The sequence below is a fragment of the Neltuma alba genome, unplaced genomic scaffold, assembly GCF_004799145.2.
Source record: "Neltuma alba isolate B1F8T4 unplaced genomic scaffold, ASM479914v2 tig00011574_pilon, whole genome shotgun sequence".
In the NCBI taxonomy this organism is placed as follows: Eukaryota; Viridiplantae; Streptophyta; class Magnoliopsida; order Fabales; family Fabaceae; genus Neltuma; species Neltuma alba.
The window spans coordinates 452,751-512,987 of record NW_021636228.1 but is presented as its reverse complement, the minus strand read 5'-3'; the positions used below and the strand labels follow the sequence as shown (position 1 = coordinate 512,987).

Genomic DNA, 60,237 nt, shown 5'->3' with positions numbered 1-60,237 from the left:
AGCAAGAGGAGGAACGTATAATTCTGAGACAAAGGAATAAACCAAATAATAGGAAAGCTAATCAGCTCAAAAAAAAAAAAAAAGGGAAGCTAAAGTAAGGGATATTTGCCCAGGATATGCTAAATATAAGAAGCTATATATAAGTAAGATTGTACATGAGCAGCAATAATAATATTTGAGTTATGGGTTTGACGCAAGGCTAGTCGGTTGCAGATGAATTACAGGGCAACTTCTTCATTGGCAGTTTGCCACTCATATAAAATATAATGTGTTTGTTGGGTGGCTAATCTGCCAAAGAAGATTTGCCCAGTGATTCTCTTGCAGCCATTATATCCCAAAAAAAGATTAAGGTTTCCCTGGCGGTTTTTTAATCTCCTGAAATAGAGACGTTTTAAAATTTTCTCAAGTTGCGAGAGAGAAATAGTTAGAGATCTGTTCCTATCTCTTCCCTTACTATAGGGTTGGGCAGTTTTTGCAGTTTATATTTGTCTATTGCAGCAAAGTCGCTGCAGACACAAACTATTATGTTTTTCCTCATTTCAGTTGATAAGTCCCTTTACATACTTCTACATCTCATGAACCTACGTAATTCTTAGGTAATATTATATTGTAAATCTTGCATGGGTCTGAGAGTTATTTGTCAGTATGTGTTTTAACTCATAATATAATGTATTGGGATCTAAAGCATCTGTAATTTTAATTTCCCCTTCATTTCTTCCTTCATAATTTTAGATTTTTAAAATTGAATTCAAATAAATAATTTATCAATTAAAAATTGGTCTTATTCATGCAATAAGATATGTAAGAAAACTATATTATAAGAAATTGATACATTATATATGAATAGCGCCAAGCATATTTTCATCAATAACTCATAATAGAACTAAACAAGTTGGTTAAAATTAGCTAATATTATGTTTGCACCACAAGTGAATGGTCATGACAAGTAATAAAGTGATGATGTAAAGTATCATTCCTATAAAGATTTGGATTCAAAACCCGATTAAATACTGATTATCACATTTTTGCTTAATTTGAGTAATACAAATATCAAGAGTAAAAGCAAGCTATTTATGAAATTAAATATTAATAAAAAGAAAAAGTGATTCTTCAATTTTAATGATTCAAAAAGACCTAGGATTATTTATCAATTATCCCCCTTATATTTTAAAAGTTCTCAATCAAATCCCCATCATATTTGCTTATTAATTATAAATTATGCTAGCCAAGGATACTAAATTACCAATAAGTGCTCTCTTAAGTCTCCAAATGAATGTTTATCTCAATTAATTCCTTAATCTCTTAGTTAATTAATTAAGCCCCAATTTTAATCACAAACCTTATGTGACTATGTAAGGTTAATGAGTATATATCCATCTCATTAACAAAATCATCTATCCAACTCGCAAATTTTAAGTTCTCATATGATTAAACTCAAGTTCTGCACTCAATCTAGCATTCTCAAGTATCAATCAAGTGAACCCAATAATCTCATTGGTGGCCAATAACAAGAAGTATTAAACATAGAGTAAAATCAACATAATCATATCATTAATCACAAGTATTTAGCCACATATACCCAAAAAATCCATAAAAATACGCACACACACACACACACCAGCATAAAATGGAACAAGAGTAGAGAAAGCAAGATGGAGAGGAAAAACCAAGGAAAAAAGCCCAAATCTCTTCAAATCTCCAACTCCTAGCTCAATCTTCTCCAAAAAGCAAGCCCTAGCATTGCACAATACTCCCAAGAATCACTAGAATTGAAGAATGGCGACCAATGTTGAGTTTGAGGCCTTAAAACCTAAAATTTTTAGGCCGAGTTTGCCTTTGTTTCGGTTGGCTCATAGTCAGGTCAGAGTACAACGCAACTCATTTAGCCTCTAGAAAATTTTGTTCTTCTAGGTCAAATGAGAAATTTTACCTATAGTTTGGCGTCTATTTGTTCTTCTTTGATCACTATTATGTAATTTTTAAGAAACCTTGATCTTTAAATCCTTCCAAAGCACTTCCAAGTAGCTTGAACTTCAATTCTTAGACCAAAATAACCTTGCAAAATTCAAAAACTTTATAAGCTAAAAAATAATAAGGATAGGTGCCAAAATATGAGCAAATACATTTAAGAGTACATAAAACTTAAAGAAAAAGTGCTGAAATGACATGAAATTCTAGAGATTAACATATTCTTAACAAATTAGAGTGCCAATTTAAAAAAGACATTTTGTTATGTTATAAATTCCAATACAATACTACTCATTTTTCTCAATTATATTCTTCTCTCCATCATAATTACTCAACAATATCATAGAAAAAGCGTTATTATTGGAAAATATTAATTACTTTATAGATTCTATAAAATGAAAAGTTAATTACTTAAAATTAGATAATATTCTTAAAATTACCAATTTCATAAACAAATTTAGTTATATGCTTTAAGTTCTACCCGTTCAGAATGCAAAAGGCTAAGGTTGATGTAATGATAATTAGATGAAACATAATAAAAGCGAGGCGACAATTTAAAGAAAAAAAGGAAATGTGGGGCCGAAAATAGGAAAAGGCCGAAGGAAAGGAAATAAAAATACAGTTAATTTCAGTTTACCAAATTAATTGATACTTTGTGTGTAGTGTGTACCTTAACTGACTATAATATCATGTTCCTCATAAGAGATTAAATTCAATCCCTCCATGACACATTGAATGAAAATATGACTCTTAGCTATGGATTCATTCATTAACTAATTACTCCCTTTGATCCATATTAATATAGGAGCTACTTAACTAATTTGAATCTATTAAGGAAGTTAAATAAATTAGTTAACTATGATAAATGTGATATGATCTGATTTCTCCTAAAATACTAATGTGTAAAATTAGATTATATATTAATTTATAAATTAAGTAAATTAGTTTGAGGGATAAATGATAAATATGAGAGATAAATTGGTTTGACGTTTTATATATTTATGATTGAATATAATTCCCCAACTACATTAGGGATTAGAGAGAGCAGTAAATAACTAATTTAATGAGAAAAGTTGAACACTCACAAATTAGTGCATATATCAGAGTGGCTTTCTTTGAAGGAAATTCTAGCTAGCACAGAATCCGAATTCAAGAGCTGCTTCTATTTTCCTCATGCCACTTAAGGGTTCAATATGTGAAATTAAAACAGAACATGCTTCGGTATCTTCTCTTTCTCGAAGCATCATTCATGGCCTATTCTTTCTTTCTTTACCAGTTCACACGTTCTCTTTTCTTCTCTTTGAACAAAGTCAGATTCTTTATACTCTGCTCAATCAAAAAGCCATATATTCCAATATTGCAAAAATCGTCTTCCAAAATTAATTAAAGTTGCTTTCATGTGTTCACTCTTTCAATCAAAAGCCATATACTCTTTCATCTATTCTGTGCTGTTCGATTCGTTCAAACCTCTAACAATGGTTTGTTACTTTTATGCTACAATATTTATAATATTTAATCAAACATTATATGGTCAGTATTCCTGCTCCAGTGCCATAGGAATGATATCCCAAAAGTCCCAAAAGCCATATATATAATTGCCTATTCTTATGTATGTATGATTCAATTATAAGATATCACTTCAAGTTTCTTGTCCAATTTTGGTAAAACAGTGCACCATGATAGGCTAAAAGAAATATAAATGGAACATATGATTAAAAAAATATATTTTAAAAGGGCACTACAAAATCATGCATGCTATCTGTTCAAACCAAGATCTTTGCGAGAGTAAAGGAGGGACAGATGGGACCTTTTCTTCCCAAAAAACAAAGTTCTATGTATTGGACAAATTTTGCATTAATTTTATTTGTTTATATCAAATTTTAATATAAATATAATGCGTGAATAATTAATAGGCTATATCTTCACATTAATTATATGCATAGAGACGATGAATGAATTAGTGCAAATTACAATTTAAAGAGAAGGTAAGATTTGATTTTAGTGTTTTCTTTGTACTAGTATATCAGTTAGCGATGGACAAAAAATTAATTGATTGGAGAGGAAAAATTATGCTTTAATTATATAAAACAAAGATGCTTATCAAAATCAGATAAAACAAAGATAAGATAGTAATTAAATAGTATATGCTTCAATTAATTAACAAGTAAACTAAAATCCTTCGGATATATCCTCAAGTATTGTCCGACAAACACACACACACACACGCCATATATTACCACAAGGTATAGTTCGGGACAAAGGAATAAAACCATATAAAATGCCACAAATAAAAGAAAAGAAAGGGATAGTTCCAAGGCATATACCCCTTATAGGAAGCCATAAATAAGAGTGCCATGAGAAGCAATCTTTGTGGATGGCTTTGGAGTTGCAGATGCATTACTGGGCGAGTTCTTCATTGGCAGGTAACCACTATTATATTATATTCATATCAGATAAGCAATATAATATAATTTAGTGTGTAAACTGCCAAAGAAGATTTGCTCAGTGATTCTCCTGCAACTTTGCTTCACGGACATGGCAATCATCTCTGGTTCTCTATGTATATAGTCATGATCGAGACAACCAGAAGCATTCTCAGTGTTTCAGGGTTGAATCTAGAGAAGAAGATCAATGCAATTCGATTACGTTCATCTCTCTCATCATCTTTGGTTTCCACTTTAAATCACATTTTACTTTCTCTTGTCTACAAATCTCGTTTTTGATGGGAGTGATATTGTGCAATTCATGTAACCAACTCATAAAGGTTTGTGTGATTTATTTCCTTTTTAATTCTTAATTACTACCTCTAATACTTAATATAAGAGTTACTTGACTAACTTAAGTAGTTTAAGAAAGTTTATTAAGTTAGTTATTTATAACAAATATAATTTGAATTCCCCAAATTACTCTTACTAATCATGGACGTATTAGTTGTAACTACTATTTAATAGAATCTTTAATATGCCCAGCTACTACAAAGATTATTTTAGAAAAATAGATAAATATTACAGATAAAGTGAATTAGGATTTTATATCCAGGATTAAATTCAAAGTTAAACTAGCTCTTATATTAAAGATCAGAGGTAGTACATTAATTATTGGATTCTATGAATTGTATATTGAATTGGTACATTTTACACAGAAGCACACTGCTGGTATACGAATAATGTTGAGCAGGCCATGCAAGAAGAGGGTGCATGTTTCTCACTAAATCAAGGAGTGCCTACAATTAGAATTTGAATTTAATGCATCTGACATTATATTTGAATTGTAATGTCAAATTTGGACAAAAGTTTGAGTAATGTGTAAATAATTCTTTATGTCTTTATAGTTTCAACATTCTATTTCTTGAAACTTTTAAGCTTATATAAATAATCCTCTACTATTGCTAACTAGTAGCTAATTCATTCTTTTACTAAATGAGAGCATGATTTTAATGACAACATGTCCTTTATGTTCATCATTAATATAAATAATCATGTACATGTAATTCTTTTAAATCATAGGTCAAGTTACTAAAGTGCAAACAAAATCTCAGTTAATTAATTAACTTTTAGTTAGTGGAAATATCGAACATAACTAATAGCAAAATGTGGTCATATGTATTAATATCAGTTTATTGTCCAATTTCAAAAGCCAAAGAGATTATTTGGTCGTAAAGTTTAAAATACGTTTAATCTCGACTTGAAGTTAAAAGACTCTATGTTCTTTTATATTTTTAGATATTCTATATAAAGCATAATGTGGATAAACTATTTAACTGTACATAATGCTGCTTTTAAAAGTACTCGTCATTCATTAATTCCATTATTCACTGTCAAACTAAGCATCCCTTTGAAAAGGGTTTCTAATACATTTGTGCCTCTAAAGAAGGAATTGTTCCATAGGATATGCCCAACTATAGGGAGCCATAAAAAATGTGGCCAATTAGCCTTTCTTTCTTTGAGTTATTACAAGAAGAGCAAGAATTACTGTTGAAAAATAAATAATTATTGCAATTTCATATATATCTCCTTGTTATTAAGTTTTCTAACTAAAAAACTATCGGTTATCTAACCAAAATGTCGAGGATAAATGTAGCCATCATTCAAAAAGGCATAATGCATGAATTTTGAATAGAGAGGGATATTTTTAGGACGGCTGCTTTACTAATAATGCTCCTTAAATAATTTAGCGACCTTAATTAATTACTTGCATGAATTAATACGAAAATATACATACATATATTACATTATTACTTGTTAAACTGAATTGATACATTATTAATATCTGAAAGGGGGGAAATACATCCACGCTGTATGTCACTTCCAAAATCTGACATATGTCCTAAGTTTTATTTACTTCTGACTAGGTGATCTTGTGCATCATAATAATTAAGCTTAAAAAAATAATAATTATTTAAATTATTTAAAATTTATCTATAATATGTTTGTTATTATAAAATTTTTTTTGAAGTTTTTGCTGAATAATATTTATAACTTTTAAATGAAAATGGATAAAATAAGAAAAGAGAGGGAGGTATATAGTTTTTTAAAACAAAATAGCTAAAGTCAATTGGGTCCGGACACTTTATCAAGAGTTTTTGGCCAGTGGAAACTTTGTGAAAATTAGACGGGGCATATAAAAAAAAATACTGAAATTACACGTAGACATAGTATGTTTTTGGCAACAAGACTTAATATTTGTTGATTAGGAAGATGATCCATACAAAAGTTCATGGTGAATTTCCCTGAGAGTGCATGAGATATTCACATATATATTATGCTTTTATAATAATGTTTTAACTTAATTAAAATAATTTATGTTTTTAAATAATCTAAAATTTAATTTTTCGCTAACAATTAAAAATTATCTATAATTTATATTGCACGTTGTTTAAAAATAAAAAATAATTAAAAAATAACAAATGCTTATGATAATTCAAAAGCTGCTTCGAGTCGCCTCATATAGACAGCTTTTGGGTCTAGTCTTCTATTCAGCAAAATTGAACCCACCAAATCTTTATTCGATCAAATACAGAAAATGCTCCCGGATCTCCTTTCCCAAAGAATAATTCACCATTTATTCAATTTGCTTTCTGTTCCATTTCTCTGCTCATCAAAAGTTTGCTTTCCAACATTATCAGATTCTCCAGATCGATCCATTTTCAACACAACACACAAAATCTATAAACATATATTCGAAGGCATATAGATATATCGTTGTCCCCAACGTAAAAGTTGATTTAATATGTTTGGCCTTACAAAATCATCCAGGGACAGCAACGTACGAATTGATCCGCTGTTAGTGTCTTTTGCAGTGGTGTTGTTTGATTAGTGTCAAGTGGCTTATAACATGACTAGTGGGTGGGGCATACTTCCATGGCATATGCTGTACTGTGAACTACTGCTATTTAGAGTGTACGTAAACCAATAGTGATCCATCGCATGTCAAATCAATCACTAACACATCCAGGGAGTTGGAACGAAGTAATTTGAAAAACATATGAAATGATCAATCCCTTTGTCGGCACAGTAGTGTTGCCAATTTTTTCGTACTCCCATGTAATTTTCCGTTTAAAATATCTTTATCACATTAAGAATCTGATAATCTTAAAGAACCATACAAATTGAGAAGGGCAAAACTAATTTTTAAGATCAAATTGAATTCCCTTCTCATCTTTATTAATGGCTTACCGATGTTGGAAGAAGATGGCTTGGTCTTCTGGTAAAGTACTTCAAGTGGCTTTATTATTCTTGAAGGCAAAAGTAAAACCTTTTCTTGTCCACAGTGCGTATGGTTCATGAGACGAAGGAATAAACCTATATGAAAGACCACAAGACACGATACAAAGAGGGGATTGTTCCAAAGGATATGCCATTCGTAGGAAACCATAAATAACGATGACAGAAGCAACAACCTCTGTGTGTGTCCTCACAGTTGCAGATGAATTACAGGGCAACTTCTCCATTGGCTGATAGCCACTATTTGTGTAGTTACACATATATTTGCTTTTATAGTGAGCTCCCTGCCAAAGGAGATTTGCCCAGCGATTCTCCTGCAATTTCGCTTCGCATTCTTTGAAATTGTTCTTCAACGTATACAATGTTGAAACTTCACCTTGATCAACTAGACTAGTGAATCCGTAAACTAGTCTCTTGACCGATACGGTCAAGGATTTTGCCATTTTGGACCCCTCGATCCTAGGTCGTATTTTATATTTTTTCTCTCCTTCAACATGTACGGTACTGATCAAAAGTTGAACTATCTATTGGTTGATACCATACATACACATACATTCGATACTTCCATTCTTGTTAAGATATTGGTTTATTAGCTAAATGAATTTGCATTTTAGATTACATTATGTTCTTTTCACATTAATTATTAATTATTAATTACTTATTGTTATATTATGTTCTTGTGTATAACCTCTCATGACAGATGTAACTCTATGCAAAGGGTTGCTCATAGCCTGCTGCTATATGTAGAGATGTAAGCGAGATTCAAAATGACACTATCTCCGATCTTATATATAAGATCTGGCTTCTACTGTTATATCATACGTGATTATTTGTCCATATATATGTTGTAGATGATAAATCATCATCAATATCAATGTATCAATCTTTTAATATTTTTGCACCGTTTTATTGGACTTTTATTTTCTTTGATCAATATCAATGAGAAAAAAGACTGTAAAACTAGAGGGTTTAATCTATGAAATCACTATTTATACAATTTCAAAGAAACTTAAAAAAACAAAAAAAACAAAAGATGTGGTCAAACAAGTTTTGCACTGCTGCAAAAAAGGACTTGCCTAACTGTTATTTTGGATATTTTACGTCAGATATACTGTAGGTGTAGAATCAGGGGATGTGAAAAATGGAACTTTCTACGCTGGGTCGTCGAAAATCTTTTCTACATCGGTTTTAGTTAGAAGTCACGTAGAAAGTCAGTATTCTTCTTTTAAAAAAGGAGCTGGGACATTTTTCTGGATATCCCGACGTTTTCATTCAATTAAGTATGTTACATAATTCGTATCAATTTCAAAAATTATAATTCTTACGTGATTTTAATAATATTTACAACATTTCATATAAAATAAGGGTCATAATAAAAAGGAAAAACAATGGACAAACCAACAAATGACTTCATTGCATGGAATATCTATATTTCACCCTCAAAATTTTCCGTATTGTTAGAAAAACCACTGGGGGGGGGGGAGAATAGATAGATAAAGTTGATGTTTCTCCATACTTCCGAAGTGCTCTTTGCATCACTACAAACGCATATAATCGCCAGTTAGTGCTGTTTTCTTTAGGATGTGTTTGGATCAGCAATATAACAAAAGTTACTTTTATTTCATCTGACTTTTTTAAATATAAGTTAGAGTAAACATCAGTTAGTGTAATATGATTTATGTTTGGATTGACATTTACAAAATCAGTTTAACAAGTTGAAACTTGTTCAGATTATTGATAAAAAAAAAAGTAAGTTTAGATGTAAAATAACTAAAAAAACATAGTTTGGATGATTAGTTTTTATTTGGATAATTAAAATAATTAATGTATTATTAAAAAAATTATAAATACTAAAAGCAGATATATAGATATATATAATAAATAAATATAATAATTATTAAAAAAATTATAAATAGTAAAAACAGATATATATATATAATAAATAAGATATAATTATATGAAAATATAAAATTTATAAAATAATATAAAAAACACATTAAGAAAGTTATTTTACCTTTGTACAATGCATGATTACTGCCCACCTTATCCTTGAAGGCCGCAAATGTACTGTGCAACTAAAAGCACCCAAGAATTGCATTGGAGAAAGCTCACTTTTGGGTAAAAGCTCTTTCATCTCGAACATCAATCCAAACAAATGTTTCTCCTCAAACAACCCTGCATTGCACAATTTTCTAAGCGCGTTTTTCACTCCAAACGAAGATCCAAACACGCTCTTAAGCGCAACATGCAATTTTAGATGTAAACATTTCCGCAGTCATGCCAAATTGCAGTGTTAGTTGATCATCAGTTTCTTGCAGACAAACAATAAACAACAATCCTTGGAAGTACACATTAAAGACATATATATTACTGAATTAATTTTCATAAGCCTTACTTGCTAAGCTAGTAGTTCTATCAACCATCCTTAGTTATTGAAATATGCTTGGGCGAAATGGCTCGGTCTCCCCAGTTAAAATGCTTCACATGGCACTATTCTTTAAAAGCAAAAGTGAAACCTTTTGTTATCATTGAAACGTATAGTTCAGGAGACCAAGGAATAAACCCATTTGAAAGGGAAAAAAAGAAGGGATTGTACCACAGCATATGCCATTTTGTATGAAGCCATAAATAAGGATAGTTATTGCAGTTGTGTTGTATGTGCCCTTTGCGTTGCATATGAATCGAAGGGCAACTTCCCTGCCAAAGGAGATTTGCCCAGTGATTTTCCTGCAACTTCACTTCTACTTATGTCTCCAAAATTTGGGCTGTACATGTCTTATTTAGGCGATTCATAAGTAATATGGATAAATTTTAATGGTTCACACCTTAAACACCAACTAAATAACTTCTGTGTTTCCACTCGATCAACTATATGATCACATAATATAATTTGCACTTTAATATTTTAATGATCCACCGTTTATCGCATTGAAAACAATAAAAACAACTAGTATGAGCCCACATAATTTAATTTTTTAGCAGTTTTTCCCTCTGGTGTGAAAAATATTGGTTTTGTTCGGTTAATCGCAGTAGAAGTTTTCTCAGCAGAGTGAATAAAATTGGGGACGCAGAGAACATATTTACAATTCCAAACGTCAAAATTTACAACTACTCAAATATAAAATTCTGCAGCTGGAAGATTCTTATTTTACATTAATATTCTTCCACAGTCCTTATTTATCATTCTCCCATGATTTTACTGAGCCTTCATCATAAAACCGTTGCTCAAGAACACGTGCAGATTATTCTCCACGTGTCAACACACACACACACACACACACACACACAGCCAGTTGCATTGCTTCTCAGGCATTTTTGTTAGATTCTGTCGTTAGTGATCGCTGGATATCTGCTTTAATTTATTTGTTTTTAATGGAAACCATCGCTTTCTTCTAATTCAATGATGTAAATAACGCCATTTTAATTAGGCCTTTTGTTTGAAAGAGTAGTTGAGAATCACTTCAAATAATACCCTCTCTCTATATATAATTAATGGACCAGGACCATCCACTTCAAATAGGTAAAGGTCTACCTTTTTCACGTAATCTTGATTAAGATTGTGAATATATCAGAAATTAGAATTTAAGTAGGGAATAAAATATATGGTGGAAAAGGAGAATCTATACGCGAAGGCTGCGTCAAGTTTTAGCATTTGACAGAATCAACTTTTCTGGAGGCCACTGATAGCAACAAGAGGAACCCTATGCATCAAAGGCGCAGTTGATGAGACTATTTCTGTCTCAGAATTACTAATTTCCTCTGAAAACTATTCGAAATCTATGTTTTCTGATCTTTCAAGTTCGCGTAGGGACGCTTAAGCAGCAGCAGTCTTCTTAGATTTCTGAGTTAAGTAAGTAATTTAAGGTTAAAAATTAAGACAGTATCTTCTGATAAATTGTTGGCGATAAAAATCTTTTGATGGATTATGGTAATCTTGATTCAATTAATCACAAAAGTTTTTTGGTAAAACTTTATCATAAAAATTTTGATTATATCAATACTATCAAAGTACGCCGAAATCATTACTTTTATTTGTTTGTCATTCTAATTTTATAGTCTCATTTATACTTGTTTATAATTTTATTTGCTTTTGCCACAGAAATTTAAAAAAAAAAGAGTAATCCCGAAAGTCACAAATGTTGGGGACAAAAATCTTTGACCATCGATCGTCATCAATAAAAGTAATGCTTAAGGATTATGGATAAAAATTTCAAAACATTTGTAATAGTATATAAATTATTCGTGTCCAATTGAAAAATAATTTTCGATTACCACCAAATGGTTGCTAAGTATGGCTGCAAAATAATATTTTCAACAAATTTTAATCCAAATGCTTAACATTATTTTTTGTAAGAAATAATTTTTAGTTAATGTAAAATGATTTATGTTTATATATAAATCAAATAACAATTTAAGCACACAAGTCAAAAGAGAATGAGTAAAAGATAGAAACTGATTCTCGTATCTTTATTAAGGAAATAATAATGAATACTAAGAATTACTTAAATAATAACAATATAAGATAAACATTGCAGATGATGAAAAATGTCATATTTTTAGTACTTACGTTGGTTCTCACTATAACTCACCTTATCAAATTCATTCACTCTTCTTATATATATAGGTGAAGGAAAAATCAAGATGATGCTGTAAATTTGACCTCTCAAAGATGTATTCAGTAGTCTCGCCAAAAAAAAAAAAAAACGAAGAAAACAATTGGATAGTGGTTGGATTTTTTTTTTCTGGTGAGGTCTAAGTAGTTGGACTTAAATCAAGATTGTTACTCCTTCATCTCCAACATAATTCTCACTGTGAATATTTAGTTTTATTTCAAAACAATTGGCACTTTGGGTTTTTGAAAAAATATTAATTATGTTCTGAAACTTTTAACTTTCAGTTAATCAAAAGTTTTTATTAGTGATGATACGTTTATTTTAAGGATATATTTTGAAAAATACCATAGCAATTTTGTTAAAATTTAGAAGTATTTATTAGCTTTTTTTTATAATATGTATCCATAACTTTAAATTAAAATAACAATTTGTTTTGCAATGGAGGAAGGAAATGTTTTGGGAAAATCCCAAAAAAACCCCTATTGAAGTTTAAAATCTCAAATAAGGAATTACTATAAAAATGTGTTTTCATTTGCTTTTTAAGTGTAATTAATTACTACTAAAATGTAGTAAACAAAACTATTTGGAATTTGGAAATTTAAGAGGTAGTTTTTTTTTGGGGATTTTCCCAAAAGCTGTTTTTACCCTTTATCATCCCATCGGTATTAGTTGTTTAAATGGCACATGTAACTGCCCCCTGACAAACTTCAACTTGTTTGACTCTGTTATCTGTTTTTCCCCCCCTAATAGTTCTGTAAAATCATTTTCACAAGAAGTTTTGGTGCAAGGTTAAACAAATTTGCTCGAACCACTTGTTTTGGATTTTGAGAAAAAGTAAATAGAAAACACGTCCAAAAAACTTGTTCTTTTAATTCTTCAAAACAAAAAGAATGAAATTAAATAAAAGATTGTGAGGCATATTAAATAGAAGAATTGCCCTCTTCCTTCATCTGGTGGCTATGGTGCTTCATTATCTTATGAGCGTGAGTAAATCATCAAAGAGAGAGAGGGCGGGAAAGCCATGAAAAACCAATATCACTTTAGGAACTGGTTTTGTGTCATCTCATTCTTACAAAGTTTAAGGGGATCAGTGATTTGATACTTCTCGATATTATTGATTGAGGAGGAAAACATTGCAAATTATATTAGCGCGTCACAAATTATACGGAGCTATGGTCTCTATTCCATCACAAATTGTTTGACAGCTTTCTCCTTGCCTTTAAACTACATCTTATATTAAGAAGCGGAGGTAGTACTTAACTCAGCTAGCTATGTTGGACTCACAGTGATAAATAGACTCTGTAAAACAAATTTTCTTCATTTCTTTCTCTGCGCTTCCTCAGAAGCTTGTAATTTGATTTATTCATGTTTAAAATTATATGTATATATAGTTTCAGATTCAAAAAATAAGTAAATTTATATTAATTGCTGCTCGATTCTAATCTGAAGAGGCCAAATTGGAAACAGGAGAGAAATCAGATTGCCACATTTCTGTCTCACTTGTGTGATCTGTGTCAAATTGATGTGTCTGACATAGGTGAAATAGGTGGAGCGCAGAGATGCAAAGGAACTAAAAATGGTATCCTATAATAATGTGGGATTAAAGGATCAAGTGCAAGTTAAGAGTCCCTTCCTGCAGTAGAATTACATATGCTGAGAAAGAAAAAAAGGTGTGACTAATTATGACATCAGAATTTTGTAACTGTTAAACTCATACTAGAAAAAGGTAGCTAGGAGATAACTAGACAGAGGACAAAGAAATATATATTCGACCTGGTTAATTCTCTGTTGGTTTCTCCTTCTGCTGATGAAGTTCCTCTCTGATCGACGTGGCAAGTCCTGCTTGTTGCCAGCGTTATTCCTTTGAAACAAATAGCAACTACGTACGTTTCGGCCAAATCCAATCGCACTTTCTGAAACAACAATGATAGTAATAATGATAATGGTAGTGTGAGAGAATGGCAGGGCAATTCTCCTTTGGCAGAAAACAGTTAAATCAGAAAGCTATAACAGCAATAGTTCTGCCAAAGGAGATTTGCACTGTTATTCTTCTCTGCCTTTACTCCGAGTTCTGTGTTTCTTCTCATCATCCTAGGGTTGCGAGTGATGTGTATATATATAAACTGTATTATTCGCATATAGAAATGGATATTCCATAGGCATGTAAGTAAACAGTATATGCTTGGGATCATTCCTTTGGAATTTCTTCGCTTCTCTGCTTTTTTTGCTTTCTTTCTTTCTTTGCCTTCTTCATGGTCCCCTTTACGTTAGTATTTCCATTCAGCTCTCTAAGGACCTCCGAAATTGCGCCTTGCGTTTTTGCAGGCTTTGCTAATAAACGCACAGCCCTTTTACTTGATTTATTTGAGGATGCGTTATTGTGGGTTGGTGCTCCTATTTATCACTTTTGTTAGTTTCAAAATGTAAATGTAATTTTGGGAATTTTTTTTCATAAGAAAATTGTCAGATAACCTACACTAGCCCGTCGCTCTCTTCATCAATTATTTTAATTGTTTGAGATTCTTTCCACATTGATTAAAAATTATTAATTAATGTAAAATATTACTCCATTTGAATACTACATAAGATCAAAGTTAAAATCAATTAACAACTTTAATTCTTTTTCCAAAGGAAACAAGTTACTTTCAAAACTACCATTCTTAAAAAATGGGTAAGTAAGAGTATTTTTGGCAAGCTACTCCCTCTAATTCTATATATAAGCTTCAAATAACTGAATCACGTTTAATGAAGTAGCAGTTAAAATTAGTTAAAAATAATAAATAGGCTAGAAGTATTTTTTCCCCCCCTAAGTTTGCCCTTATTTATTGAGAGAGTAAATGAGAGAGGTAATACATGAAAAAGAAGAAGAAGAAGAAGAAGAGAGTGCATGAGGTGGTATTAATGAGAGGGAGTATTAAATATAGTCAACTAAGGGCAAAATAGGAAAAAAGTAAATAAATGCTCAGATAAACTAAAAAATGAAACTCATATTTTGAACCAGACCTTTCTCCAAAAATGAAGCTTATATATAGGACCAAGGGGAGTACATCATGATTTGAAACGAATCCTACGTTTAGGACGTACTAATTAAAATGTCATATACTGTATTAAAGACGCAAGGGATTACACCACATGAAAAGGAAAATCTCCTCATTTAATGTATAGTAGTAGTTTAGGAAGAGAAGGGTGTATGTTGGCAAAAAAATAGGAAAGAGAATGATGCATATTATATTCGGCAAAGAAAAGAATGGTGTGCATTATAAGCAGTTAAATGCAGGTATAGTTGGCAAAAAAATTGCTCTCTTCATTTCATTATAATTATCCTTTGAGGTTATTGTAGACAAATTAAGAAATGTAACAAATATGCAAAAATATAATATATTTTAAGAAATTAATCTCTCATTTGTTTATTGCTATTTACATTAATATAATATATTTTACCAAATTAAATGTTGGTGTAGATTTTATTTAGAACTGAGAATGGATGGACACGTAAAAATAACCTTGCTAAATTATCCAGTAGTGACTAAAAATATTCAAAACTATTGTTATTTTCTCAGTTAGCTAGAAAGAGATTATTTATTTTCTTAATGATGTTTTACTAAAATGTTCTTAATATAAATACTTTCCTAAATGCACTATTAAAATTCTAAATGATATGTATTAGTGAAGGTTGAGATAGTAAGAAAATTATTAATGATTTTTTTTTAAATTTGGACTTATTTTGAATCGATTCAAATACTACAATAAAATTAAAAGAATATATTGATCTTATTTTGAATCGATTCAAATACTACAATAAAATTAAAAGAATATATTGATTTTATAAACAAAAATATTTTTACTTTCTTGAGTGAATTCATATAAAATTTTAGAGTGTTTTGGGCATTGGATATTCACTATTTTCAAGCTTACCATTTCCTAACTCTTTTCCTACAATTTCTTGAGACCTTTCATAAAAAATAAATAATCATTTTACACGGATTAAGGAATACATTATAAGATCAATAAATATGTTTGAGATTTAGTTATTTTTTCAAATATCCTACTTTTTTTTAGTATTTTATATATACAATTTAAATACGCGTATTTGAACATGTTACCAGCTTACCGCCAAATTTAAGCCTAAGACCTCCTCCAAGCGTAGCGAATAACATTGTCCTTGGAATAACAAGCTGTTGAAATGTCCTTATTGATTATTTAACATGGTAGTTGTGTCCATAATAATGCTAACGTAATGATGGTTAAAGCGTCTTTATTAATCTTCCTCATAGAGATAGGGATTATATTAGCCAACTAATGCTATCACTCGATGTAAGAAAACTTTGATGTGAGGTTTACTGATGCGTTTCACTGAGTTTGTTATACAAAATCACCTTTTATACATTGAGTTCTCTTATATGATGGTTCAAAGTTTATGAAACTAATTACGCCCTGTTTCCTCCTGCGCAATATCATTCTTGTTCCACATTTGTGTTTGTAATGTTTCAAGATTACAACTCAAATTTCTATAATTCGTTGAGACTTTTTATTAATTATCTTGGTTTGAAATCTGTCAAATCTTCATCATATTCATTATTGAGGTTTTAAGAGACATATTTATTAGGAAATTTAATATTTTTAACGTTTTTAGAAGCTATATATATAGAGAGAGTCAAGATCGTTATAGAAAAGATCGAGATGTAAAATCTAATTTTTATTAGTGGAATCTCTCGCTCGTTGCCCATGGGTTTTTCTCGCCTCACACTGGGCGGTTATCCCACCTTAAGATTTGCGTGCCTTTATTTACCAAGGACTTGCTAGTTGGCCTTTTTAATATGAGAGAGTTAATAGACTCACACTTAAATGAGAGATTGTTAGGATGTCCAAGTGTGGTTGGACTTAAAGTAATGTGTGTACTCCCTTCGTTCCTTATTATAAGAGTCGAATAACCGAATTACATTGATTAAAAAAACAGTTAAAATTAGTTAAGAATAATCAATATGTAAGAAGTATAATTTTTTTTCCCAAAATGCCCTCATTAATAAGGAGAGAGAGCATGAGAGAGAACAATGATAAATTATTAAAAGAAAGAACAGTGGGAAGGAGAGAGAGTGTGAGTTGGAGATAATAAATATGGGTAAAATAGGAAATCAACACAAAAAAGTAGAGCCAACTTTCAAGTGTCTCTTATATATAGGAACATGTCATAAGCATCAAATGTCTCTTATAATAAGGAACAGATGGAGTAATATATATAGTAAGGTGGAAGCAACATTAACTTTCATGATAATATATACAAAGAATAATCTTCTTTTGTGAGACCTTTTTTACTGACAGAAGAAAGAAGAAATACTCTTAACTAAAGTGTCTCGGCCCTCCGAAGTTCTTCTCTTCATACCACGAGAACTCAGGCTTCAAATTCTTCAGTACGTATCCACCTTCCACACATTTAAAGAACAATAATTATAGCTTCAGAACAGCAGTATAACATATATGTAAGGAAGGAAATTATAATTGAATCATGCTACCACAAGAATCTGAGGCATGACACTTACAGAAAATGGGGAAGACATAGCAAATACAAGAGAGTAGTTAATAATCACAGAACAGAAACTGTCGAAAAATGGCAGGGCAATTCTCCTTTGGCAGATCAGAATGTTGTTCATTGTGTTTGTGTTGTCTCCTGCCAAAGGAGAATTGCCCTGTCATCCCTCAACAGCAAAATCCATCGATCAATCCCATCTCTTAGGAACCCTAATTAATCTGTGATTTTAGTTTGAGTCCATCATGATCGAACAATGAAGCTCTATATATAGTAAATGATGCGCACCTCATCTTTGGATATGCCATTATGTGAGAATGGAAGAAGCAGCTAGGAGGGGCATATGCCAGTTCAATTCCTGCCAAGGTTCTTTCTTCTCGATCTTTGTCATGGTTCAACCAAAGATTTTTCAACACCAAACTTATTCCCTCCTCTCTTTTTTTTTTGTGAATAAAAGTTAAAGTGAGCGAGGTCCTGGAGGCTCACTAGGGCCAGGAAATGCTTTCACGCTCTCAGAGCACTTATAAAGGTATTTAAAGATCACTTACCAATAAAGTTCTCACATCAACAATGAAATTTAAACTCACAAGTTTGTGGGTTATAGTTGATTCCTTACTAATTAAACTAACTCTTGTTGGCTATTCCCTCTTATTTATTTTCACGTACAGTTCCTTTTTTTCTTTGTGGTGAGAAATTTTCACGTACAGTTCAGATGCCTCTTTTACTGCAAATGGTCATAATCCTGTAATTTTTATTTTTGCTTTTGTCTGTTGCATTTGCGTGCGGAACTAATCATGATGATAGCTTTTATTCTTGTTTAAGTATATCACTCAAGTAAGAAAATTCAAAGCCAGCTCTTTTAATTTCTTTGAAAGTACCTGTATAAAATTGCTAATAAATAATGTTGGTCTAGTTAAGCATGCGATTATATTCACACGTCACAAGGGCATAGGATTAAATCTCATTATCAACATAAGGATTCCATTAGTAAGTGATAAGTAAGTATCTTTATGAGTTTTTTCTTGATTCAGATCTAGATCTATCTCATCTAAACATATTTTTTTTAAAAAGTACAAATATTTATGTTACTGTAAATTAAAATATGAATTACAAGTTCTTATTTGGGATGCAACTCAATAAAATTGCAACAGTGCTGTGCAAGGAAAATTTTAATTCTTTGTTGCAGAAATTATTGGATTAATTATTTCAACTTACAATCTCAAATCAAAGTAAAGATATTTGCTTTTCTCAGTACTAATAGCTTTTGAAGATGCCTTGGCATATTCTTCCTTACCCTCTTTTTCTCTGAAAATATTCTGATACATAAAAGTAAATGAAATAAAAGCAACAAGTGTGAAGGAAAATGACGCTTTCTAATTCGTAGAATGTGATATAGTCAGGGAAAGAGAATGGAGATGTGAATGAAAATGCCCTAGTATTCTTATTTCAGAAACACAATAATTAAAAGAAACAGACATCAATACGTAATTAAGAACAGCAAAAATATAATATGCATTATCTAAAAAAATTATTGTTTATCATGTTATCTGTCATTATATCTGACGATGAGAATTTGTAAATTGATGAAAGGAAAGCATTTAATTAGAACAACTTCGAAATCCAAAGAAAATTGTTTCATTCGAAAGCCAAGATGTATAGATCTTTCAAACAAAGCATGGTAAGTAAAATCAAATTAATCATATAGCTTCCCTACCAAAATGATTTAACTTTTACTTTAATGAATTATATGACCAATGATATTTTTGCTTTTAGTCTGAACGTTGACAATAATAATTAATCACTTCAATATCTTGATGATAAAGACTTCCATTATTAAAAATGTACGTCAACGTTCTCTTACACACACATACATTATTTATTCCATGAGACTTGAGAGTGATTGGTTTGATTAAGATGAGACTAGCTAGAATTGGAGACTGAGGGACCACTGAATCCATTAAAATTATCCAATGCTATAATATGTATAAACATATTTTATCCTTTTTTATGGGAATATTTTGTTTTGTATCAATCGTTCATACATAGTCATTTATTGAAAGTTTATACGTATTATAGCTTTTACATGTTTGAATGGTTGGATTATTAGTGGTAGTTTTTATTTAGATGTACAGTTAGGTGGCCAACTACTTGTATAATCATTAGCTGCCAATAAGATAATTATAAATGGGTTCAGTTCGTCTAGAGTTCCTGACGGTAAAGTTCCTGTAAAGTTTCAAGGAGATGAGAAAAAAAGATCAGATTTGAGGATGGGAGAGGGAAAAAACGTCTCCATACTTACAAATATTATGGTTAGTCCTCAAAATCCAACCTGAAACTTGAAATCAAAATTTTTAGGCAGAGCAAAATAAAGTCAAATTTTAGAGACCAAAATTAACTGTTTTAAATTTCAGGACTAAAATCAAAACAATGTTGAATTTCAGCTACTAAAAATAATATTAACCCTATATATTAAGTATCTCTGTCATTTTTCACCCAAAAAAAAAAGATAAGTATCTTTTTCACTGCCACAGAGTTAATGTTGTTTGACACTTTTTTTTGACCTGAAATTGTTAGACACCTAAATCTTGATTGTTAATTAATAAAACCATCAAATATTAAACAAACAACTATATAACAGTTAAATATAACAATAATCAAAGATTTTTCATAAAGAAATTAAAATGAAATTAAAAGCGTTTACCGGACACTTAAATCAAACAAACGGCAATAAATATGTATTGATTTTTAAAATATATTTAACATTTTTACACAAAAAGCGTTAAATTTACCCCTTCAAGGATAGCCGAGAAACTTGTAGGGACTCAAAATTCATTTGTAAAAGAAAACGATTTGAATTTTGCACAAAATCACAAGTGTTCAAATGACATGTTGATACCTTAATAAAAGGACAACCTTCCTGGTGAATGAAATGTAAAAGACTTAAAAACTTCCATATAAACACCTAATCAATTTTCAGAAATCTTTTCCAGACAAAAGACGACACAAATATGTAGGAAAAGATCCGTAAATTTTACGAAATGTGGTGCGTAGAAATCTCAAACTTCAATAACAGACGGGAGGGTGAAGGCAGACGAGGAAGCAGAATGGACCATTAGGTTTATGGTAGGGTGCGAAACACAGGAATATATATAGAAGATATGCTTGGGAATATCTCTGGCTGAGATATTTATTATCATCACCTACGCATATAAGTAGACATGGCGGACTTAGAGAAAGACCAGAAAGCTCACGAGCTCGTCATGTGAGGGTGTGAATTACAGGGCAATACTCCTTTGGCAGTTACGTTGGCCACCATTAAATTAAAGCAGCTCACTGCCAAAGGAGTTTTGCCCCGCAATTCACAGCTCCCTTCATAATCTCAGATTCAAATCCTCCAAAACTTATTTATTTTTTGGCATCAGACTCGTCAGATCAGAGAGACAGGGCGAGACGATTCTGGATCTTGTTCCTGCTCCATATATAACCATTTTCATAAGCCAAATTGTGTTGACTTCAATGTCCACCAACCAAATTTCAACATTACTCGTATTTATTTGCTGATGGATCATCTTGATTTTTTTTTTCTATTCTATTTATCAGTTCTAAATACAAGAGTTAGTGGAGAATTTTTTTTGTTATAAGTGTATTGCTTTATTTTTCAAATTTACAACTTCATTTACTTTCCTAAACTCTATTCGTTGTACATCTTAAAAGGTTTTTTTAATAATGTCTAACGAAAATTATTAAAAAATGATACTTTAATGACATTAACGCATATTTTTTGCGAAATAACTAATTTATTATTTTTAAAAAAATTTATTTTAGAACTACTGTAGCTGATTAATTGCCAAAAGTCTCTTTATAATTCTGAAACCTCACTGCAAGACTGTAGGAGGCAAATGAAATTAATTTGAGGAGGAAAAAGACAGAAATACCCAGCTGAATAAAAGAGATAATGGCGAATTGGATCTCCTCCAAACTCTGCCGCTAAAAATATTCTCAAGCAGGCAATTCTCTTCTTTTTCCTCTATTTCTTCTTTTTCGTTTCTCATTTTTCAGAAAACAACTGGTTTGGGGGTTAATTTTGGGCGTTTCTTGATTCAGAACAATGGGAGACTTCTTGTTTTCTTCGTTAATTTTTTATCTGCTGTCTATTATTTACTAATTACTCTCAAGATCGTTAGTTTACCTTTTCTTTCATATTGTGTTCATACCATTTCACTGTATTGCACGAATGGTTCAGATCGATAATCAAGCAGCTGAGTCGCTTCGCAAGAATGAGAGGGTTTGATCTGAGGAACCTATAATAGATTCTACTCCAAGACAAGCGGTGCTATCTCGTTGAAGAGAAAAACCTTCGGAGGACAATAACTATCAGGGGAAACTGCATAGTGATACCAATTTTAGCCAGATTAATTATAAAGATGGACACAAAACTCAGTAAGTGCACCAAAAGCCTCTCCCAAATCTAACCCCGCGCTTACAGATGGTGATTGGACTCAACTCCTTAGTATTTCAATTCAAGATGTCATTCAAACTAGTTTAGAATGTGTGAAAATTTGTGTATAGGGATTTTGCACAAGTTTAATTTCAATTCAGTGTGAGGAAATATATATCATGAGTATATTATATGTCAATTAATTGTAATATTCTATTTTTCTCCCCACGAATTTTCTACTCTGAGTGCAATTATTGACAACTGGAATTTACAAATTTGTAAGAATAATACATAGATTAACAGCAAGAACTTGTCTATTTGCAAGTGAACTAATTGAAATATAAAAAGGCTCGTCAGAGAGGGACTATTCACAACAAGAATTGGATAATTTCCAACACGAGTATGCACATTAACAATAAGAACTAATCTATCTGTGAGTGAACTACTTGAAATAAAAAGATGAACATTTTTCAACGGAGTACATAAATTAACAATAAAATATGTTCATTGACAGATAGACTAATATAACTAAAAAAGTTGAATATGATAATATACAAGTCTGGAGAAACAATTCACAGCTGGAATTAGAAAATTTTCAGGAGGAATACGTGTACTAACAATAAAAGTATATCCATTTGCAAATGGACGTACATGTTATCTAAGAATGAAAAGTGTAAAAGAAAATATTAATAAATAGTGCCAGGAAAATTTTCTACCCACAAAATTAAGAGAGGTCAGCAAGCAGATGATACAGTTAAGAGTTAAACACATTGAAAGAGAAACATGCATCACAATCAACGGGTGCAGAAGAAACTCTTCTCTCATAATATGACTAATTGAGGTTTGAATTTTTATTGAGAGGATGTCCACGTTTAATGCTCATCTAATAAGAGGATACTTATCCTTGGGGGAAAAAAAGAAAGAAACACGCATTACATTCGAAAGTCATTAATTATGAGCCACGCGGAGGCATGAGTCACGTGCGGAATCAGTCTTTCTCAACCCATTAATTATTTATAAACGCGTTTCATATTATATGTTGAGTATTCCTCGATAGTAAAACAGTTTTTACAGGTACTAAAGTACTATTAGTAATATAACAAGGTCCTGTTAACTACTTCATATAATTAAAAAAATGTAAATTATTTTTTTTGTAATTGATATGTCAAAAATTTATAAGTTTTTTAAAAAATAATTGTATCATTTAACTATTAAAATTTACTGCACAGAGACAAAAATGTCCTAATAAATAGAAATGTTATGAGAAAAATTTTTATATGGGAGATAAGAAAGAAAAAAAAATTTATCTTGGACCAAACGAAAATTATCAAATGCCCTATTTATGTGTAGGAATTTTAAGATAAATTAATAAATGGAAAATCTAAATAAAATATAAAGAAAGTGAATGACGTGTAGTTATGCTGTTATACCGCACTTCCGAGTCACGGCTCTCAGTCTTTCAAGTTTCAATATTTTTATATAAAATATAAATAAAGTGAATCACGTGTAGTTATAATAAAATTTGAAATAAATACTATATTTTAAAATTTTATACTGATATAATATAATATATTGATGGACCAACTTTGCTAGTCAATAATGATGATTAGTTAATTAATAAATAACACGGGATCAAAATCAGTATATTCTGCCAACAATTGTTCATTTACTGAAATGCCCTGGACATCATTGAATATTAAAATGTGAAATCGGATGCGCTTATGGACGATTTGCCGTGCACACACACAAACACATCACATTTGAAATACTAGGACTTATTATATCGATCGGCCTTATTTAAAAATTTCTCCAACATTTAAAGAAAAATAAGATTAAGATTGGTTGTATAATTAACATTATATTTGGTTCTTATCCCCATTCTTTTAACCATTTAAAAACTTGTATATTTTGTCACTATATTTCTTCGAAAAATAAGTGAAAGTAAGAAATAGCGTATTGTTAAGGAATTCAAAAATTAAATATGAAATCGGTTGGCAGGATGATATTTCATATTTACATGTATGATTTTTAATTAATAATACATAATTTATTGATCATATGGTTCGTAAAGCATCCATTATTTTTTGCCAGAAAAATAATAATTACACATCATATATATAGCTGCATTATTATAACGATAAGCTTTCGCTTTAACACCACCCAAAACCCAATCATGACTACATTGATCAAATTCCCAATTTTGAAAATTGTTTCTAACCTAACAATTCCACCCAAAAAAAAAAAAAAGAATCATTACACGAGTGAAAATTGTTGCATATCATCGTATCATGTCCATATTTTGCATATCGAAGAGACGAAGACCTCTACGAATTATAACTGCAAGCCAACTACGAGATTTGAAAGCTTAGTTTTTATTCATACTCCACTTAATATTCATACAAATACCTGAACTAGTTGGATTGATACAGATAAATATTCAATCAATGGCTAGTTATTCTAGCGACAATGCTATATATTCACTATGTATGTTTGGATGAGGCGTCAGTTCAAAACCTAACATTAACGTGTTTGTGTGCTATGCGTGTTTCATTATTTTAAATGAAAAGGATATAATAATATCCAATTTAATTCATATTTCATGTGATCATTGCAACCTTTTTTAGTCAAAAAGTCATTTGGGGCAAGAACACATTTTCAAACATAGGTATATATTGACCATACCTCTGTCCTACGTGACTTTTATTATTATTATTATTATTATTATTATTATTATTATTATTATTATTATTTAATTCTTATAATAGTGTGTGATTGAGTCATTTAATTTATCGGTACCCTGTCTATCCAGAATATCAAATAATCCTTCAGTAATTGAATTATAATTGAGCAATACAATATAAGGACCAATAGATTAAATAACTAAAACTTTGAGAGATTAAGTTTACATCAAGTTGTAACTAAATTAATACTATAAGAATATAATTAAATAACTAATTTTTATTTCCTTTTACAGTAGGATAAGCTCCACGTGTACTTGGGGGTGTTTTAGGCAATTCAAGAAGCCTATGATTAACACCAAATTCTGATGTTATATACGTAAGAGCCAAAGCTGCCGACCACAGTGATTCCAAGAAAATTTCTTGATTTTGTCTAATTTGGAATCATGCGACATGCACTGTTAACCTACTGATACTGATAAAGCCGACTTAGTCGTTCGCTTTGGATTATTATCCTTCCTACTCCTACTTGTTATGAATTGTCCCATTTATCGTATCATCTTATAAATTTCAGTCTCCATCTCTTTTCACATTAATTTTGAAGTCTTATATCACACACACACACACACACACGCGTCTTTATTAAAACCATTTCAAGAATTTTTTTTTGAGTTTTGAATCATTAGGATTTGATGAATCCATCTCGTACCACCTGAGCCAGTTTGGTATAACTAAAATTTTTATTTTCGTTTAGTAATAGTATAGATCAGTACAATCGTTCTCTCTTATCTTTCCCACCACAAGTTAACCTTTTTTTTTTGGGCGTTTTCACTATACATTTTATTCTATAGAAATACAGCTGTATGTCAATTTGACGATTAATATTTGATTGATACAGGTGAGGAAGGAAGCAAGTATATTGATGAGGCATGTGTGGGGGGAAAAAAGAAAGAAAAAAAGAAAATTTCTAATTCTGTCTAATTTCAAAACGAGCGACAAATTATCCTAACCACTGATAAAGGCAACTCAGTTTGTTCCCCTTGGATTATTATCGTGCATGCTTGTGATTAAAGTATATCCCTTCCAATACATTAAAGGCTAAAATACACAAGCTATTAAAGACAATTGGCATTATTAGCGAGGTTGAGTCTAATGGAATGAACTAATTTCTCATAATATTTGTTAGGAGAGATAGTCATATTTAATACATGATAATATACCTTGAACAAAAATCCGATAGACCTACGTTTCTTATTTATATAGGAGCTTTCATATCAAAGTGATTTGTAAAACATATGTAATAATACTTTCTTGTCCTATTTTTTATTTAGTCTCAATGGAAATACAGATGTAGTACTAATATTGATTAAGATGAGACAAGTGAGAAAGGGAGCAAGAGTATTAATTAGTGGGGTATGTGTGGAAAGCAGAAATAAGTTGCATTGTGTGTGAGCAATCATGGAATTAATAAGAAAAAGATGGAACCACCAAGGGTCAATGCATAAGGTCACAGAAAAGGATGGGACCCTTTGTACATACCTTATGATATCAACCACTCGCCAACTAAACATCTGTCTCTATGGGGGCCCTCTCATTTATTAATTTATGCATTTTATTATGCATTGTGTATGACATCCGCACCATTTATTTCCTTGTTATCTCCATCCCTTCCTTTTCCTTTGAGGCTAAATGACAAATTAGGATTCCTTATTTCTTAAAAAAAACCTTAAGAATAAATATGAAAACTTTAATTCACAATCTTTCTACTTCCTTTTATCCTATGTACAAGAGAGTTTTCTAAGAATGATTTGTTCTTATTTATTTTTTTAAAAAAATACTAACATCATGTAAAACATTTTAAGTAATTATATTAATTAGTCTTATTACATTAATTATCTACCCACTCACTTTCCATAATAATAGTGTTTTTGAAAATAAATTGTACTTTTTACATATTTATTTGCTTTAATTAATTTTTTAAGAAAATTTAATTTATGTGATCTGGTCATTTACTCCCTCCAGTCCTTATTATGAGTTTCAAATAACTAATTCACGGGTAATAAATAATTAGTTAAAATTAATTAAAAACAACAAATAAATTAGAAATATACTTTTATTTTTAAATATACCCTTATAATGAATGAGAAAAAAGATAAAATAGAATGCATGAAAAAAATATAACAAGAGAAAAATAATTAAGAATAACATCTAAATTAAAACTTATAAAATGAACCACACTTTTTTTTAAATTTGAGACTTATAAATAGAATTGGAGGAAATATAATAATAAAAAGGACCAAAGGAAGTAATTAAGTTTTATGGATTTTGATTTAACTTTCAAAATTTTAAATTTTATTTTCTTATGATTTTGAACTTGCATTAATATAGGGATCCTTCAGATAGCTTTGAATCCTAAAATATCATTATTCAGTTTATTTGGTCCTAAAGTGTCACTTTCACCGTCTTTAATTCCCTCTCCTTCTACATACTTCCATGTTCCATCACACCGTTTCAGAAGGTTGCTTTTCCTCTAGCCAGATTCATATGTATTTCTTCCTCATTGTATTGAATCTTTTTCATCGTTAGTGCCTTTTTAAATTATTTTTTAATCCATAATAAGATATAAATTTTTTATGAAATATATGACTAACTCTTGGATCGAATACTTCTTTTACTATAACTCACATTTATGAAGACTGCTGGAGATTATAATAACATCTTTCTTGCTGGCAAAAATGATCTTTATTAAAATCTATTCCAACATAGTAAGTTCAATTTTGTTATTCTGCTATAGGTTAATCTTTTATTCATTTATTAAATTTGAAAGGAATCACATGTGTGATTACGCTTGTTTTTTCATTCCGAAAATAACACTGTACGCTACTACTGCGTTTAACTCAAATTAATTCTTACAATCTTTTAATTTAAATAAAAAAAAGTAGGTCCACAAAAATTAGTATTGAAATTTGAAAACGTCGCAGATGTAAAACGTGTACAAATATAATTAACTGGTTAAAAGTTGAACTCTTCTGAGTTTTAGTTGGTCAAAAAAATTCTCTGTTTTTTTTTATTATTATTAGAACGCGGGGAAGGGCAATGTGGTAATAAAAGCATAATATGTATATAAATATCATCCCTGGGGAAGTGTTCCACGCAAATTAGAGATAGGTCGGAATTTGGCGCAAGGTTCTTCTGCTGATTTTTCCAAAGAGCCGCCACTGATGGAAGCAGAGGATCTTCTGAAACTCTACGATTCTTGCTGGTTCGAGGTCGAAATCTTGAAGGAGACCCCTAAGTCAATAAAATCAACAAGTTCTGAAGAAAACCCAGAAGATCAAATTGAAGAAAAACAAATCCCAGATTCACCAAGACCGAAGCTTTCTCGCATCGAAACCATCCACACCAGGTCCATGAGCGACTCCTTAACGAGCTTCAAGTTCGGTTCTTTTTCCCCAGACACCGTTCTTCTTGCTCCTTCGAAGCTTCAAACCATTCTATCAGGAAAAGAAGCCACAGACACAGACCCAGAAATTGAACCCCCAAAACAGATGACTCTCCATGTCGAAGACAAGAAGAAGAGAGATATTAGAAGAAGGATGAACAAGAAGGAAAGAAAGAGCCTGTCTGATCTTGAGTTTGAGGAACTAAGAGGTTTTATGGATCTGGGTTTTGTTTTCTCTGAAAAAGATAAAGATTCGAACTTGGCTTCTATAATTCCTGGGTTACAGAGATTGGGGAAGAAAGATGCTGACGAAGAAGACGAAGGAGAAGAAGAACAAGAAAGACATTCTGATGACTCGGAAATCTCAAGACCTTATCTCTCAGAAGCATGGGAGTTTCAGGAAAGAAGAAGAAAGAAAGAGAGTAATCAAAATCGGAATCCTTTTCTGATGAACTGGAGAGTTCCTTCTACCGACAATGAAATCGATGTGAAAGATAGTCTAAAATTGTGGGCTCATAATGTTGCTTCTACTGTTAGATGATAAATCTCAAGTTCCCGATTTGTACTTTTAATGATAATGTAATATACTTTTCCTGCTTGTTAATTAACTTTATTGTAATATTTACTATACAAAAATTCGTAAATTATAATTGTAATATAAGAGGAAACAAATTTTCGTTTTCATTTAGATTTCCCGATTTGTAATTTTCAAGATAATGTAATATACTTTTCATGCTTGTTAATTAACTTTATTGTAATATTTACTACACCAAAATTCGTAAATTATAATTGTAATATAAGAGGAAACGAATTTTCGTTTTCATTTAGATGATGGGTTTAGGGTCTCCATTAGCGCAAGTTGTGTCATGGCTTTTGATTGCTGCGCATTGTTAATATTTTTATATTACATAGTGATAATAAATCAAACATCTTTAGGGGTAGTGGATGGCGCCAGCCGCCATGTCATACTAGTATAGTATACAGTATTTAAATAAAATACAGTTTGTTATTTTCCAACAGGTACTTTAATTAGTAATAAAAAATTTAATATAAAATTTAGTCATAAATAGTACTCGTACTATTTATCCCCTATGTTTCATAAAATTATATTATACCCAATGGCATGTGGTCACCGTGGCATTATAAAATCCTCCCTTATGGAGGGTAGTTGCGTGCTCTAGTCCACATGAGGTCATACCTCAATGGACTAAATTAAATAATTAATAAATATTATGACATCCTATAATAGCAAAATATCATAATTAGTTTCGCGCGTTATTCATACCTCAATGGGCTAAATTAATAAAGATGGTTTGCCAATTCAAGCTGTTGGGGTATAAATTTTGATAAATGCTTGTGAGCATTTTTATATAAATCGAAACAAAATTTTTTTTATATACTTATCTCATGTTTTAGGACTAAAGGGCAAAAGTACCCATGAATAATTACCATATGTGCAACTGGCACCATAAACAAACCGTGGGTCCAAATATACTGATGATGATTTCAAAAGAGTTCTGTTTTACCATAGCCGTTAGACCCACAAAACATCTATCAATTTTGAGCTATGGGTCCTATTTTCCTGTACATGTGTCATCTAGGCTGGCTTGTAACACTGTGTGGTTGAAAGGTTTGACCAAAATGAAAGTGTAAGGTGGCAAAGCTGAGTGTACATGTGGCAGGAAGTTGTATTATTTTTATTTGACCAGAAGGCATCCACGAGAGGGTTTAGCTGTACCTACAGTGTGTCCCTTCAGCTTGCGGGTTGTGAACTGTACAAATCTACATTGGATATGAAGTTCATGCCAGTCGTCAGCAACCTGAGGTACAGTCACACCTTGATCTTCGTCAGTTGTTCGTTGAACACCTTGACGGAGGAGGTTGTGCAGTTGAGGACTTCTAAGGGGATGCCGTGGTTGATGATCTGAAAGAAGCCAACTGTGGAGGCGGCGGAGCATATTTAGTCCATGATAGCAGAGCGACGATGGGGGGAGTCGTTGTTGACAACGCCGGAGAGGTCGATGGTTGGGACTTGGGACTCACTTCCAGGACGGGGTTCGAGGTCGAATCGGGAGTCGGGAGGGAAAACGAAGAAAGGAGGGATGGTGGAGATGCTAGAGTCGATGAGGCCTTTGACTCTGACTTGGGATTTGTCGAACTCCTTGACCGCTTTGGCTCGATCCTAAGGCTGAGAAGAATGGCCGTTGGTGACGGTGATCGGAGATGAAGCTGTTGCCATGGAAATTGAAGAAGGTGAAGATACAAGCTTCGCGAAAATTGAAGGTAGGTCGGCAATGTCAATGCGGTTTTGGACCGTTGAAGTGCTAAACTTGAATAGTAAAGTTACATATTTAATTAAGAAAAGACAAGGAATTGATTGTATTTTTTAAATAATTAAGAGTATTTTAAAATTAATTTTTATTGAGTTGGGAACATAAAAATAATACGACTTTCGTGCCACGCGTACGCTCAGCTTTGCCACCTTAACCTTTCATTTTGGTTAAACCCTTCAACCACACAATGTTACAAGCAAGCTTGGATGACACATGGACGGGAAAATAGGACCTACAGCTCAAAATCGATGAACATTTTCTTGGTCTAATGGCTGTGGTAAAATAGAGCCCTTTTGAAATCATCATGAGCATATTTGGACCTACGGTTTGTTTATGGTGTCAGCTGTACATATGGTAATTGTTCATGGGTATCTTTGTCCTTTCGCCTCATCTTTTATAAATCATAATTGAAAGGTTGCTTTTGAAAGCTTTTATCACGATTTCAAACAAGTCCTAAGTGATGTGGCCTTTGAATTCTAATTTTTGTGTATCTAATAACTTAATTAAGAAAAATCCACTATTGCTCTTGAATTCTTTAGGCTATACTTGAATGGTGGGAAAAATAAAAGAAAAATAAGAGAGTAAATACTAAAAAAAATTTCAAAAATAGTTCAAAAATTACTACTTTAATGAGTTTTCCCTCTTAATATTATTTTCTACTTAATTTTCTTCTCCTCAAACATAGGATTAGTCTCCATGGTCACAAAATATAATATGTGTATGTGGGGCCGTTTGCAGAGTCTAGAATAATTACCGTGAACCTTATACAACTTGCTAAACTTTTTTTAACACAATATGGTTAACTATTTGTTATCATTGTCAAAATAAGTTTAATTTTTAAAATATTCGAATATAAATGTTTTTAATTCGAAAATGCAAGTTATCTCAAACTCTAAATTATTTTTATAAAATTCGGGGTTGTTATAGGCGTCGCAGTGATAGTATTATGATTGTCGTTAAAAATGATGAGGGCAACAAGAGAAAAGTTAAATGGGACAAAATGGAATCACAGAATTGATGGAATATTGGTGAAGGGAAGCAGTGATTGGAAGGGAATAAAGATGTGATGGTCCATTTTCTTTTGCTGCAGCCTGCAGGAATAAATTCTTTCATGAAAAAGTAAAATCATGAAAAGCCAATCCAATAACAAGGCCACAACTCCAAAGTCAATTTAAAGTACAACATATGGCGCTTCTACTTAAAAAGAAAAAAAAAGAAAAGAAAAAAGTCAAAAGATGGTGATTGCCATGTGGAGAATATGGGCTCATGATTTTCCCCCAATAATCACAATTTAAACATAATAGTCTTGTTTTTACCAATTATTTTGTAATTTGTATTGTTGTTGTCGTCTTTTTTTTTTAATCCTTTTTTCGAAGATAAAATCATTGAATATTGGGAAAATTGGGAAAACGTTCCCCAATTAAAATAATTTATTCACCACCCTAAAAGTTGAAAATGTTAAAGTCACATTATATAACAAAAAATAGTAATCAACAAAAACATTCTTAATGTGCTTTTTTCTTTTAATTATAGGGTTAGTCCTAATCTTATTTCTCAAGTACATCTAGGGCTGTTCACGGGACGGGACAGAACAAGATTGGGACAAGCCCATCTTGATCCCGTCTTGATGAATGGGGACAGGACAGGAAATCCTGTTCTGTGTCTAACCCCGTCCCGGTGTTGTCTCGGTCTTGATAGGAACAGGATAGGACGGAATCGAGACGAGACCAGAACATCTTATTTTGTTTTTTTAAATATTTTTTGTTTTGTTGTTAGATCTATTACAATAGATTTTGGTTGTTTTTCTCCTTTTATTTTTAGTTCTTTGGGCTTAGTCCTTTTGAAAGCATTTTTTTCTTTTTTATTTCTTTGGACTTAGCTCTTTTTAAAAAAAGTCCAAATAAATAATAATCAGTAACATAATAACTCTAAAATTCATTTTCACTATTCCAAAAATTATAAACAACTATAAAAACTTTAAGTAAATAATAATCATTCAACTACATATGTCTTGAAAGCTACAAATATAAATATTTTGTATAACACATGCCTTAAACATTTTGTATTTTTAACATTTAGTAATTATAATATGATAAAAAAAATAAAAAATAATACTCCCTCCGTTCCTTATTATAAGAGACATTTGATGCTTATGGCATGTTCCTATATATAAGAGACACTTACAAGTTGTCTCTACTTTTTTGTGTTGATTTACTATTTTACCCATATTTATTATCTCCAACTCACACTCTCCCTCCCTCCCACTTTTCTTTCTTTTAATAATTTAATTGTTCTCTCTCATGCTCTCTCTCCTTATTAATGAGGGCATTTTTGGAAAAAAATGATACTTTTTGCACATTAATTGTTCTTAACTAATTTTAACTGTTTTTTTTATCAACGTACTTCGGTTATTGTCTCTTATAATAAGGAACGGAGGGAGTACTACCAAGACGAGACGACCCCGTCTCCTATTTCGTCCTGTCCCAGTCTCAATTTTTGTCCCATTCAAAAAATTTTTGAGGCGGGTCCGTCCCATCCTAATATGGTTGGGACCTGGACAAGTCAATTGGAACGGGCCTATTTGAACAACCTTAGGTGCACCCAATACCCTGATGTTTTACCGGTGCAATTATACCCATGATTTTTTTTAGTTACAATTTTACTCATAATCTTTTTTTTAGTGTAATTTCACACACACAAAAAAAAAAAGATCACAGTAAAATTGCACCACTAGAAAGATTAGGGTATTGAATGCAACTGAAAAATAACATCAGAAGTGAATTTGTACTTTTACCCTTAATTATGTCAAAAGGATACCTTAACCCCAACCCTTAACCTTTAATGCATTGTGCACCGTAATATCTCTTCTTGGTTTTTCCGCCCTAAGCACCCTTACACGGCTCTATGTTGTATATCGTTAACTTGCGAACATTTGGATTTATTGTGCAATTAGTTAGTCACCCCCAAAAAACTGAAAATTTTATTATGCCTTTTGATTGGTGTCAATTGCATACTTTGTTAGTTGGCCTTTTGTCTGCTGTGAGTTAGTGCCTTGGCCTGTTTAAATTTAGTCATTATACATGATCTGTATTGTACCCAACGGAAGTTCTTAAAAGGTTCCTTGTTCGGCCTTAAACCATTGAATAGGATTGTAGTAGCTTGAATCTTCTTCATATCGATTAGCTGGTTTATCTTTGGTGCTTGATTTACTTGCTTGTTTGACAGCTTTTGCTCTTTGTTCATATCGATTAGCTGAACTTGCTAGTACAAGAACAGAGCATCTGTAAAGTGTAAACCAACCCAACCAACAAGGAAACCAACTCCAAAATTCTTACTCTAGTGTGTAATTGTAAGCATTTGGGAAAGAGGAGTTTGATTTCATCGGTGGTAGCAACTTTGTTTGGCTTCGCATGTTCATTTGATTGCGCACACTTTATCCCTCAAAATGCTGGTTTAATTTACCCCGTACAATCCCCATTGCCAAAGCCATACATTTTCAGGATGATGATGCGCGTGTGTTCGATGAAATGCTTCATAGTTGCCTTCCTGAACTTTAAATCCTGTCACAGCCCGGACAATCTTTCATCGTATGCGCCATGTGCGTTCCGACATTGACGTCTATACGTTCACCCGTTTCGGGTGCTTGTTCTGTGTTATCTAGACCATGCTCTCATGATCAAAATGGGTTGTGATTGTGGAACTGTGGTCGAAACTGCTCTTATGGACATGTGCTCCAAATATGGCCTTATAAGTGAATGGTTGGTCTTTGAAGAGATGGAATACAATGATTTGATGACTTGGAATGTTTTGCTTTTTGATTTTTTACGGCACGATCATCCTCAGGAAGCACCTGGTGCCTTATGAGTTTCCTTTGTGTTCTGTGCTTAAAACTTGTGCTTCCCTCAGGGCCTTGAAACAGGGCAAGTAGTTCACGGTTTGGTGCCTTATGATTTATTGATTTTTTACACGAAGGTTTTGAAAGTGTTTTATTTGTTGAATTGTACTAAGGACGACACTATGCACAACTCGTTGATTGTACTGTACTAAACGTTGTTGAAGACATAGTCAATGTCGAGATGAAACTGCTCTCTGGTTTTTCTGTTGTGTTCTGCCACTCTCATATCTCGACCACCCTGTACATGACAATAAAGTAGTGTATAAACCAAGCGTACAAAATATTAGGAGTCATTTGGTAGCTAGAAATGGACCATATGCTCTGCTTTTTTACCTTTGATGATTTGTATTTAATTTGGATTTGTTAGAAATTATTTGAATTGTTGATAATTGTGGAAAAAGTATAAATAATGAGGAGTGTGGGGGTGAAATTGCAAATATTTTAAATTTCCTAATCGCCGTGTGGATTAATATTTGTAATTATATTTTACTAAAGATTAAATGTGAAGCATTGATTTCCTTGTTGATTTAATTAGAAGATGCTAAATTTCCGTTTTTGAGGAAAATTAGTATTTTTTTAAAAAATTTAATTTTCTCCATCTATTCTTTTCCTTCCACCTAAGTTGAATTTTAATTTCTGCTTACATTATTTTTATTGTCCCCCTTTCCTCCTAAAATGATGCCGTATATGCATTTGTTACCCTTTTGAAAGTGGATCCTTTCTCCTGTCCTCTTTTTCGCGTCGCTCTTGTTGGATTAAAATTTTAATAGTACAGATTTAACATTTCATAAAAATATTATTGTAATTTTATATAAAAATATATAAATAAATTTAAAAAGTTAAATTTTGATTTGAATGGTTAATAACTGTAGACTATTATCATAAAGTAAATTTTTCTCACTTAATTTTACTACAACCATGAACTGTTCAAATTAAATTAATTTATGTATTTTTAAGTAAAATAATAATAATTTTATAAAATGTTGAATAATTTAAATTAAAAAAAATCTAATGGTTGTGATATATTCTTGCACTCCGAGATAAACCTTAGAACACACGAGCAATGAAAGACAAATTAAAAGGACAAAGTTGACAATAATTCAACCTTGATAGAAAAAGAATGCTAATGTTAAGGAGACTCACATTTTTTAGGACACACTTACATTTGTTTTGGGCTAACTTAAATTTGTTTGGACACACTTCAATTTTTTTAGGACAAACATGGATTAAATTTAATACTTTTGACTTTTTCATAATTAAACAAAAAAACGCACATAGATAAGGATGAATGATTAAGGAAATAGACAATTATTTGAATATGCATGAGACGATGACAATGATAGATAATTTTCTTCTTGGTTAAGTTGTTCACATAACTATATTTGCGTCTAATGGTTATCCTAATAATCTAAATATATATTAACACTCAAGCATAGCATGCTTATTTATTTTAATTATTTAGGAACGTCTAACTGTGTTTATTGTGTGTCCTTTCTTAATCAATGTAACATGTAAGAGTTAATTTTGAAAATTACATTCAAGCATAATGCACACATACGTGCACATTAACTTATACTACCTCTGATCTTAATTGTAAGATCTAGTTGACTAATTTGAAAAAATTAAAAAAAAAATTTAAATTAGTTATTTGTAATAAATATATGTTATTTTTACTAAAACATCGTTACTAATTGAGTGTATTGACTAATTTGGAGTCTTACATTTAAGATTAAAAAAAGTCAAACAATTTCTTATATTATGGACTGAAGATAGTATTAGTTAATGAACCTTTTTTTTTTTACTAACAACAAATAAATTAATAAAAATATATTTAGATTTAAAAAAAATTATTTAATTTAATGAACTAGTTTAAGTTGACTTGACTTGTTCTTCTTTCTCAAATGGGCGGATCTATTTTTTCAGTAATATGCGTATTCATTTTTCATTGACTCAAGCGCTTCCATACCGTATTATCAAGACACAAGCACCTGTCCATGTTGAGTCATCCTTCTATATTAATTAAAAGTATTATATCATTATTCTGGTTAAGAATAGTTCTGCTAGTGAGGATGGCTTTAGTTATATTTAACATACATGCATGTTTATTTATTTTAATTATTTATGAACAATATCATGAGCTTTATAGTATCTTCTTATTTCTAGCTAGTTCATGACATCTAAATTTAGTTCACACATTTTAATTATTTTGTATATATTTGTATTAATTATTTAGGAACATTGAACCTATTTATTGTGCCTCCGTCCATTTTCTTTTTATTTCACGTTAAATAAAAGAACACGATAAGATATTTTACCTTGATATCATCTGGAATGTAATCAAATTTCTTCCATTGATTTTTTTGCCTTTGATGCCCAAACAAAATGCTAAGTAAATCAGAATAATTTTCTATACCATTTATAAAAAGAACAATCGTAAACAGATTCTAAAAGTGATATTCTAATTTTTTAACAAGTAGCACCCTCAATTAATAACAATTGGAGCTATAATTTTTTTTTAAATTTTTATATTCAAGTTTAATTTAATTTGATATTATTTTTTAATATAAATTTAAAATTGAAATGAATTGATTTAATATGAGTAAACAAATATCAAAGGAAATATAAATTTCATATTAAATTTGTTGCACTTCATTATTTTATTTGTTTGTATATTTATGTAAAAAAAAAAAATAATATACGTGATTTGTTTTTATATTATGCTGGATTTTCACATAACATTTGAATCATAACCTTAACTTTACATTTGATATTTTTAATATACTTAATATAGATGAAGTTATAAATTATGAAAATGCTCACCTCAATATGTTGTCTATTTGTCTTTTTAAGAAAAGAAAACTTTGTCCGATTTTCAGGTGGCTATATCACTATATGAGAATTCACTTATGCGCGCATGCGTGCGTGCAATTGTATATCGATTTTGTATTTAACGTTTTTAAGGTTCTGTATATATCTTGAACACATTTATTGTGATTAAATTATTTGAATCCTAAGAAATTTTCTTCCATTATTTCTTTCAAATTTTTTAAATTATAATTTTCTTTTTAAAACTTCGACTAGATTCAACTGACAAACTAAATTTTCAATATTTTATTTTCGGGATCAATTTTCAATATTTTCATATTTTGTTAAATCTTTAGTATTTATTGTACAAGTAAACCTTTATTATTAATTTGGAAAATTGAAAGATGAAAAAATAGAACTGAATGATCTGTAATATTTTAATTTTTTCAAAATAAAGTAAAAAAAAAGAAGCATATAACGAATATAAATAAATTAAAATTCAAATAATTTAAATGGTATAAAATTTTGATATATTATATCTGTCTTATCATTCAACTTATTGGATCATGGTTAATATTAGTTTTGAAATAAAAAACGTAAATGAATAATAAATCTCCAGTAAAATCCATGATAATTCATTATATTAAATAAGCGTTATCTCTATATCATACAAATATTTTTATGGAAAATACTCAGGTGAAGTTTCTTATAGGTTAAGTTCATGCATCTAGCACCTCGAAATATTTTGTGGTGCATCAAGCACCTTGAAGTAATTTTTAGGTGCAAAGTATTTTTTTTATCATAGCGCTGGATGTACTAGAAAATATTTTTGGTTGATAGATTCACTTAAAAAAATATTTTAAGGTGCTGGATGTACCAAAAAATACTTCACAATACTAGACACACCTAAAACCATATTTCAGGTTGTTGGATGTACCACAAAATATTTTAGAATGTTAAATGCACATAAGAAAATATTTTGAAGTATTGGATGCACTTTAATCCTTTCTTATATCCATTATAGCTTTCCAATTACTCATGACCATATATTCTAATTATTTTCAGGCGAGTTTATAATTAAATATTAATATTTTAAAAATAATACATATGATTATATATGATTGGAGAACTTGAAACTTGATATATAAGTATTGTAATATTTCTATATTCTCAAAATATTAATCTTTTTATATGAGTAATTTATGCATAACTAATTATTAATATCAGTACTAAAATTATGTATGAAACTTATCATAAATTATATATTTAATGGGTTGATTTATTATAATATACACAGTACCTAATTTTTTCTATAACGAATTCATTCGTCCTCCTTGGCCTCTTCCTTTCTGAGGACTCTTCCTTTCTTTATTCATTTAGCCGCGGTGGTCAAACGATGAAACCAATGATTTAATCCTGTTTCTATTCACACTGTAGCGTCGTGTTGGTTGACCTTCCACATATATCCGGTAATCTCACAGAGATTAAGGGTAGTATAGTAATATCAAACCTAACGATATATACATGTACACACACATATATACAATCTTAACACGCCAACTCTTGATATTCATATTCTGACCAGTATTAGTTTTCATCAGGTGCTTATCTTTTTGCTGTGACCATGAGAGCTGACAAGAAGGTTCTTGAGCTATACGATTCTCTCTGGTTCCAGCATTTAGTTATCACAGGAATAAAATATCCTGAAGGAACAAACAAAGATCAAGAACAAACTGAAGATGAATCTTCTGATTTCAAGGTTTTGACCATTCCAGCCATGGATTCTAGGTCAATGAGCGAGAATAGCTTCAAGATGCTTGACTCTTTCTCTCCAACTTCTGTTCTTCCAGTTCATTTGCCAGACCCTTTTCCAACGAAGAAGGATATAACCGAAGATTCAAACTCCATGATCTTACCAAAGAAGAAGAGGTCAAGAAAGATAAGAAAGCACATGAGCATAAGAGAGCTTGAATTAGAAGAAGTGGAAGGGTTCAAGGATCTGGGTTTTATCTTCAAACAAGAAGATAGGCATTCGAGATTGGCTTTGATCATTCCTGGGTTGAAGAGGTTGGGGAAGAAAGAGGAAGAAGAAGAAGAGATTGATGAGAGATATATTCAGAGACCTTACCTTTCTGAAACATGGGACTTTCTGGACCGGAAGAAGAAAGTAGAGAAGCCATTGAAAATGAAAATTCCTGAGGATATGAGCAATGAAGCAAAGATGAAAGATGATCTGAAATTATGGGCTTATGCCGTTGCTTCGCTCGTAAGATCATACCATGAATGAATTCTGATGAGGATTTCTTTTTTTTTGTTTTGTTTTTGGTCAAATTTGGGTTTTCAATATAATTGAGGGGCACCCTGCGTGAAAGAAGAAGAGGCTAAGCCACTAGAGAGACCAAAAAAGAATGGCGTTTTAATTAATTTCTTTCTATTAGCTTTCTCAACTTCTCCTTAGTTCTTTCGTTTTTTGATGGAACAGTATTTCGTATGGTTGTTTAATAATGATTCAGTTTGATTACTATATTCTCCTTATAAAATTTGAGTTGTTATTGCGAATACTGAATGGAATTGAAGGCTATGAACAGGAATAGTTTGTGGAAGAAGACTATTAGTAGGATTAAAGATGGTTTGTTTCAAGTTACAAGATGCGCTACTTGAGATGAAATTCAGTTTCATCTTTTTCACTTAGGATTTTTTTAATATGAAGTTATTTTTAAATAATTAAATTCGACCTATTAAATCTTATTGTCGTGTAAAATTCATTGGATATATTATTTTAAATATATAAGTTTCTAAGGATATTATTTAACATTTTGATTTAATTTAGATATAGATGACATCTTATCTTTCATAGAATGTTGGAAATTTTTTCTATTTAAATACTAGGCAAGTCGTTAAGTTACGAATGAAAAATTTCTTTTGATCGACAAACAATTACTTTCACTTTCTATTTTTTGATAGAATACTTTCATGTTGTAAGAATATGTCCAATTCATTGAGAAATATTTTCTTTATCAAGAATTCTAGAAACAAATTTTTTTCTAAAGTTTTAGCTAATTATATTTTCCACATTTTCAAGTTTCCTCACTCTAATTTCTATTTCATAGTTCCTAAGGTTTTTAGGCCAGCTCCTTAGAAATTGAATGTCAACTAGAAATCTTTCTCTAAACGACAATTTATGCTTGTTCCTCAAACTACCTAAAGCATGGCTATATTCTTTCTCAAAAGATGCAGCTAGATTTTTTTTTAAATTTTCTTGTGGATTAATAATTATTTGAGTAAGACAATGAATTCTCAAGATGTGTATGAGCTTCTTTTTTTTTTTTTTACCCTTCTTCATAGGCATTCACTCATTTGAACCCTTCTTTAAAGCAAATGTTTTTTCGAGATAAAACAGTGTCTTGTGATGATACGTTTTATATTTGTTTATCCATTGTTTCGTGAAACTGTATCTAACAAAATCAGCATACGCATCTTCACGTTCAAACTCTATGTCGACATGTGAAGTTAAATGTGTTTCGTTGACGTCAGTTTAGTTTAATATTCATATAATAATAAAATATATAGATATTTTAAAAAAAGAAATTACCAACCGAGAAAAAACCTTTAAGGCATTTGCAAATAAAACCATAAATAATCTATTGAAAGAAAAAAGGCAAGCAAATGATGAAACTAGTTCTCTGTTTTATTTACAAATCAAACTAGCTCTTTTATATATGGAGGTTATAAAGAAATTTTAGAGGGCTAAAAGTAGCTTGAGAGAGACAGAGGGTTTACGTTACTGCTGAGAAGGGAAAAACAAGACACATGGCTAAATCTGATTGGAATAGTGGACATAGTGATTCTAAGAAATTTAACATAAGTTTTGTCTATTTTCATGACACAATATATATGTACACGTGGGTGTGTCAAGTTAATAAGTTATCTAAAAGGAAACAAACAAAAATATGATTTTGGAAGTGGCGAATCTCTGTTATAATCTTAGAAAAAGTTATTAAGTAACAATATCAGAAATATATAGGCATTATATATTTCTCATTTTTTAATAAAGTGAAAACATTTCAGACTGTTGGTCAAAAAAATTCACATGACAAACAAGACATGAAGTAACAAACAGTTTGTTTTTTTGGGGAGAAAAAAAAATCTTGTTTTGATATTTAGTGTTGACTTTGGGTCAAAACAAAAAAAAAGAAGATATAGAGTGCCGACATTTTAATAACAAGGGAAGTGTATATGGGTTTATGCTTGACATTAACTTTATTAATAAAAAAAAAGCATTATACAAACATTTATTTAATATATTATGTAAACTAGATGGGGATCCTTTGTATGTTGAATGGGTCTCAATGATTTATAACAGAGATAGCACTGTTAATCAGGGAGAGTTGTTGTGCTCATATATCAAATATGCCTGAACGTTTGTAGATTTAATTTTTTTAAAAAAATATTTTAATATGTATAAAATTTAAAATAAAGATAATATTTTAAATACTATTTTTAAAATTTTTTTTATAAAAATATCAATTGAAAATTTAAAATTTGGGCAATTGAAAATTGAACTTATACTGTGCGAATCCTATCCTAACAGTGAGCATGACGGTGTTTATCTTCCATTACACATTAATTTGGCTTCTTTGGAGGTCTAGGGAGTATTTGATTTAATTTATTTTAAGTAATTTTATACTGTACAAAGTAAGTATAAGAGATAGGCCTCGTAATTTGTAAAGGCACCAAATTGAAGTTTTTTTTTTCCTCTCCAAATTTCTTCAATTAGACTTCTCTTGGAAATAAATTTAAAATAAAAAAAGTGTTATCTTTCTCTCTTGTTTATATATAGGTAATAATAAGATATAGACACGTATGCGTAGAGAATCTTGTTGATCCTAGGGGAATTGGGGGAAAAGTGTCACAGGTATATGAAAACCAATTTTTTCCGGGCCATAGAAAAAATAATATTAGTATAAAATAAAGTTTGTAAAGTAAGCAAACTAATATAAAAAGAATTAAAATAATAAAAAACAGTCTTTAAAAATAACATTAAACTTATGGAGCGAAATAAATAATTGAAGTATCATTGAAAGAGATACTTTGTATAAAACTAAATTAAAAGTGCATTTGAATCAAACAAGAGTGATCTAGTTGGTAAGGAATCAACTTATAATTTATAAAATAGTGAATTCGATTCCACTGATAATGTGAGGACCTTGTTGGTAGGTGATCTGTAAGTATATTTGTAAGTGCTATCTGAACTTAAAAGTATGTCCTTGCCTTTGTAAGTTCTCAGGATTCCGCAAAAATATATGCATATATATATCATTAACATATACTATCCTAATTATAAAACTTTATTTTCAGAGATGGTATTTTTAAAGCACATGTCTTAGTCAAAAACGAAAGCTCAATTAATGGCGGTACCGTGTTGAGCAGTTTATAAAATTATTTAAAGCATCCCGGGGAGAAATATATCTTATAAAAGTTTGAAAACATAAAATAAAGGCGCACGGGTGGGCTAGTTTGCATGGATATGGATGAAAACTTCCCAACTTTGATTATGACCGGAGGCTGTCTCTAAAATTTGTTTGTGATTCATCAAGCTTCCTCTTTTTTGGCCAATAATTCAGAAAGCTCACTTGAATGTGACGTTGGATGAATTATTAGTATTTAAGCAAGGTTTTCATATTTAAATAAAATATCACTATGCCCTAAATATAGTCACTTATAGTATATTTATTTTTTTAAAAATTTTACTCTTATTTAATTCTCATTGGAAAGAGAAAAAGAAAGGAGAAATATGATAATGATTTGCAAATATATAGAGAGAAAGAAGGGAATTATTAATGAGAATAAAATTGAAAAATCTCAATTTAATACATTCCTTGATATGTGAAAATGGACTTTGTTACCAACAAATGAGCAAGTGACTTATATTAAGAATTACTCTTAAACTACTAGTATTTCACGAGTTCTTGGCAGTGTCAAATATTTATTAAACACTTCTCAAATTGTTAAAATCATTACAATATGAGCTCTTGGCTGACTGTTGTTGATATTAAGAGCTTTTAGTTCATACGGCACATTACACCTTCTTTAATCAAATTTTATAACATCTGATTCATCTCTCTCATATGTTGTGAACTAAGAGAAAAGAAAAACAATAACAAGTCTTTTTCCTTCTATCTTCACGCAACGCCCTTCATTCCATTTTATTGTATTCCGGATAACATTCGGACATTTTATATTCTTTTCATGACAGTTTTAGTTCCCATTCCAAACATGAGTTATATTAAATAAATCCATCTATACTCAAGAAGTTGAAATAAAGTACCGAAACCCTCCTATGTATTAATGGAAAACTGCATTAATTTCTACTCATTATAGAAATTTCTCCAGAATAACTAATGACATTATCTTCAAAGATTAATTAAAAAAACTTACAAAGTGAAACACAAGCTTCCACCTACCTTATCGCTGCAACTGCTCTTTCAAATTCCCAAGAGGGCCTAAGCCTTTTTCTTTAGTTTCCTCTCTGCTACAATTGCAACTGCTAGTATTCAGATTCGTACCACATTTCAGGCACAACCCTTTACATCTGGGATCACAGATAGCATTAATGGTAATCTCAAGATGTATCCTGTCTCTTATGTTCTTAGAAATGTCAATTTCTTTCTTTTCAGGAGGAAAATGCAGCCGATCATCTAAGTCAATCAACGCATCATTGTCATCATCCTCGTCATCATCTTCTTTATCATCGTTGTAAATGTCTTTCCCATATAAAACACCCAAGTCAATAGTCTCTGGTTCAGCGACCGGTTCATCAGTGAGCAAGAGGCAGAATTCAGAGAATATACCCTCAGCAGCTGGCTGACCACACCTTCAATTGAACAATACATTCAAACAAGCTATTTGATGAAAGAGGAAGCAGAGAGGAAGTACAGAAAATAGTTTATGCGGTTCACCGCGCCAATGATAAAATACTCCAGGGCTCTGCTACTTAATATACATTCAATGAATTTGTGGAACATTAAGAAACTAGAACCTGATATATTTCATAGCTGTACTCGTACGAGGTTAATCTACCAAAAGCAAACACATGGTCTTCTCTCTTTATCTTTTCGTATCTTCTTCAATCTACAATTCGAGCCTATTTTTTTGCTCTTTTGGCGACATGATGAAATGATTGGTGTGATTATCTAGGCCGGTCTTAGTCAATCAGTAAACTCTACAACATACAAGACAGTTACGTTACGCAGCTTTCAGTCACTCAAGGGAAAATAACTTATCAAATCGTGCAGACTCATGTTTATTTCAACCATCCAAGTCTTTACAATATTGTTACACCCAATGAAGAGTTAGCCTTGACCAATTACCTGGTTAAGGGTGTATGAAATCAAAGGTTTTATAAACGAACCAACCACATCTGTTCAGTTCAGGGGTAGGAGACGCGGGTCGAATAAATATGTATTCATATATGGAGATCAGAAAGCTGCTTCAGGATGTATTAAAACTAGAGAAGATAGTGTGCTCAAACAATATAAAAACTAAGATTTACCTGAATTTTCATTAAAAGCAGTAACAGGAGACCACAAAGAGAATATAAAATGTTGAGAATGAACCATTAGACCCCAAGAAAAATTGCATAACATGTTGAGAAGCCAGGAAAGATGTCAAGCCAAACGAAACAGAGGGGGCCAACAAATTTCAGGATTTAAAACTTCTTCAAGGGTATTGCATGCACTATGATCGGAAGGGAAGCATTATTATTTATTGTTGCCACTTGAAAGATTTCAAATTCCTTAAAAATTTCAACATTTCATGGGTTAGTAGCCAGCTGCTGATCACCTTGTGCACGTCAGTTTGAGCTTGCATGGGGTGTCAATGAATTTTAGTTACACCCATCTTTGACCCCAAAAAAGGAGAAAAGTGAAAAAAATACAAGTAATGAAACAAAGAAAAAGTACTCACGCCTAAAACCTTTCTACAGGTTTAAAATTTATATGCTCAAGGTTCCCAGCGTCAGCTGCTAAACTTAAACCAGCACCGTGACTTGCCAGGGAATAAAATAAGACATCCATATGCCTAATACCTAAATATAATATCCAGTAACATTACCAATTGAAAAATAGAACCATAGCTTGTTGCATTTTTCAGCACTATTATTCCAGTTCTCATTGACAGACAAACAACCAACTGAATCATCTAATCGTAATTTACAATGAATCAGTGCAAGTTGTATGTTTCATGAGGTAGTGCAAAAAAGCATTCAAAAAAGTTATTACTGAAAAGAATTCAGAAAAAGAAGTTGTTAACAGTGTCATCAAATCCACCTGAGAAACACAAAAAACAGAGGCAGCAAACCACAGGTTTAAAACATAACTCTAGTGTATTCTTTTTTTATTAAAAAAAAAAAAAAAAACCATAACTCTATCAATCCTATAGCCCACTAAAGTAGGCTAATACCTTAGCTTTTTCAACCTCAATACAACTTCCTGAATCTAGCCTCTGTTAATGGCGTGAAAGATTGAAGATAACTTCAAGACATTTGTCAAAAATCAAAGGAAGAAACAAAGACATATGTCGAACATCATCCCAAGCCATTCCTTATAATTCTTAAGCTTACTTTTAAAAAAAAAAAAATCTTACCAGCACTACTGATAGGCCAAATAATATATACCTAACCACAAATGGTTAAAAATATAACTCTATCATTCTATGAGACACAAAAGTTGGCTAATACCTTATTTTTCCCCACCAATAATTACAAAAACTCCTTCCTCAATCTAACCTTTGATCTTGGCATGAGAAATTGAAGATATCTTCAAGACATATGATGATTAAAATAACACCAATTGAAGTTGCACTTTTCCAAAAGGATCAAATAAAGACACGCGCGCGCGCACACACAGAACGTCATCCTAAGCCATCCCTTGTAATTCTTAAACTGCCTTGCAAAATAAAAGAAAATTTTTCAAAAATGATTAATAGACCAAATTGGATATAAACTATGTTGCCACTTTATTCAAGAGTTTTTTCTTAAACTAAGAAAATAAACAAAATTTTCGTTTTCCTCATAATTACCTAAACTGAATTGCCTTTGTGGTTTATTGCCTGAAGTTAAAAAGTTAAAAAAGGAGAGATTGAGCAAGGGCAGGGGGCCAAATATATTATCTAAACACCTAATGTTAAGCTCAGAATGCAGAATAAATTTTGACATAATCTACAAAGGACTTCAATGACCATTCTTGCTCACATTTCAATCCCCCAAAATCAAGGCCAGAATCGAATCATAATCCCAAGTTGATTTTTCACACCAGACTAAGGAATCCTCATTCCCACTGCATAAAGGCTGGAATGGAATCACCATTCAGTTAATCAAGTATGCTCCATGATGCATAAAAGAACTTTACTACAATGAAGAAGGTCATCAAGCAGCAGCAGCAGAGAGAAGCAAATATACAATTTCAATAGAGTATAGACACTAAGCTTTTAAGACCTGAAAAAACATTTATAGCAGAGTAAATCGGAGATGGGCAAACATACAAGTAAAGCCCCCATATTTGTATAAAAACAGGATGAGTTCAAGAAGGCAATACCTATTACAACCAAGAGTGATGACAGATTTTACAATCCCATCAAGCCTCAACTTTTTTTTCTTTCTGGTCACATCTATGGAGATCTGAACGGGCGTCCCATGTGGATAGTCCTTCACAGCTTTTGTAACACGCAATCCCATAACAGAAGCCCTAGATTTAGAGATATCAGTTGAAAGTTTTCCTAGACCTAATCTTTCCAAGGTAGTGCAGTACTCAAGATGAGAAATTGACGAATTTCTCTTGTATATAACTGCACCTTCCCATGGTGACCCTGTATCTTCAAGGTCTTCTTCATCATCCAAATCCAAGGATATTGTGCTTTCTTGAGTAAATGATTCATTACGAGCTCCCTTGCATCTAAAAGCATACTTACGAAGAATATTTCGTACATTTCTGATGTTGGGAAGGACATTTTCGGTCGTACAACACAGAACTGTTCTATGTTGCAAGGGAGTGTATGAAACATATGAAGATTTCTTATGGAAATCCAAATTATATATTTTACATCGAGTAAAATGCCAAGCTGCAGTAGAGGACGATGGGAATACAAGTGACATTTTAGTTTCTCGTTTCAGTGAAGGTAAGACCTAAACCATAAAAAATGTTATACAGTATTCAGAAAATTGTACAAAAAGCAAGAGGAATGATGTCAAATTGCACCTTCAAGATATGACGAAGACCGCAGCTTTCTCTGCGACCATGCAAGATAGCTCACACAATTTGAACTTATGTGAAGCAGAAAACAGGCAACGAATTCTACAGGAAATCAAAAAGTGAAAATTAGTCGCCACAAGGTGCCGTGACTAAGTGAGAATGACAAATAGTACGATTAATTAGCAACAACTTAAAAAACAGGGAAGCAAAAGTATTCCCTTTAAAACAAGGAATTCAATCAGGACAATGCAACAAACCCAAGTGAAAACAAAAAACCCACAAAAATTATGGTGAAGAAAAAACAAAACAGAGCGAGAGTCCAAAGGGCAAAAACAGAGAGAGCCTTTTTGTGCTCTTCAAATGATGGAAGTGGAAGAAAATTTCTGAAACTAGCAAAGCAGCTGTCGAAAGGCAGAAACAATAAGCGAAGAAAAGTACTAGGATTCTATGATTGGGATCTGTAGGGAGATAGTTCAGATAAAATAACTCACATGACCAAGCTAGCACGTCGCAGGCAGAGACAGCAGAGACTAGAGGCGATAGCACTGAGAAAGTCGGGGATAAAGAATAGCCCTTGCCGTCTACCTCCTCTTCCTCCCGTCGACCGCACAGAACGACGTCGTTTAAAATGTCCCCAGGTCACCCGAAAAAGGCTTGAGCTGCAAATAGCTAAAACAAATAAAGAAAAATAGAAAATAACTTTCCTTAACATCCTTCTAGATAGTTTAGCAAGATAATAAAATGGATGATTAATTATTAATCAATAATTAACAGTTAACTATAGATTGTAAATGAATAGCTATAATGGACTCTCATGAAATCCAAAAAAATACGTGGCTATACTAAATAGCATAATCCTTTTTTTTTTTTTTGCCGACATAATCCATTATATATTTTATGGATATATTTATAATTTTATATTTATAATTAAAATTTTTTCACATTACGTTATTTTTTTAATAAATTCTTGTGAAAAATTAAACGCCCAAAATTAAATCTCTAAGTTTGTTTCTAACTCAAACTTTATACACACACTCTTCTGACCTTTAATATAAGACATGATTAATTAATTTAAATAAATTAAATATATTAATTAAATTAGTTAATCTGGTAATTTTTTTAAAAATACTCTAAGTATCTTTTTTAATTTCCTCCTCCTCTTTTCTACTTGATTATTTTTGAGAAAATATTAATAGGATTAATTTTAAAAAAAATTGACAAATATGTAAAATATATCTTATATACAAAACTAATACCAACTCCTCAATTAGGTCTACATCAAGAACTGGACAGGTATCTGCACATTCCCAGATACATTGAAAATCTCCAAGAATAATCAGCTGTGTTGATTTGAGTTTCAGCACGGACGATGCTTAAAGACCAGACATAATGAACGGTGATCTTTCTCAAAGCGAGTTGATACTCAGTCTGCAACAAAGTATAGATATGTCCAAGCATACTGGCGAAGCCTCCCAACCGATGACACACTTTAACATTAACCTCATCAAACATAATACATTGGATCCCTCAAACTTGTCGTCCAATTTCATCTTTTGACCTAACTCCTTAGGCATATCATCCTTCCCACCTCTTGAAATTTCAACAGCAAACTTGTTATGACCCTTAATATTGATATGGTTGGCAAGAATTTCATTCATAACCCAAAATATTTAAATCCTGTTATTTATATGACAACCTCGTTACTGACGAATAACAAGTAAGTACATTTCTAGGTGTTCTTTCCCCTGTAAGTCCCTGATGAGCTCCCACGATTTGCTTCACACCTAAACTTCTCATCTGATCAAACAAATCAAGCTGAGGAGCTTCCATTTCCTTCTGTCATTTTCTCTGGAGTCTTCAAATGAACAATGTACATATCATATTCAGGACAGAAACTCCTCCATAATTTGTTGATTTTTGATGGTTCAATCACCTTGCATAACCTATCAGAAGTTGCAGTTATATATCACCACCAACATCATTGAACACTATTATTGTCCACATTCCCAGAATCTGTACCAACTCCACTAGCTCTAGCAAATTCCATGAAACTCAAAGATATTAACCTTTCTGAAAGACCTATAATGGGGAATCAACAGCCTTTTCTGTGAAGCAAGGAATGCAAGAGAGGAGTATGGCAAAAGAAATGGAATTTCACAATGAGAAGAATAGACAGTGCAATGAGTAACAGAATGAAGCAAACAAGACAAGGGCAGAGAGCTACCACAAAGCAAGAAGATTTTCTCTTCTCCACGGTGCGATGCTTGGCATCCATGTGATGCAAGGCAGGGAAGAAAATTTGACTGATAGTAAAAGGAAGACACTAAAAATCCAGTCTGAAACGGTCTCGTTTGTCCCAGAAACAGGGTCATTGATCTGCAATTTTCAAGGATGAGAACAAAGAGTAGAATTGAAGAGAAGAATTTGATTGAGTTTACATGCAAGTGTAGTGGTTGGAAGTGGATGGAAGGTAGAGTGGCAAAGGCTTTAGGCGACTGGTTGTTGATTGATTAAGAAGGATAAAACTTGTTCTCTAAGTAATTGTGTAAGTGAGGTTCAATCTTTCTTTCAAGGATTTAAGGTATACTTTCTCTATTCTTCCGTCTTTTTCGTTTGTTTGCCACTAGGATCCAAAATTTGTTGTTTCTCTCAGGCTCGCCCTCTAATTCATTGCATATTACAGGCCATAGCACCCGGTTATGGAAGCTGCCAACATTTCCAACTTTGTAAGAAAGACAAGCTTGGTAAGTACTATTCAATTCAAAACTGTATGGATAAGCAAGAGTTAGTTAATATAATATGGTAGAACCCCTATTTTTTTTATTCATTTTCATTTACTCCACAAATAATAATAGTTATTTTCATAATATTGATGCCGTGGTCACTACGTCAAAATCCGGGGTTTTATAACTAAAGCTAATTCTCTCTCTCGAACATAGAACCTGGCACTTTTCAAGAAAACTAAGGTCAATTCAGAGATGCTGGTAAAGTGATTTCATCATGAAAGGGTATTACCATTAGCCACCTACAGTACACTGTTGGGGATTGGGGGTTTGAATTTATTTTTTAAAATTGGAAAAGGGAGTTCAAGGAGAAAAAGGAAAAATATAAAAAAAATTAATACCATTTTTAATCTTTTAAATTTGTCTTCATTTGGATTTTGATTACTAAAGTTTTAAACTATAGATCTTGGTTCCTCAAGTTTCTTTTTATTTAAAATATTGGATCGTATAACTTAATAAAGACATGGACTATTTTGCCTCTTCAAAACCAAAATGTATGTTTTGAAACTTTAGAGATCAAAATTAAAATGAAAGCAAATTTGAGGGACTAAAAATTATATTAACCCATCAAAAAATTACAAATTTGTTAGAAGTGGCACCTGGAGCTACATGAACATAGATTCAAATTTTATAATATAAATCGAATATTTATTGAAACTTTTTGTCTTTATCATGCTCATGAGTCATGAGGAAGAGTGCATGCAAGTTGGACTTCAACCCAATCTGGAAGGATTTTGATTGGGTTTGAAAATGTGTTACTTAGATAACACCGTCGGCTGATTTCCACAGTACTTGGGTTTTATTGTTAGGTTGTTAATAATTTTTTACTTTAACAAATGTATAATCCAAAATAAAAAATAATTCTATAATCATCACTCAATAAGAAAATTAATTTATTAATTTTTAATATATAATTTAAAACATTAAATTTGTCCTGGCCTTGGTAATCTTGGAGCATTGTTTTTTTCTTCCTCATTTTCTATATAATATCTGGTGGACCAAGCTCTATTTTAAGATTTTAGCAAAACAAACCCACAAGTTAATGTTTTAGTAAAGTGTAAACATGGGAAGATGCTTTGGTAAAAAACAAAGAGATTAAGAAGAAACAGCTACCCGCTGAAAAGGAAATGACCCCTCGTCCATGGGTTCAGCTGGCGAAGGGGTCGGACACTCTTACCTAAGGGAGAGGGTTCGATCCTGGGGAGTGCTACTTTGTTGTGGCTCCAGTCGCGGTGCTGGGGGAGGCATCACCACAGCTAAGTGGAAGCGACCTCTTCTGGGGCTAAATTCCCATGTGGTTAATGCTCTTTAGCCAGAGGGAGGTGGAGGCATGTGTACTCTCCTACCTGGCCCGTAAAGTCGTGGAAACATGAGTTAGGTGCCCTGTCCTTGAATTGTGGGTGAGCTTGACCCCTTTCCTAAAATTTTATTACCAAAAAAAACAAAGAAAAGGAAATGAAAACGTTGTATATGGGATGACGACAGATGAATAATAAGCAGACAGACGATGCAGCTCTCGGTTTCTATGGGAGCCCTCCTATAATTCCGTCTCGATTCTCCTTTTATTTTAGGCAAAGGTGCGTGTTTAATTCTCTAACTTTACGTGATTTTTCAGTTTGATCTTTAATTTTAAAAAGGGGTCATCTCTTTAATTTTTTAATCATAATAAAGTTAGCCTCGCATAATAAATTTTTGTAATAATTATTACTATTTTAAAAGGTAAATTGGTTAAAGTATATATTTGGTCCTTTAACTTTGTGTAAAGTTTCAATTTGGTTCCTTACCTTTAAAAAGCATGCATTTGGTCATTTACCTCCTCTTCATCCTGTCGACCACACATAACGATGTTGTTTAAAACGCCCCAAAATCACCCGAAAAAGGCTTGAGCTGAAAATAGCTCAAAAACAATAAAGAAAATAACTTTCCTTAACGTCTTTCTATGTAGTCTAGCAACATAATAAAATGGATGATTAATTATTAATTAACAATTAACAGTTAACTATAGATTGTAAATGAATAGCTGTAACGGACTCTCATGAGATCCAAAAAAATACGTGGCTATAAATGGTAAATACTACTAAATAACATAATCCATTTTTTTTTTTGCCAACATAATCCATTATATATTTTATGGATATATTTATAGTTTTTATACTTTTAATCATAATTTTTAAAATTTATAATTAAAATTTTTTCACATTACATTATTTTTTTAATAAATTCGTATGAAAAATTAAACAGCCCAAATTAAATTTCTAAGTTTGTTTTCAACTCAAACTTTATATATATATATATATATATATATTTCTTTGGTTTTTAATGTAAGACTTGATTAACTAATTTGAGTAGATTAAAGATATTAGTTAAATTATTTAATATGATATGTCTTTTTCTAAAATATCCTAAATATCTTTCTTAACCCTCTCTCTCTCTCTTGCTCTACTACTTGATTATTGTTAGAGGAATATTAATAAGATTAATTTGAAAAAAATTGATAAACATCTAAAATAAATCCTACATATAAGACCAACATCAACTCCCTAATTGGTTCCTATATTAAGTACTGAGGAGTATATATATAAAATCCCGTCTTCATCTGCACCTTTTTAATGATCATAAACCTACTCTGTCCACTACGCTGAAACATTACCAAATACATTGAAAATTTCCAAGAATAATCAGCTGTGTTGATTTGAGTTTCAGCGTGGATGATACCTAAGACCAAACATAATGAACAGTGATCTTTCTCAAACCGAGTTGATACTAAGCATATTGGCAAGGCCTTCCAAGTGATGTACACTAACATTAACCTCATCAAACATGTTGAGCTAGCTCCTAAGGTATATCATCCTTCCCACCTCTTGAAAATTCAACAGCAAACTTGTTATGACCCTTAATGTTGATAGGGTTGGCAAGAATTTCACTCGTAACCCAAAATATTTAAATCCTGTTATTTATATGACAACCTCGTTGCTGATGAATAACAAGTAGGTACATTTCTAAGTGTTTTTTCGCCTGTAAGTCCCCATTGAGCTCCTACGATTTGCTTCACACCTAAACTTCTCATCTGATCAAACAAATCAAGCTGAGGAGCTTCCATTTCCTTCTCTGTCATTTTCTCTAAAGTCTTCAAATGAACAATGTACACATTATATTTAGGACAGAAACTCTTTCATAATTTGTTAATCTTTGATGGTTCAATCACCTTGCATAACCTATCAGAACATGCAGTTATATGTCACCACCAACATCATTGAACAATATTATTGTCCACATTCCCAGAAGTTGTACCAACTCCACTAGCGCAAGCAAATTCCATGAAACTCAAAGATATTAACCTTTCTGAAAAACCTATAATGGGGAATCAACAGCCTTTTCTGTGAAGCAAGGAATGCAAGAGAGGAGTATGGCAAAAGAAATGGAATTTCACAATGAGAAGAATAGACAGTGCAATGAGTAACAGAATGAAGCAAACAAGACAAGGGCAGAGAGCTACCACAAAGCAAGAAGATTTTCTCTTCTCCACGGTGCGATGCTTGGCATCCATGTGATGCAAGGCAGGGAAGAAAATTTGACTGATAGTAAAAGGAAGACACTAAAAATCCAGTCTGAAACGGTCTTGTTTGCCCCAGAAACAGAGTCATTGAGCTGCAATTTATAAGGATGAGAACAAAGAGTAGAATTGAAGAGAAGAATTTGATTGAGTTTACATGCAAGTGTAGTGGTTGGGAGTGGATGGAAGGTAGAGTGGCAAAGGCATCAGGCGACTGGTTGCTGATTGATTATGAAGGATAAAACTCGATTTCTAAGCAATTGTGTAAGTAAGATTGAATCTTTCTTTCAAAATTTAAGGTATAGTTTCTCTATTATTCCATCTTTTTTGCTTGTTTGCCACAGGGATCCAAAATTTATTGTTTCTCTCTGGCTCACCCTCTAATTCATTGAAGATTACAAGCCATAGCTCCCAGTTATGGAAGCTGCCAACATTTCCAACTTTGTAAAACAGACAAGCTTGGTAATATAATACGGTAGAACATTTATTTTTTAGTCATTTTCATATACTCCAAAAATAATACTACCTCTGGTCATAATTATAAGACTTCATTTGTAGTTTTACAAATGATGTCTTATAATTAGGACCGAAGTAGTAATAACTATTTTTAGAACATTGATACTGTGGTCACTAGGTCAAAATCCGGGGGCTTTATAACTAAAGTTAATTTTCTCTCTCAAACATAGAACTTAGCACTTTTCAAGAAAACTAAGGTCAATTCAGAGATAAAATACTGGTAAAGTGATTTCATCATGAAAGGGTATTACCATTGGCCCCCTGCAGTACACTGCTGGGGGCTTTGAATTTATTTTTTAAAATTTAAAAAGGGAGTTTAGGGAGAAAAAGGGAAAAATATATATAAGGTTAATATAATTTTTTATCTCTCAAATTTCCTTATTTTGATTTTAGTTTCTTAAATTTCAAACCATAGGTCTTGGTTTCTCAAGTTTCTTTTCATTTAAAATTTGGATCTAATAACTTAATAAAAGCCTAAACTATTTTGCCTCTTGAGGGATCAAAATTTATGGTTTAAAAGTTAAAAGATCAAAATCAAAATAAGGGCAAACTTGAAGGACCAAAGATTGCATTAAACCATTGGAGCTACAAGAACATGGATTTTAAATTTTATAATATAATTTGAATATTTATTGAAATTTCAGTCTTTATCATGCTCATGAGGAGGAGGGTATGCAAGTTGGACTTCAACCCAATCTCGTGGGATTTGGATTGGGTTTGAAAATGTGTTGCTTGGAATTTGAGCCCAATCCAGCCCAATGCAAAATAACACCTTCGGCTGATTCCCCCATTACTTGGGTTTTATTCTTATGTTGTTAATAATTTTTTTATTTTAATAAATGTGTAATCCAAAATAAAAAATAATTTTATAATTATCACTCAATAAGAAAATTAATTTATTAATTTTAATAAATAATTTAAAAATTAAGTTTGTTCTTGCCTTGGTAATCTTGGAGCATTGTTTTTTTCTTCCTCATTTTCTATATGATATCTGGTAGAGCAAGCTCTATTTTAAAATTTTAGCAAAACAAAACCACAAGTTTAATGTTTTAGTTTAGTGTAAACATGGGAAGATGCTTTAGTCAAAAACAAAGAGATTAAGAAGAAACAGCTACCCACTGAAAAGGAAATGAAAACGTTGGATATGGGTTGACGACAGATGAATAATAAAAAGACAGACAACGTAGCTCTCGGTTTCTATGGGAGACCCTCCTATAATTCCGTCTCGATGCTCCATTCATTTTAGGCAAAGGTACATGTTTAATTCTCTAACGTTACGTATTTTTTCAGTTTGATCTTTAATTTTAAAAAGGGCCAATATCTTTAATTCTTTGATCATAATAAAGTTAGCCCCGAATAATAAATTTTTATAATAATTATTAATATTTTAAAAATTAAATTTTACATGTTATTTGAGGGTGTTTTGTTAGCATTTAAATTTGAAAGAATTACGATAAGGTCCTAACCAAGAAAAATAATTACTAAAAAATTTTAATGACAACCGAAGCAGCTTGTAATAACAAGTTTTAAAGTAAAACATAACAACTTCTAGAACCTCTCTTCTTTTTTTTTTTTTGTAATTATGTTCCTTTTTTATGACCTCATTGTAATTTCTCTCTTTAAACTTTCAGCAGCACCTTTTTATTAATGGCATTAGGGTAAAAAAAATACTTTATAAAATTAAGAGATCAAAGTCAAATACTCTTCTAGTCCTATTTATGAATTATAAGTTACTTCCAATATGTTTCATTATAACTAACAAAAATTTTAAACCTCATTAATTCTCCCTTAATTTAACAAATTTATTCTTAGGTAGTATATATGTTTTCTAACGAATTGACTATCTATGCAATAATAAATTAGGGATAAAGTAATACATTTATGTTAAAATTTAATAGCATGACTTATAAATAGGACTAAAAAATATATTCTATCTCTATCTTATAAGATCATAGAAATAGTATGTGAAGTTGAAGGATTAAAAATCTACTTTTATTTGCCTTTATTGTAACATTTATCATCCAATAATAATAATGGATAACAAAATAAAATTGAGGGAAATAAAATTAGAGAAGGTCAAAGAAAAAGCTTCATCTAATCTTAATCCGCAGACCGCATTCTCATTCTTAATTAAATTATTTCATAATGACGTTTGAGCTAAGCATTAATATCACTCCCGGCTAATTAAGTTTCGTTTTATTCTTATTTATTTATATGTACTCTTAGTTGTCTTCTTGATGGCAGATAATAATTTTGTTTTTCAAATGGAGTCACCATTAATATTTTAATTGGATGCATACAACAAAAACAAGACAAACTTCTATGATCATTACAATTGTCGCGTCATAAGCACGAAGCAATCATCAATATCTTACAGTAATTAATTATATACCAATATCACTATGTTGTGTGTCTTTTGTTAATACACCTTAGCTTCATGTCGATATCCACAACACCGCCTGCAATAGCGATGTTATTCCAATTTTATATATCCATTAAGTAAGAGAATTGTTTTATTAGTTAAACTTTTAATGTCATTTTTTATATACAAATTCTTATCTCTTGTAATCATATTGTCATTTTCATTTTATTTCAGTTTAACTACCGATGCTTTTTGAACGGACAATTTATCACTTAATCATTATACATGTGTGCGAAAATTTTGACACATATCAACTACGATCTTGTACCAGGCCCAAAAGAAAAGGGGGGGGGGGAATTAAATGATTTCAAGATACAATTTAGCAATAATAAGAGAGAGCTAATAATAGAGGGCGTACACACACACCCACACATATATATATATTCTAACTAAACATCTTTTCATCATCTATATATACTGGGTCCGACAATTTTAATAATTAATAAAGAAATTCAGAACATAAAACTTTGTCTCACAACCATTGCCTGAACTTTCAGATTTAAAACGAAATCCAACAACAATGTTAACACAACGAGATAAATTAAATTAAAAGAAGGATGAATATATCTAGATATTGAAAGAACACGCACATTGTCATAGAATAATTAATTAAATCTCTAACCTTTGACATGTTCTTATCTGGTCCAGCTGGGCGAAGAACACCTACGCTCCATTAAACAAACCTCGTAAGCCTTAAGCCTAAAAAGTTCCATCTTTAGGCTTATATACGCACACACCCCACAACTAAGCTTGATCAAGAAACAACATGGCAGCATCAGCTGAAGCAAATAATAGGAACATGAAGGGAAGAAAGAAATCATCATCCAGAGGCCACCACCGGTTCGTCGGAGTTCGTCAAAGGCCGTCCGGACGGTGGGTGGCTGAAATCAAAGACTCCTTTCAGAAGGTCCGTCTTTGGCTTGGAACATTCGACACAGCCGAGGACGCAGCTCGCGCCTACGACACAGCCGCGCGTGCTTTGCGCGGCGCCAACGCTCGCACCAACTTCGACTTGCCGGATCCTTCTGCCCCTGGAGGCGGCAGCGGCGCCACCCAACACGGTGGCAGTTTCAGCTACAAGCCGGAGAATCTCGAGCCCTTCTCGTTCGAGGACACCGGAGGTGATCATGACCTCCTCGGAGCCCTCAAGGCCAAGCTACTTAATGACAAGGGAGAAGTCAGACTTCCTTCTCAATTATCTAATAATCATAGCTTAGTCTTCACGGGATTTGTAAACCCTAATAATAATCCTGGATTTTCAAGCACGTCTTCACCAGGCACAAGCAAAGGTGCGAAGAATATTCACACTGATAATAATAGTAATATCTTCATCTCAGATCACCATCATGGGGTTCCTATAGCAGCAAATGATTCTTCGGTGCCCTTAATGAATTCATGGTCCAATAACAACGAGACAGGTAATAACTACGAATTGCCTTGGCCTACAGGTCCTACACAGATCATGAACCAAGTTCCTGAAAATAATAGTTTGTTTGCATCTTCAAGTAATTCTCCAATGTGGCCACTATCTGGGGTCAACGTTATTGATCAGTCTACGATGAGTATGATGTATTCTGACGTCGATGTGGGAGACAAGAATAACCTTATTAACATCGACCAGAGAGAACATGATTCAGATAGATCAGTAGTCTTAGGATACTCTGATTGTAATAACCAAAATATGATTATGTATTCTGATAATCATGGGGCTTCAAATAGCAGAAGTAATGCTCAAATTGGAGGATTCGCCGAAGGGTTATGGACAACAACAGATCATCAGCAGCAGCAAGTTCTTGTGCAGTGTGACAATAATGGTAGTTGGTTTAGTTCGAATAATAATGGTGCGTGGGATCCTTTGCTTTTTATGTCGTCTGAATTCGGTTGATTGTTTTAATTTTAGAAGTCAAAGGAATTAAGCTGTATGTATATTGATTGTTCTTCGTCTTCAAATAATAATCATTCTTTTAAAGTCAGATTATTTTAATACATACATACATACATATATATATATATATATATATATATATATAGAAGACCTTTCTTTGTGCATTCAAATTCAGATTCGTTATATAGAAGGGAATCACTAGAATAAAAATAGGCAATTTGCAATGGAAATTTGAAAGAATTCTTGACTCCTTCGCAAATAATTTGCGATAAGAAAATTATTGCAATTTTTGTCACAAACATTATTTGTGATAGAATATTATCCACCCAAATTGAGGCATTAACAGCTTAAGGTTTGTTACAAGTGGAATTGAACTCAACTTTTCATTTATAAGAAAGTTTCCATACCACTAGCTCACAAGATCATCGACAAATAATCAGTTTTCTGCTATAGCGAATATTGTGTGTTTTGAGTTTTTGATTTCTGACATTGGTGCATGTAACCCTTATTTTTATTTTTATAATTTTAATGTATGTGCAAGTCATAAATCTTTCATGTCAAAAACTATATTTATGTGCTCCGTAAAGCTTATTCTTGTGTGTCCCACGAAAATTTTCATAATGAGCTCCGAAAGAAGTAGTGGGTGCAATGATATGCATTTATTCTGGTAATTATTTATTCTAGTAGTTATTTATCGATTCAATGTATGGTCACTACACTACACATACCTTCTTATCTTTCTATATATTGAATGGCGATTACCGATACTCTCAAAGCAAATAAATTGCTGTTGATTAATTAAACATTATTCCTGCCTACAATAATTCCTTTTGACAGAATATGATGGGAGTATGAATAACTCATATGAACTTTTGATATAACTAGGACATGAAGCATGAATGACTTAATACGATTCCAATTCAAATTAATGAGGATAAATAATATTTAACATGAACTTTTGATATAAGGAGGGTTGGAGTTCATAAAACTTTTGAATACTTTAACGTTGGGTTCGGATAAGGGAATATTTAGATTCGGATTTGGGTTTGGGAGTAATCCATTATTTGAGTAGATAAAAATTCATGGATTTGAATTTGATCTAAATCTAAGTTAACTTTATTATTTTAATTCTTTACAATTTCAAATCCTCACTCTATAACCTAAGTATTACAATTTAATATTTTTTATAACCCAAACAAAAGATTTTAAATTTTAGATTTTAGATGTAACATTGTAAAACTTTAACATCCAAATCCAAATTCATTTATTCACACGTGTTCTGTCATCTTCGGCAAGAGTCTAATAAATTTTATCAAGATGGCAAAAACTTATATTTGCTTTCAAACTCAAAGTAAAAAAGCTGCTACAGAGCTTGAACAGGGAAATAATTAAGCTCCTGGCAATGGGACAAC

General features: G+C 31.6%; 4 protein-coding genes across 4 annotated transcripts; 3 read left to right on the top strand and 1 right to left on the bottom strand.

The window, feature by feature from the left end:
* Positions 1 to 28,123: 28,123 nt before the first annotated feature.
* LOC114715119 (uncharacterized) lies at positions 28,124 to 29,074 on the top strand. The gene has a single exon (XM_028899912.1). The coding sequence runs from the start codon at positions 28,166 to 28,168 to the stop codon at positions 28,925 to 28,927; it is 762 nt and encodes a 253-aa protein (XP_028755745.1). The 5' UTR covers positions 28,124 to 28,165; the 3' UTR covers positions 28,928 to 29,074.
* Positions 29,075 to 30,623: 1,549 nt separating this feature from the next.
* On the top strand, positions 30,624 to 39,706 carry LOC114715097 (uncharacterized). Its single transcript, XM_028899899.1, has 4 exons — positions 30,624 to 30,669; positions 34,381 to 34,477; positions 38,857 to 38,909; positions 39,021 to 39,706. Exons 1-4 carry the CDS (start codon positions 30,624 to 30,626, stop codon positions 39,704 to 39,706), a joined length of 882 nt encoding a protein of 293 aa, XP_028755732.1.
* A 4,085-nt stretch (positions 39,707 to 43,791) lies between these two features.
* LOC114715096 (large ribosomal RNA subunit accumulation protein YCED homolog 1, chloroplastic-like) lies at positions 43,792 to 49,496 on the bottom strand. Its single transcript, XM_028899898.1, has 6 exons — positions 49,392 to 49,496; positions 49,184 to 49,288; positions 48,953 to 49,094; positions 47,673 to 47,768; positions 47,013 to 47,535; positions 43,792 to 44,293 (listed from the first exon to the last, which is right to left on the bottom strand). Exons 1-6 carry the CDS (start codon positions 49,494 to 49,496, stop codon positions 43,885 to 43,887), a joined length of 1,380 nt encoding a protein of 459 aa, XP_028755731.1. The 3' UTR covers positions 43,792 to 43,884.
* An 8,158-nt stretch (positions 49,497 to 57,654) lies between these two features.
* On the top strand, positions 57,655 to 58,909 carry LOC114715094 (ethylene-responsive transcription factor ERN2-like). Its single transcript, XM_028899897.1, has one exon. It carries the CDS (start codon positions 57,707 to 57,709, stop codon positions 58,823 to 58,825), a length of 1,119 nt encoding a protein of 372 aa, XP_028755730.1. The 5' UTR covers positions 57,655 to 57,706; the 3' UTR covers positions 58,826 to 58,909.
* Positions 58,910 to 60,237: the final 1,328 nt, after the last annotated feature.

Coding starts and splice junctions, on each gene's coding strand:
- LOC114715097 (XM_028899899.1), top strand. CDS start 30,624: ATGGAAATTGAAGAAGGTGAAGATACAAGCTTCGCGAAAATTGAAG. Junction 30,670..34,380: donor AAGCTTCGCGAAAATTGAAG/GTAGGTCGGCAA, acceptor TGTGTTATCTAG/ACCATGCTCTCATGATCAAA. Junction 34,478..38,856: donor TATGGCCTTATAAGTGAATG/GTTGGTCTTTGA, acceptor TTCACACTGTAG/CGTCGTGTTGGTTGACCTTC.
- LOC114715096 (XM_028899898.1), bottom strand. CDS start 49,496: ATGGAAGCTCCTCAGCTTGATTTGTTTGATCAGATGAGAAGTTTAGGT. Junction 47,536..47,672: donor GTCTTCGTCATATCTTGAAG/GTGCAATTTGAC, acceptor CCTCTACTGCAG/CTTGGCATTTTACTCGATGT. Junction 44,294..47,012: donor ATCACTCTTGGTTGTAATAG/GTATTGCCTTCT, acceptor GTTCAATTGAAG/GTGTGGTCAGCCAGCTGCTG.
- LOC114715094 (XM_028899897.1), top strand. CDS start 57,707: ATGGCAGCATCAGCTGAAGCAAATAATAGGAACATGAAGGGAAGAAAG.
- LOC114715119 (XM_028899912.1), top strand. CDS start 28,166: ATGGAAGCAGAGGATCTTCTGAAACTCTACGATTCTTGCTGGTTCGAG.